This window comes from Dipteris shenzhenensis, chromosome 22, assembly GCF_047967505.1.
Source record: "Dipteris shenzhenensis isolate YYH24624 ecotype China chromosome 22, Dip_SZ_1.0, whole genome shotgun sequence".
Classification (NCBI taxonomy): Eukaryota; Viridiplantae; Streptophyta; class Polypodiopsida; order Gleicheniales; family Dipteridaceae; genus Dipteris; species Dipteris shenzhenensis.
The window spans coordinates 8072042-8144130 of NC_141617.1; the positions used below are offsets into that span (position 1 = coordinate 8072042).

General features: G+C 42.6%; 1 protein-coding gene across 3 annotated transcripts; it reads right to left on the reverse strand.

Annotated features, from left to right (window-relative positions):
* Positions 1–23793: 23793 nt before the first annotated feature.
* Positions 23794–57526, reverse strand: LOC147887688 (uncharacterized). Of its 3 annotated transcripts, none has more exons than XM_087393892.1 (3): positions 57229–57526; positions 24773–24958; positions 23794–24010 (listed from the first exon to the last, which is right to left on the reverse strand). In XM_087393892.1, the coding sequence occupies exons 1-2, from the start codon at positions 57491–57493 to the stop codon at positions 24807–24809; spliced, it is 417 nt and encodes a 138-aa protein (XP_087250018.1). In that variant the 5' UTR covers positions 57494–57526; the 3' UTR covers positions 23794–24010; positions 24773–24806. The 3 variants fall into 3 exon arrangements, with proteins under 3 accessions (XP_087250018.1, XP_087250017.1, XP_087250016.1); XM_087393891.1 differs by lacking the exon at positions 23794–24010 and adding an exon at positions 24344–24591 and having other exon boundaries at positions 24785–24958; XM_087393890.1 differs by lacking the exon at positions 23794–24010 and adding an exon at positions 24344–24591.
* Between the last annotated feature and the right edge of the window lie 14563 nt (positions 57527–72089).

Genomic DNA, 72089 nt, shown 5'->3' on the forward strand with positions numbered 1-72089 from the left:
GCATATTTTATTCTAGAATCTTGAACAAGTCCATGATGAAATTCTCTCTATGCTTCTCTTTGCTCTGAAGATGTTGCACTCCCAAGTGCTCGCTTTAAATCATCACAGTCACTGCACTTTGACGTTTTTTTCCTCTTTGGGATTTTAACATGTCTAAAGGTCTTCTTCCAAAGAGTATACAAATTGTGAAAAGATGTCGAAGCATGCCCTCTTTGCCTCTGTGTTTCTCTGATAGACTTAAATACTTCTTTTTTTGTCAAACCTATTGGAAGATGCATTTCAGATAGATGGGTTTGAGGTAGAGCATTTTTATGAATGTAGTCTCTAAAAATTGATATTGCTGAGACTGTTGATGCTCTTGTTTTGGGCCTTCTTGTGTTTCCATGAATGTTAAATTTTACTCCATACTTTGCTTTATTAGCCAAATCATAGTATGTTCCATGCGATAATGTTGTAGTAACATGATATGCATTATTGTAAATACTTTTTCCATTTATGGGAGGCTTTATGTTCTTTCTGAAACTTTGCTTTTTCTTGTCATTTACTAGAAAGCAAGAGAGCCTCGTGAGTAGGTATTCATTTCTTTTGCTCCCTCTCCTTTGCCACACCTATTGTCTGCACCCATTGATGTCATGTAAGTTAATGGAACACATACATCTATGCTTGCAACATGCAGATCGCATTGCTTTTCTTCATTCATTACTCTTATTCTCTTTGGTTGCTTTTCTACATTTGCCTAGACTTACTTTCTTTTCATGCCTATGTTTGTTCATTTTTATTTCTTTTGTACTTGATGATACATACGGGTAGGCATGCACTTAAAGTATACTTTGGAACATCAAGAAAGAACTTGATAAAGGTAACATTGTTGGTGCAGGAAGCTATGCAATTAAATCATAGCACTAGACCTAGGAAAGTGCAAATGGGTGTGATACAGAGACTAATAGAAGAAATGTTTTTGAACAAAAGACAACCCAAGGAGTCTCAATGGTGATGTTGAGCTGTGCAACTTCTTGCAACAATTGGAGCCACTTGCAAGAACACGTAGGTAAGTGGAAATCCCTTGGTGTTGAGTACGGTGATGCTTGTTGTTGAGGAATTGATAGGTAAGGAACATACTAGAATAAACACCACCTTGAAGGCCAACAAGAAATTTTGGCTCACCAAGATAGAAAAAGGGTGGTGGAGCAAAATGTGGCAAACAAAATTCGGCGATTCAAAGAACCAATCAAGGGCGTCAGGTTAAGAGCCTAGGGTGGAAAAAAGTGCAATGCAATTATCACAAAATTTGGACTTGCAATACTAGCATCATGTTCTTTGTTACGAGGTAACATCCATATGGTCACCCAATAACTCAAATGGTGTGGTTTTTCAATACCACATGCACACATGCTTGGAATGCTGACTCCAACATCACTCTAGTACTAGGTACCATCTTGAATATGTGGCATGTGCAAGAAGGGACTTCTCTTACAAAAGAAGATGTTGACTCTCTTACAACAATGGGACTCAAGATGAGACAAATGGGCCTAGAGGAAATATAAATATCCCTACATGTGCAGGTGCAAATAGTATCATGGGCTAGGAAGACGTTGGTATTTTGCCACTATGACATGAAGTTGGGGGTAATAAATAGAAGCCATTTTGCCCATTGAATTGGAGATACATAGTCTTCGCACTGCTATTGCAAGAAAAGAAGGACAGAAGGATGCCTATGCTCAACGCTTGGTATAGCTAGAAGCCTTGGATGAATGCAGATTACAGGCCTTACAAAACTTGGAAGCTTCTTAAAAAAGGTGCAAGGCCCGTTTTGACATCAAATTATGCAAGAAGAAAGATATTGCAAAAGGAGATTTGGTCATGAGATTTGATAGCCGTCCGGACAAGCGGCTAGACAAAAAGTTTATCAGCCGATGGGAGGGACCATATCGAGTCAAAAAGAAGTTCACAAATGGAACCTATCAGCTTGAGGATGTTGATGGCATGATGATACCCAGACACACCAATGAGTATCACCCTAAATTCCCCCATGCTCGACCACCTTGAGGGCTAGCAGATCCTCTCTACACTAGAGAGGATCTGCTGGGGGGGAAAGATGTGACACCAAAAATTGATACTTTTTTATTTGGCATTGGTATTGCTTTCTTCTATGTTTGATAAGAGTTTAAGTATCAAGTGATAGCCTAGTGGCTCTCACTTATTTCTATTTTCATGGGATATTATGGGGTTTAAAAAAAATAGGAAGAGTGAGTCATATAAAGAGGTGACCAATCTCATGTCCATGTGTTCCAATAATATAAGAGAGATCACATGGTTAATTCCTATGTGGAATAAGGAGGATGTGGACATATGGAAAAGAGAGGGTCCCTATGGGCTCCATGTGGGGAGACTCTTGACTTTCTCAATATTTTAAGATTCTTGAGCATCTTTTGATGGGACACATGGCAAGAGTAGCCAAAAAGGACATGGATGGTGACAAATGGGCTTATGTGATTGACGAGGAAAGGAATCTACAGGCAGTAATTGTAAATGGGTGAAGGAGGGTGATAAAATCTCTATAAAAGGAGCCCTCCTCTCCCTTGTTCAATATCTTTTGCACCATTAGGCCTTATGTTGCTGTAGCTCTAGTCTCCTCAAGCCTCTTCCATGAGCCTTCTCTCCCTCTTGTAGATATTCTCTTATGCGGACTCTTGATTCCATCTCTCTCTAGTTCACTCTCTCTCTATGAGTAGTCTTGGAGCTTCTGCTCCCTCTTATACGTATGAAATCTCTTCTTCTCCCTTGTGTTTGTAGTATTTTGAGTTACACTGGAGTGGAGTCTCACTCTATTGGTAATAGAGGTCACTTCAGGTTCTCTCTCTTGAGTGTCTCTTTCCTTTTTCCATTGTTTTCTCTTCCAAAGCACTCAAAAGTGTTGTCTATTTGGCTGCTCATTGCACATACATGGTTTATCTATTTTCCAAGCCACAAAGGGAGCTCTTCCTTCCCTCCTAGATGACCTCTATGGGACTTGGATCGTTGATGAAGTCTAAGCATGGAGGTAGTATTCTCCCAAGTTGGCACCAGTAGAAGGAGTAGGTGTTTTTCATGACAGTTTGACCCCCTACCAGTGTTTTGCTCATAACTTTTTGCTCCATCGTCCGATTTGGACGAAACTTATATCACCGCAAAGTTCTCTTCAAGGAGCATCATTTTCTGTATTCAATTATTGTATTAGATTTTAGACCAAAAATCTATGACTCTTTGCGTGTGACTATTTCTTTTTCAGAGAGTTTTTACCCTCGTCCAGTAAACTGCCCATATCTTTTTAACCGCTTCTCTGTTTCTTATGAAGCTTATATCAGAGCGAAGCCCATTTCAAGTGCATCTAAATATGTGTTTGAATATTTTATATTGTGTCTCTTTTGAAAGTTATGGGTCTTTGTATCTTATGATAGTTTGGAGTGTTTTGAGCTAAGTGTAAAGGTGTCTATGAAGGAGGTGCAATGTTTCCTCAGAACCTACCCATCCGACCCAATCAGCCCCTTAAAACTCCTTAATATATATCAGTTCATGTCATGTTGAGCCATAAGATCTTCTTTCAACAACGTATCGCTCTTCTCTTTGGCGTAGACCAGCTTGCTGAGATTATGGCCCCTGCTGATCCTTTCCTTCTCCCTATGCTTGAGTACAACATCACTTGGGATGTTACCATCTTCATTCTCATATAAGGGAGGATAGTATGGTGTGGACTCTTGGTATTGAAGCTTCTTTTTAATGTCCCTTTCCCAGTGATGAATAACTCTATCACTCAGTTCGAAAGCAGTAGGAAGTGAAGAGGTGCGTGAAGTTTATTACCCCTAACTTCATGTCACAGTATTGGAGCATAGAAAATGGTGATGGGTTTCTCCTTGTTGATCTTCCAAACTTTCAATGTACTATGCTCTCTCATGTGATGTTTCTCAATTGTAGTGATCTTATTGATGCATATTTGCATATTATTAATATGATGATTTTCAAATCCTATCTTTCACCAATAACTACTTTGTTTCTAGTGGTTAACTTTGACATGGATATTTTACTTGAGGTGTTGATAAACACTAGTTGGTGATGTTTATTAACACCACCAAATACATGCTTTTAAACTCTGTCAATGAATGCTTTGTTTCGAGTGTTATAACCAATGAAAGCTTTCTCAACCAATGAAGACTTTCATAATCATTGGAATTATTAAATATCAGTAAAATCTCAATATTGGCAAAATTCCCACAATCAATGAAACTTTTCCCAAATTTAATGAAATCCACCTAATTCCAAAATGCAACTTTTGTCCCACTATATCTAATGTAGGGTCATTGTTTGCTTTGGTGTAGCCATTTTTGGTGAGGTTCAGGGACTTCTTATATATGGGTACATTACATGACCCATAACTTATGCATTGCTCAATGGAATTCAGCAAGCTTTGTCTTCAAGTTGTAGTACACATTCTGAACTTGGACATGAGAGAAAATAATTATGGAATAAGGATTTGGAATGAGACCGTTGAAGCATTACGGTTTACTTGTTTCATTTCTTAAATGAGGCTTGGACTAAATGTGACTATCCTAAACTAGCTCGGTGGTTGGAACATCATGCAATCATAGGCTGGCTCAGCTCAATCACTAGTTATGTGATTGTCTTGAACCAGTGTGGTTGAACAAACATTAGTTTTTGACTAGCCCGGTGGCATGGTTGAAAAAAAATTAATAGCAATATATTTCGCAATATATTGTTATTTTACTAAACTAGCCCGGTGGTTGGAACATCATGCAACCGTGGTTACTTCAGCTCAATCACCAGTTATGTGATTGTCTTGAACCAACGTGGTTGAACAGACATTATTTATTGACCAGCCCGGTGGTTGAAATTATTGTGTTTCTTAGTACTTAAATTTGTTAAATTAAATTTTTTCCTATTCGGGTCATATACCATTGTTAAATTGTGGAATTCAGAAATGAAAAATAATATATTGTTATTTTCTAATTGTGAAATTCAGAAATGAAAAGCAATATACTTGTTATTGTCTAATATGTGAAGTTGAGACCATCAGGCTAAACCATCTCGGTGGTTGAAACTATGACAGTGTCCTGAACCATCCTGGTGGTTAAAATTGTGAATGTCCTAAACCAGCCCGATGATTGAAATTGTGACTATCCTAAACCAGCGCGGTGGTTGAAAATTATTTTACTTTATTATATACGTTAATTAGATTATGTTTTGTATTCTTTTAGGAGTAGCAAAAAGGGGGCTCATTGTTCTGTTGTTCCCACATGTTGGGTCAGCAGACGGAGTTGTATCTCAAGTTTGTGGATCAAAATCCAGGTGTTTCAATTGGGTAGAGGATCTTTGATCATTGCTAGAGGAGGGGTGTGGAGCAAAGTAGAAGAGAGTGTGGAGCAAAGTAGCAGGGCATGGGCAGATCAAAGCAACGTAGTAAAATGCCAAATGCCATGTATCTTATATATATTATAAAGTTCAAGCCACCGTGGTGGCTAGAGCTCAAGGTTCCATCCATATTAATTGCAGGCCACCGCAGTGAAATCTTAGGTGCCACCCTAGATGGGCTGGTAATCATGAAGAATATGCCATGTGGTGCCACTCTGGTGGCCAATAATTAACTGCCAACCTAATGGAATCTTAGCCATGACAGACATGGCTAATGAGAGCCACCACCACTAAGCATTAATTTCCACAAAGGTAAAACATGAAGCTCTAATCACTCATGTTTTCTTGCCATTAGGTGGGATAGCCAAGAAGCCTTCGAGTATATTAGCAAAAGATTGGGAGGTTCTTGATTATAAAAAGACACTAGGAATGATATGATTGTGTTTGGTAACATCAATGGCTTTCAATGTCTATAATTTGAAGACAACAAAGGACTTGATGAGCACATTTGATAAATTGTATGAAAAAACATAAGTTTCTAACAAGGTATTTCTTATGGACCATTTATTAAATATGAAGATGTCAAATGGTGGGTCTATAGCTGATCATTTGAATCAATTCAATATGAATACAAGTCAACTAAGTCCTATAGGAGTAAACTTTGATGATGAGGTTTGAGCTCTCCTGATTCTATGATCCTTGGAAAAAAGTTAGGATGGCTTTGGTCATGGCTATGAGTCACTCTATTTCTAGTTTTAAAGTTTGATGATGTTGTTGGAGTTCTTGTTAGTGAGAAATGTGATGGAAGAGCACAAGTGAACATTAGGTAATGCATTAACTCTTAAGAATAGGAAAATACAAAGAGAGAGAGGAAAGAGCCTGGAAATCATGACAAGTCAAGAAGAAGTAGATCCAAATCCAAAGGGAACCTGAGGGGAACCTAGAGTGTTGGCATCGTGGGAAGAAAGGAAACCTAAAAAAAGATTGTTGGTTGCGAAAGAAAAAGGAAGGAGATGGACAACAAGAGAATACGCAGGAAGCAAATGTAGCAGGTACTATATTGCAAGATGCCTTAATTCTTTCATTGGATAATATTATTGATTCATGGGTAGTAGACTCATGGCACTTTGTAGGAAATATTTTCAAGCCTATGTTCAAGTTGATTTTGGAGAAGTTCATTTAGGTGATGATGAAGTTGATATTGGAAAAGTTCATTTAGGTGATGATGAAGCATATAAGGTTGTTGGAAAGGTTTGTATGGATTAAATCAAGCTCCAAGTTAGTGTAGGAAAGGAAATTTTGGGCATGCAAAGAATAACTCCATATTCGGCATGCAAAGAACAACATGCAACATGCAACATTATCTTATTCCCCCTTTTTACACTGCTATGAGGAAAACAAACACAGGACACACAATTATATGCAAAACACATTCTAATCAAACTAATTGAACTAATAAAGCTACTAGAAAATAAAACAATTTCACTATTAGAAAACAAAACAATTGAGTGTGCCCAAGCTATTTCCCCTTTGTTTCATAGGATACCAACATAGCTAATGTTGCCCTCTTTGCAGCTAGTTGATCTACGTTGTGCACCCCTTTGACTTTGTGTAGGCCATTTCTTAGGTTAGATAGCATCGTCTCTTGGGCGTCTATCTCCCAAGGGATTGGTAGAGTTGTCACTCTACAAATATTAGGGTGTAGGCTAGAGCTTGTGAAGACTCAAGATTGATATTCATCTGAATGGTTTGATGTTACTGCATCACATGCTCTCACGAATTCTGAGACCATAGATCATGTTTGTTGCTTCGATGGCAATGATCAAATGCAAGCATCTGCAACCACTTTCTGTTATAAGGAGTCTTCTTTCTTCTCATTGTTTCTCCCTCCACAAAGGTTGCAAAAGTGCCTTACATTGCTGTTTCCATACCATGCCATTTCTTTCCTAGCCCCTTAATATGTTCCTTGTTCCTTGACCAAGCTTTTTAGCTTTGCTCTCTTGTAGCATCTGTCTACTTCCCTTGCAAGCCATGATGAGCTGCATCTTGCCATTGATGCCATAGTGACAATCTGTGAACCACCAAAATAGACCCACCAAAACAAAGACTGGCTAGCTTGTGAGGCGAGCAAAGAATAGAAGACAACTTACCCAAGTAAAGAATATAATTCCAAACCAAAAGGACGAGGTCATGTCAAGGTGACTCTACATGGTGCAAGTTACAAGGCACCAAGAGGAGGATGTACTTTAACATTCAAATATTTGCACTGTAAGAGGTGTATTGATCCAAAAGTGCATGGGGTAGCAAAAATTTTAGGTATCCAGCAATATCTATATGAACCAAATCTAGTGGACCATGTAATTCTTCCTTTTGTACAAAATAGTTTCCTATGTTTCTTGCCATACATACATTCTAGACCATTGAAAAACTCCCATTTGATCTTTGCTTAGACCATGCAACATATTATTTGTCTCCATGAACTACAATTATTATAACTTCAAGTGCTCAAGCCTTTAATACCACAAATTTTCTCCACTATGAGAGAGTAGTCATGCATATTATCCTACAAGATTGCATCACTACTAGTCTATACAATGTGCCATCTCTTACATCATGTGCTCTTTTTCCATAGTAATTGAAAATTATGCAATTCTTATTGTCAAATATGTCCTTGATCTTATTAAAGTATTGGCTACATTGCTACATATAATGCTAGGTTGTAAAATCTTATAAGGATTCCCCCTCTACCCCATAACTAGTCTCTACAATCAAAGATCTTGTTCACATTGAAGTACAAACTACTAAGAAGGAAGTGATTGTGGAATTGGACACCAAAGCAAGTAAGTCTGATATTCAAGTAGAGATTAAAGAACATGAAGGTAGATGTGATAATGCACTGAAGATTAGAATAGGGGGCCTCCCAAAAGATTGGTACCAAGAGGAGGACAAGTATAGTGAAATATTGACAAAGATCAAAGCAAGCTTGCCCAACATTGAATGGACAGATGATGATGAGTAGGATGATGATGAATCCATGCCATCTTCTATTATGCACTATAAAGGTCATGCAATCCTTACACTGAAGTCAAAAGATATGCGGATCAAGCTTCTTCAACAATCTTATAAGCTAAAGGGTACCAAAGTATGGAAAGTTGAGAAGCTTACACAAGCTCAACTCAAGAATAAGGCAAATTAATTAGCTAAAGTCAGAGGGCTGTCAAAAAGGATGGAAAATGGGCAGTTTACCATGAAGGCGCAGCCCTAATCAGAGAGTTTAAATCAAAACCAAAAGAGTCTCAGTCTTAAACTAATGTATGGCTAAATAATTTGGGATTACTTTTGCATTCCTTGGGAGCTACCATGTGCCCTCCCTAAAGCAGAGATGTACTAGAGGGTTTCTTGCTGTCCCATAAACCTTTTGGTCTCTAGTGGACGTTAATAGACTCTCTCTCTCTCTCTCTCTCTCTCTCTCTCCCCACTTTATCATGGTATTAGAGCTGATGGTGCTCAGAGTTGATGGTGCTCCCACTCCCTTCATGAGTGTCAAGCCTCGGTTAATAAAGAGCTCAAATGACAAGCTCTATATCTACAATGACTCGCCGGCCTCAACAAGCCTTGGTTAATAAAGAGCTCAAACGACTCCAAAAATGAGCTCCGCCGACCAAAGCCTCAACTACATCACCGAAAGCTCTAGCGATGAAGAAGATTCTCCTTAATGGCTCTTACAAGCTTCAATGAGCCAGCAACTAAACAATGCTACAATAGCAGCAACAACAAAATGATGGAGAGGCAATGCTGCATACGATGCTCAAACTGCCATGAGCATGCAATGATAGGCACTCCAAATGGTGCAAACTACCATCTCCATCAACCCTCCAATGCTTCTTGTAACAACCATCTTTGCCCAAATGGCTCCGATGGCCTAAACGCCACGAAACACTATGCCAAAGCTCTAGCATGCAAGTGGCTCAATGCAACTCCAATGGCCTGGTCCAGTGCCTTGCTAATGTTGACTACTACTACGTCTCCCACTACTGAGCCAACTCCTCTGCCTCAACACATAGACGCCCTTGAGTGACTTGCAACGAGCACCTTCAACCTAACAAACTCAAACAGTCTCTAGCTTCTAGGCGACTCAACACATAGTGCACTCAACCTCTCCAAATGGTGCAATGGCGGGTGCCTCCAATGCAAGGCAACCTCTATGGCAGTAAGCTAGACTCACATAGCACAATGACTAATGACACGAGTGCTGAGATATAGAATGACACCTACCCTCATGCGATCATCGACTCTGTGACCACAACGTCCAAGAAGATGGAAAATCTTTATGATTTCATCAGAATCTATAGGATTTTGATAGTATATGTAGCCTTATCCTCAGCCTTACCCACACTTGGAGAAGACAATACCACGTGGCATCCTACCCTATGATGTGGTAGTCCCAAATGTCTCTCATACAACATGTGGTATGTATCCACCATGTCATTAGTGACCCAAGAGTTGCCATGTGGCAACCTTATCTTGTGTGCCACATCACCTAGCCAATCCACGTAGTTGCCACACACCTACCACATCAACAAGCCAGACCTATGGCCATGTCACCTTATTTGAAATGTCACCTCATCCTGCCACCTTAGCCTACCACCCCAACCTACCACCTTAGCATGCCACTTCAGCCTTCCACCTCAACCTACCACCTCAACATGCTACCTCAGCATGTGCCTTCTAAGCACATAGTGCCACACAGGCACACTTTGTAATTGGCATATGACCTCGATATGCCACATCACCCTCCATGTGACATTATCATTTTGATCACCCACTTGGGATCAAAATTTGGCTATCCTTTAGAGGGCCATAACTTTTGTTCCAGGTGGAATTTGGAGGTGATCCAAAAAGTAAAAAATATTGCCAACTTGTGTTCTACATGGTGAGCACCCCAAATCTACAATCTAACTTTTCCATAGGTCCAAAACATTAAAACATCTCATCGAAACCATCTCCTAATCCGTTGTAGTGTACCCATCACATAAAATGAATCCATATACTTTCATTTTGTGCTTCAACATGTAGTCTAGTTATAGACTAGTATGTCCTTATAGAGATTCAAATCCACCAAGCTAAGTCATCCATTACCACATTAACCAATTAGTTCCCACCTGGTGTCAGTCCCATCGAATCTATCATCGATGATTCACATTCATACATATGACACGAGCTCAATCCCTTGGCATTTGGCAGTTCAGCACTTTAGAATGACACTTGGCAGCATGATCCCTCTCAGATTTAGGATTGTTACACATCTTGCACATAGATGCCACCCCTGTAAAGTCACACATTCTTGAAATTATTCATGGCATTGGTTCCTACATGCATACATTGGTCTTGTACAACCTCTTGGCTACTCTCGACACACGGTTGTCATCATTATGTTATAGGCTTGATCATTGGCACACAAGTTTTCTTCCACATGACTTGGTTCAAATTTATAGGATTAGCTTAAGCCCCTCATTGGTAGCTTTTACTGTGCTCTCATGGGTAGACACTCTCATCTATACAGGAGTAGCCTCTTGGACAGAGCACCAAACAACCTCTAGCATGGAGTTATCTGCATCACACAATTGATGATACACTAGTCATGACTCTGGATGAGATCTATGAGTGGAAAGAGAACCTACTTTGGCCACTCATTGACATGGGATATGTACTAGCTTATGATCCAAGCTCGAGCCTCATCGGTCTTGAGTGATTGGACACAGAGGCTTTAGATGCTCGCATGGATCAGCCGATGCTTTTTGATCATGCACATTTGACGATAAGCCCTCAGCATAAGTCACTCTCATTTACATTAGCACAATCTGATTCTTATGATGCATAGCCATCATCTTCATCCATGGATTTGACTCCATCCTCTGTCACATCAGATGCAGATACTCAGCAGGAGATCACTAGTGATCATACAGTTATTCAGTAGTTAAGTCCTTAATATGAGACACTCACATCTCTAACAGCATGCAGAGATATATGCCATAGCACATTCAACTCCTCATGTGATTCCATTCCAGCATCCATCACTGATGCTTTAACCTCTGAGATGGAGCTCATCACATCCTTGGACATAGTTTCCACGAGCAGTATAGATCAACAGATTAGTCTTCGGGACATTCTAGCATTGGCTCATCTAGTGATCACCACCTCTTTTGATTAGCAGATCATTCCTCAGCATGATGATATTTATGCATCAGTGTAGTACTGCCCTAGTGTAATAGACATTATCAAGTTCAGCTATAGCACAACCTGGGGAGACTTAGTGTTTCAGTATGCACTTATGGTTGTTGTATACAGTCCATACTTGATGTAGATTAGTGGTTGGATCCATGACTACAAATCGATCCCTGCATCAAGCATTCGACAAGGCATATGCCTCAGGGACATCTTATACATTCTCAGTTAAATTCTAGGCTTCTAGGCCTTTATACTATCAACTCCTTCTCGATGAGCCTATGACAGATGCTACATCCCATGCTGATAGATGTTTAGTTGTGCACTTATCACACAACCTTCATCTCATGACAGTTGCATGTATAGGTTGGATAGGTTCTTACACGTCATTTTTATGGGTCTCTTCTTTGGTAGAGTAGTGTATCACATTTGCACCTTTAGCCCCAGCTTTTATGTAGCCCCTAGATCACTTTGTCCATATGAACTATGTAGTCTTCTCCGACCCTGCATCATTTGACAAAGATTACTCTACTGTAGCATACCTCCACCATTGCTATCAGTTCTTTTAGGTTGGCAACACTCTCAACCAGATCACATCTTCATGGCTACACTAACTAGCTTCATATCCAGATGCCTCTTCTTCAAGGTAGCTGCACAATCCATGGTGACTCATGATATGTTCAAATTTAACATGTTTAGCACGTAGCCATACATGCAATCCTTTACACAATCATCTTTCGATTGACCAGTGCTTGATCCATGTGGAATTTAGTTCCTGAATATTTCCTTCCTCTTCCCTTTGGCCTATCTTCTGGGTTTTATTCCCAAAGGTGAAGGATGATCCACAACTTCAGAGGGGGAAATTCATGTTATGTATAGAATTGTAAGTTGTACTCATTGTATAGGCTTCCACTATGGCATTAACTAAAACCTTGATATTTTCATATAATGGGAGTAGACTTTTGTGAATCTCCTCTACAAAGGATCAAGAGGCATGATGGAAAGGTAGGATGGAGATGGAGGATGATGGTGATAGCGACAGAGGTGAAGCCTTTGAGGGTGACATTAGGACTGACCACCCTTACTCTGCATCTCCTATCAACCCCCTGGAGATCCCCTTTGATGTGCCTCATCACCTACATGTGCCAAACTTCTTGTCAGAGTTTCCTCATGCTTTTCTTTCTCGTACTTCTCCTCAGTTGCCAGAGGGCTTGAACATCACTAACGAGCTGCGCTTCCCAGCATTAACATCTAGCTTCTTGAAAGAACGTGGTCTACCCTCTCCACAACATGGAGCTCGTTCCAACCCCCATGGTGGGAGAGGAGGAAGAGGAGGATCTACTGTGTGCCAATCTTATCCGCATGCAACTCAGAAGCCATGGGGGGGCTTTTTCAGTTTTCCCCTAGGAACGCGTTTTACTCCTAGCATTTTCGGTACAGATGGGCCCTTGGCCTCGAGAGAGCTACACAAAGCCTACACAGCCCCTTCTCCCCAACGCAGAGATGGGATTGGAAGCAACAACAAAAATTGAGCTCCCGTAAGAACCTCTGCTAGCCCTACCAATACGCATGCAACCACTTTAAGTGGTGAAGGAGTAGTTAATCGCGATGATAAAAACAAAGCCAGTAGAAGTGGAGCAGACGTGTTCAAAACCGAGCTGCCCTCAACTAGTGGAGGCACAACAAGTAAAGACGAACGAGTAGATTGTCTCAATTCCAAGCAAGCTTCGGGAGAGTCGAGGCTCCCTACATCCCAATGAGGAGGAAGTTGAAGGTGTCCCGCCACCGACAATCCCAGAACCCAAGCATGCTACACAACAACATGCTGGTAGAACACAACAGTTTGATGGATAGAATCAAGCAGCTAGAATAGGTAAAATAGTAATGGCCTTCCGAGATGAAACATTGTTGCATGACTCTATGGTTTGGTTGAGAACTCATGCATTAGTGGGTTTTTTGCCTGGAGTCAAACCTCTGCTTACTTTTATTGAGTCCTGGATCAGAACAAACTGGATTAGAAAAGGGATCAATGCTTTGAATGTTAGATCCTTGAACTAAGGCTTCTTTGTCTTCCTATTTGAGGAACCTGAGATGGCTTCTAGAGCTATGCAACATGGTCTATGGTCCGTTAGGAAAACGACTCAACTTTGAGAAGTAAACCTATTTTTTAATAATCATTTTCATGTCTTGCATAGATTTCAAAAGGTTTGCCAACTGTTGTTGAATGTAACCTACACATAATATTGTTCCAAATTAGATGTCCATTCTTAGCTGTTCATGCATGTCATGTTACATGGAGATCAATTGCTGCTTTACATCAAAAAGGGCATTTAACTATTTTGTTAGCAAAATGGCTTCTATCTGCAATGATACATTCTTTTCTGCAAGAGTATACAATGTTGTAAATAATTGATCTTGAATTTCTTTTAGCCAAGCCTATAGTAAAGCGAAAGATTTGATTCTTAAAACAATTTTGAGGTAATTCATAATCACATCGTGCATGTTACTCTGCTTCTATAGTTGTTCGAGTTGTTGTAGCCTTTGTTGTAGTTGATTCACTATTTATTCCTACTCCTGCATGCATTCTTTTTACATTTTGACTCTACTTTTGGCTGTGGCATCTACTCAATAAAATATCATAGTGTAGCAATGGCATATGATGCATCCTTCATCATCATTGATTCTTATTACCGAGATGAATGGTAGAGATGTTATATCTACAAAACCACTGGAGGTAGCTGGAGTCATATGCAAGCAACATGAAATCATTACTTGGACTGAATTTGTTCTATTGAAGTTAGGGGAGTCTATGTAGAACTTTCAATAATGAGATTAGACCATATATCTATCAAGGGTGACTCTAGCTTATATTGCTTACCTACCTCTTGTGCATATTATGGAGAATAGCCACATTGCAACAAATCTACAAGCAGTGAACTCTTTGTGGCATGCATTGGAGGCTCATCATCATTTGAGATATCAATTGGAAGTGGCTTGTTATAGCAAGGGATTGCTATGTTGAACTTTTCCCTTGTCAAAATAATAAAGTACACATAGGATGGTCCTAACCTCAAATTTTTGAGAGGACCTACAATTATCCTTTCCATGTATCTCACTCATGATCTTGGAATGCAAAACATATGCGCAAATATGATCCTTTTGCCTTGCTCGGGGCTGCATGTCGAAGTTTATATTGTCTTTTGACATGTAACATTAGGGGAGAAATGGGGTCTTAAAAGGGACTCCAATTAGTGTTTCCTAATTGCAAGGGATTAGAGAGAAATTCGAGGTGTACCAATGAGATTGCTTTGAGGTGTGGGACAATGCCATGTTGAAGTTGACAAAAGCATTTAAGGTTGTGGAGACCTACCCATGATCTTCACTCCCATGCTTGATCTAATCTCCAACCCAAGGGATACCATCAAAGGATCGAGGGATTAAATATCCACCCTTGATCAAAACAGAGATCTAATGGAGGACATAAGAGGAAAATGCGCTTCAATCTGGGCCATGGATTTGATTGTAGATCCAAGGGGGAGAAGATGAGTGTAGAAGGCGCTTCATCTGGGCCATCCATTATGCACCTTTATCCTAGCCCTCCATCTAAGGAGGTTGATCTCCACCCTCCATTATGCTCCTCAATCCTAGCCCTTCATTATGCGCCTCCATCTTAGCTATTGATCTTGATCTAGATCAAGCGTCCACATGGAAAGGAGCCTTTCCCTCTTAATGAGGCCTCCCCAAAGTCAAAACTTGCCATTTGGAGCCCACCAATGTGCATCCACCATCCACCAAAGGCATCCTAGGCCCTTGATCCATCCACCATCCACCTCCATCCAAAGGCCAAGGTTGCCTAATTTCAAATTAAAGGTACCCATGTCAGTTTAGTCAATGCTATGAGGACCTTAGCCCATGGGTTACCATAGTTGGTTCACTTCCCATTAACTTAATCCATTTCTTGATCCATTCCTTACGAGGCCCTTTTGAGACCCCATTTCTCCCCTAATGACCTATCGTGACAAGTACAATCACTCTTCTAGAAATCAATTTAACTGGTTTTTGTATTTCACATCCTTGACATTTCTCAATTTATTTTGTCCCAAGAGAGAAACCCTCTGACCATGATTAAATCTGAGCATTTTTTCATTCTTTTGAACTAGAACAAGAAACAAATTCAATGTAAAAAACTAAACTTGGCTTTATTACACCATCAAACTTGCTAAGTTGCTAAATTTGTGCTTGCACATAAATTTTGTTGTGCCACTGCATCCATTGCAGTTTTGCAAATTCAAGGAGACCAATTTTCTCAAGACATGCACGATTGGCTATAGCTATAGGTCGATTTCAAAATGAAAATCTTGGAATAGGAACATTATTTCTTTTGCTAAGCACTTGATTCCATGAGGCCTGGTGTTGATCTCAGACTCTAAAACTTGGAGGTCTCTATTTAAGGCATGGCAGTACCAGGACTTTGTTTGATAAGTGTAGAAGTTAGACTATTTGTTGCATCTAGTTGAAGTGAAGCCATTAGCTCGACACAAGGAGTCAATCTATCTGTCATCATTGTCAAATATTGATGAGGAAATTGATTACAATAGTGTGGGAGGTGAACTAAGAGTCAAATTGAGTGCTTGGAAGTGATAGTTCATGCATGCAACAAAAGTGATGGTGCAATGGGCCAATTCTATAGACCAGACATTATAGCGAGTTGGTATTTTGAGGGGAGGGGAACCAATTGTTATAACGGCTCTGATCGTAACTATTTTGAGTGGGATGGAAGGTGAAGGGCCCACATACGGTTTTAGGTGAAACCCTTAATTGATTTTTCAAACACATTCCATTGCAGATCTGAAATTTAGATGTACCATCACCCAACGCTTCTCTAATTCTATATTGTTCATCATATCTGAGTCTCATTTTCCCTAGCATGAGTCCCAATTTGGAATTATACCTCATGGCTAAATCTTCTTATTGAATTGCTTGAATTTGATGTTTCTATTCACCCATGCTTGTCTCCATTTTTGAATGATATTGAAATGAGAGAACTACAAATTTGGTCTTGTTCCAATAGCAGCACTTTGTGAATTTGATCTATGATTGATTATTTTGGTGGTAATTTATGTTGAATTGCCACTTTGAGACTTTGTCCTAGAAATTCTATAGGTATTATAGCTTCCTATCCGTACACTAACCTCGAATGCACTTATGAATGCCAGAGCGCAAAATGCAGCTTCTAATCCCTATCTATTCGATTTTCTGATACTGTCCATTTCAAAGTTTGGAGTACAATTCTATTTGAGCTCTTTGCCTAGCCATTAGGTTTTGGATGGTATGTTGTAGAATTTTTACGCACAATCATATGCAATGTTGTCAGCTTGTAAATGTGCTTGTTTAGGAAAAGGGCTTATTGATCAAAGACATAACTCAATCAAGCATCCAAATCTTGTCATGATATTTTGATACAAGAAGTTTGACTCAAAAAATCAAGAGCCCATTTTGGAAAGGATGCATGGAAAAATAGATTAATGTGGCATTTGATCAGACTCCAAAGGTTTGCTATCTTTGTGACATTGTAAACATTGTTGGGCATAATTATATGTATCTTTCAGTATGACTGGACACCATAAACCAACTTGTATGATTTTCTTTCCTGTGATATCTCTTGAAAAATGGCCTACTACAATTCCTTGATGTGCTTTTGATAATATTTCTTATTTTTCAAAATCAGGGACATATCATCTAATCACTTGATCAATGCCGCTTTTGTAGAGTACTTCGACAATGACAAGAAATGATTTGCTTCTATGTGCCAGTCAAGAAAAGAGCATCTAATCGTCCCAGTTGTCAGAATTTAGTCATTGAATTTGGAATAGTGCTGCATCAGGTAGCAAATTTGCTACTCCTTTAGGTGCCTCTCCTATTTCAAATCTACTCAAATAATCTGCTGCAATTGCATGCTGCCTGATCAGAGTGCCTGATCAGAGTGTGGATCAATGAAGTATCAAATTCTTGTAAGGGGAGGATCATCTAGCCATCCTTCCTAATAGGCATCGCTTATCCACTAAATAGATTAATGCCTAATGATGAACATGAAAAATTTCTTAGCTTCCAAGCAGATAACGCTGGAATTTGATCAGGGAATATATCATCCCTAAGGCTTCAAGTCTTCTAAATAAAGAATTTTTCTCTGCCTTGTTCCTCATTCTACTTGCATAATACATTGGTTTGTACCAGTCTTTTGTATGGCTCTTCATCAAAAATTCTCCAGCTATAATGTTGGAGGCATCTACAAAAACATGAAATGGCAACTCCCAATCTAAGGAATTGGTGCAACAATGAGCGCATTTTCCAATAGAGAGAAGCCTTTTACTGATGTTCAGACCAAATGGTTGACATACATGGGACGAGTATCTCAAAAATCTATTACACCCCTTAACTTGACCAATGAATTTGCCAATTTGTTTTAGATTTTTGGGTGATGGGGCATTTTGGATTGCTTCCACTTTTTGAGGATCTATATACGCATCCCTTCTTTTGATATTATATATCCCAATAAGACTCCTCTTTTAGTGCCAAGTGCACATTTACCTGGATTTAAACTGAGCCTTGTTGAACAATGTTTCTCAAATAGAGCCTGAGATGTTGAAGATGTTTTGATTTTTCACCAAAGGCACTGAAATAATCTTGAAGATGTTTTGATTTTTTGCCAAAGACAGTGAACTCATCTAAGAATACTCTCATAAAATCATTAAAAAATGGAGCAAACAGCTACTGCTAAATCCATCTTTGGAATGTGGGTGGTGCATTCTTGAGACCAAATTTCATTATATAGCTACTCCTATCTTTAGGAGCTATTAAAAAATGATTATACCCACCATTGAAAGAGATGGATTGCTTTTTAGGACCCATCTTCTTCTACTTCAGTGATAGATTGATCCCCTTTGCATTCAAACGTCTTACACAATTTGGCAAAATATCATTTTAATTTCGACCTTGTCTTTGTCTTTTTTTAATTTCACAGCCTCAATCTTGTTGTAATTTGTTATTCTTAACCATGGTCTACCAATAAGCATAGTGTATGCATTGTCTTGTTCCTCAAGTCAGAGAATGACAAAATTAATTGGGTAAATGAGACCTTCAACTATGATCTATAATCCCCCAACGATTCCCAAGGATTGTACGCTTCTCTAATCTGCCATTTCAACCATAAATAGTGCAGGTTCCAAACTAGAGTACTTTAGTTTTACAAAGAGGGATACAAGGAGAATGTTGAAGAAATCATTTGATATACTTACTTTTTAATCAAATATTAATAGTCAGGACCTTACAATCAACAACTTCCACTTGAGAATAATGGATGAGTACTCGTTGGAAAGATTGAGTGACTTGTCCTTCTGATTATCTGCTTCTTGCATAGTATCTCTAAGTCGTGGAACTTGTTTTAGATCTTTGCCATATTTGACTTCAGGATGATTAATTACATGCCTCTTTATTTCTATGAATCTTTTGAATTTCTTCTTGAAATCCCATTCAAATCTTATTCTAATCTTGCCAATCGATTGGGCACTTCTTTTATTATTTCTATTGTGTTGTGTATGTGCTTTTAGACTAGTAATTACCATGATCTCATCAGTTTTGCTTGATTTTGGAATATCCTATCACTTGTATGCATGTTGAACAATCACATTTGAAATGCATATTAAAAGATTTTGATTGAATATTTTTTATCATTAGGAATACTTACAGCTTTGTGTATGCATATCTTGTACTTGATCTGATTGTGTCTCATAAATTTATTAAATTATAATAGCATAGTGGTTATTGTTGTTGTTGCTGACTTCAAGGTGGTTTGTTGTATCATACTATCATAATAGCTCTTTCAATTTTATGTTTGCACCACACTTCACAACCGAGACCTTGTCTCTGTCCGTCAGCTCCACAATAGTCGCAACGTTTCTACTGTTAATTGTTGTTCTAATCCCTTTGAGGAGCATTGTCTTGGCAATTTTGATCTTGAATTGCCACTTGATTAATTGCCACTCATTGTTGTTGTTGTTGATTTGTATTTGCAGTGTGCACAGGTGGGAGACTCTCCCACGGTAATTTGGATTGCACCAACATTGTTATGTTGTATGTTTTCCATTCTTGTTGTAGATTTGATAGAAATATATTACCTAAATTCGGAGTTACCTGCAATCTCGAGATTCGTCAGATGGCCTTGGCTAAATCTATCTTTTGCGCTGCTTTTTTTTCGTGCTTTTCTTCTTCTTTTCCCTTTTGGAATTCTTTTTGGATTTGTGATTTTCCTCCTTTTTCTTTCTTTATTTGGCCTCTATCTTTAACCTATTAACCATGGACGAAGGAAAAAAAAAAGCAAGGACACGTGATAGCTTGGAGATCAAGAGGATGCCAAGTGTCACAAAGAAGGAGCTCTTGGATGGAGGTTGGGAGAGGGGAGGAGGTGGAAAGACAAGAGGCAAGCTTTGAGTGGGGAGGAGGTGGAAAGACAAGAGGCAAAATTTGGGAGGAAGGAGGAGATAGAAGGTCAATGGAATGGAGGAGATGGAAGTTCACATTTGGGAGGAAGGAGGAGATGGAAGGTCAATGGAATTAAAGGAGGAGATAAAGCCATGGGTTAAGACTTAGCCAAAATTTCAAAAGACAATCCAAGTATGCAAGGTTAATTGATTACCAATTTAAGAACCGATCAATGCATGTGCCAAAAGGATCTCTCTCTCTCTCTCTCTCTCTCTCTCTCTCTCTCTCTCTCTCTCTCTCTCTCTCTCTCTCTCTCTCTCTCTTCGGATGAGTCTATTTGGCTCCTTGGCATTGTTGCTACAAAGTAAAAAAAACTCATATCTCATCTCTGTATAAGCCATCCTTCCCCACCAAGTTTTGTAAAACCCACGTGGGTCTTGGTGTGTGTGTGTTCGATTCCTGTGCTTCGGATGAGTCTATTCGGCTCCTTGGCATTGTTGCTACGAAGTTAAAAAAACTCATATCTCATATCTCATCTCTCTCTCTCTCTCTCTCTCTCTCTCTCTCTCTCTCTCTCTCTCTCTCTCTCTCTCTCTCTCTCTCTCCCTCTCTCTCCCCCCTGCAACAATGCGTGGGTTGCATACTAGTTGGCTCCTAATGGCTCCAAAAAATGAAATCCCCCTCCCTCCTTCCTCCTCCCCTCCTCCTTCTCTCCCTCCTCATCCTTCCTCCCCTCCTCCTTCCCACTCCTCCACTCTCTCTCCCCCTTCCTCTTCTCCCTACTACTGCTCTCTTCCCCCCTCTGCCCCTTCCCTCTTTCTATTTGTGTTGGGATGGCTTCACAACCCCCCTCCCTGTATGTCGCCCCCCCTTCCCTTCTTATATGCTGTGGCAAAAGGCTGCAGCTTCTAGATATGGTGGCTTCTCGAAGAAGCCACCATCACATCAATCGCTCCTAGCCTCCTGCCTGCCTTAGGTTAATTTTTGCATCCCTAAGCGCAATAATACCATCCTCCCGTACTAAGACTAATTAATTGATTTTCTAATTAATTCTCAATGGGGGTCCTATTTAGCGTCGTTTGAATCGTCATCTTCATCGTCAAATTTTGTGTCTTCATTAGAGTCCTCTTGGTCAGATTCGTCTACTTTCTTTTCATTCTTATTGAATTTCTTTGAGGATGTGCCAGAACATCCTCAAACACCGTCATTGTAAAGAACATCATATCCACTAGCTTGCCATCGGGTTTCGAATTGACCCACGTGACTCTCCGTGTCCTCTTTGAGCTTTCCGCTAAAGTTTGTTGCTTTGACTCGAGGATTTTGCATCAGAGGTGCTGTGGTTAGCCATAATTGGAATTTTTCATTGCACAACCTCGGCCTTCTTTTTTCGACCAATGGATGAAAGAGGATCGAATTGTAGTCGCCTTCGTGTCTATATACCTAGATGAATCCAGGAACATTCCCAAACTCATCCTCTAAAAACACAACATACTGCAGTTTCAATCTCACTAGAGTCACACATAAGATTGAAAACCATAAACTCCATCACGCATAGCAGGGACTAGCTACTATGACATCCCCACTGACGTCATTAGCGCCCAACAGTGGGTGTAGACCATAGTATAAAAGTATGTTCTCACACATACAAATCCACACACCCACACATACTTGAGCATCCATTTATACAAAGTCTTCGTACTGAGTTTCTGTCGGCACTCCGGAGGTGAAGGGCAAACTCAGCCATGACGAAGGCTAGCACTAAAGGAGAAGGCTTGTCAAAAAGTAGTCCAAATCTCTTCATTCAAGCTACAACTGCTTGTGAAGTCTAAACGATTTCATTTTAGTCTCTCCCAAACGAGCATCTAAATATAAATCTAGGTGATAGGGCAACGCACCATTTAAGATAAAAAGAATTATCACAATACCAGCAGGCCACAACTTGGACGAAAACTTCACAAGGTGAAATTTGCATGTCCGCTAATACGGCAGAAGCATATACCTAATTGGGCAACGCCTTCGTGTCTAATTGGGCAATGCAAAAGTTCCAATATTCTGGAACACTATTTGTTTTGGTGTAAGAATGTTGGATCTAATTGCATAGTTTCATTCCGTGGAACACTTACACGTGTGTGTTGTTTGAGTCTGAATCTCGCCATTCTTGATGTTGTCATGCCTTTGATCTCATCCAGTAGCCTTGTGCGCGATAAGTTGGATTGCCTTCAATTCACAATCATTCTTAAGAGTACTCCCATGTTATATAAGAAAATGAAGCTTTGCAAAAGTTGTGAATGGAGTGTTGCAAAGAATGAACCAATGTGCATGATCGCTAGTGTTAAGGTCCCTTAAATGCAAACAACTTAAACAATGCTAAAATAGTATTCAGAGTCTCATAAATGCAGAGGTATGGACCATGGTTCATACTAGACAATTCAGAATCAAGCCACGTATCTCGAAAGAGAAAAGATAAGATAGAGGACAAAGGAAACACCATTCTATATTCAAAACATGGACAAAAAGAAGAGGTCATATATGTGCTTCAAACGTATTAAGGAATGAACTCATGTACATAAGGACATCCAAAAATAGCATGATTGTGTAACATCCATCTTTGATCAATTACCTTTCAGGCATCAATGGATAAGCCATTGCAACCACACCCATTCCGATACTTGCTGGTTTGCTTTGATGATATCCCGATTATAGCAAGCAAGGGGATTGAGATGGCTCTAACCAAGAGGGGCTTGCTCTACATGTGAGTTTGTAACATCCTACAACCCTGTTGTCATGCTCTACCATAGATCCCTTAAGGCATTGACATATACATACTACAGAGGTGAATTTGGAGTGATAGGGTTTTCAAGACATGAAGGGAGGATGTTGAGAGGGGCACATTATCTGTGTTACAATCCACACACTTAGTAGAGTGGCATAGGGAAGATGTTGAGAGGGGCACACTATCTGTGTTACAAACCACACACTTAGTAGAGTGGCATGTTATATAATGACAAGGGTAGGTACTCACAGGGATGTGTGGCGATGTGGTGAAATGGGTGAGGATAGTGTGATACAAGGTAGAGTAGCTCTTGTGCCAAGACCCTAGAATAGGATCAATTTATGAAAAGGTAGCCCAAGAATATTTTCCTAAATAATAATACATAAATCATGACCAACAGAAGATATAGAAGATGTTACTATTTCTGTAATTACTTCAAAAGTAATCAAGATTTTGAGTAAGCCCTTGGCACATGCTTAGTACTAATCATGAAATCTATGAAAAAATATAATTCAGGGCTAGCTAAATGAACTTGCACTTATGCTTCTTTGGAAGTTACTCATTTCTTCACTAACCGCCTACACAAGTTGCTTAATCTTAAAGAATTAAAGTGGTTAGTATATGCAAGGCATGGTACATCAACTCTTATCTGACAAGTGATCTTCAAATTTGTTTAATTCTTAAACAATGAAAAAATAAACTAAAATCATAGTTTTTTAAAGCTTCTAGAAATAGCAAACCAACCTCTATAGAAGTGGAAGAAACGTCCTCCATTCTATCTCAATTCCTATGCTATGATATGAGCATTTTCTTGACTTAAAATACTTAAGTCATCTAGTCAATTCTTTAGGTTTAAAACGATTGATACTAGATCAACACACATTATTGCCAACAAATTCAATTAGGCACATAAAAGGACAATTACAAAGGTACTCAATTCTCTCCTCTTCAACTGTACAACTTCTTTTGTTGCTTTCCAATAAGAGTGCTCTTTCGAAATACAAAAATTGCAACTTTAGGAGACTTGTAGGTTTTACTTGAATGACAGTCTTTCTTGTTTACAATGTACAAAGCATGTATACTATCCCCGTCAATTTCTGTCTTTTTCATCCGTTGAAATAGTCTATCCACCTACATTAAACAAGGAAATGCTCATTAGTTTCTTACTCTCTTCACCTTAAAGAATTAAAGTGGTTAGTGTATGCAAGGCATGGTACATCAAATCTTGTTCGACAAGTGATCTATTAATTTGTTTACTTCTTTAAAAATGAAAAAAAAACTAAAATCGTAGTCTTTTGAAGCTTCTAGGAATAGCAAACCAACCTCTGTAGGAGTGTAAGAAAGGTCCTTCATTCTATCTGAATAACTATGCTATGATACGAGCATTTTCTTGACTTAAAATACTTTGGACTCATCTAGTCAATTATTTAGGTTTAAAATGACTAATACTAGATCAACACACACTATTGCCAACAAATTCAATTAGGCACATAAAAGGACAATTACAAAGGTACTCAATTCTCTCCTCTTCAACTGTACACCTTCTTTTCTTGCTTTCCAGGAAGAGTGCTCTTTCGAAATACAAAAATTGCAACTTTAGGAGACTCGTAATTTTTACTTAAAGGGCAGTATTTCTTGTTTACAGTGTACAAAGCATGTATCCTATCCCCGTCAGTTTCTGTCATTTTCATATGCTGAAATAGTCTATCCACCTACATTAAACAAGGAAATGCTCAAAAGTTTCTTACTCTCTTCACCTTATGCTTATAGGACTCTACTTCTATTCAGTTTCATCATTCTATCGGAGTAATATTCCAATTTGTTTACTCTAAGCATCGACTAGCTTCAAAAAACTCTTTGCATACAATCCAAAAGGGGTCTAGGATGTAGTACCATTGCACCAACCTCAGTCATTATACCCTTGACACTAGGGATCAAAAGCTTCAGGAGGTGGTGGCACAAGATTGACTCCACGAGAATCCAAAAGCTGCACTAAAATGAGGTATGCAACCCCAAGGAGAACTGCAATAGCACCCGTAATGATAGCTGTTGTTTGGCCTTTCTTGACAGCTTCCTTCTCTGCAATATTTAAGAAAATCATAACAAATAACTCTCTCTCTCTCTCTCTCTCTCTCTCTCTCTCTCTGTGCAATATTTAAGGCAATCATAACAAATAACTCTCTCTCTCTCTCTCTCTCTCTCTCTCTCAGGCGTTTCCTCTCCCTCTTCGTCTACTCAAGCGCTCTTTCGCTTAGGCAACGCTCTCTCCCCCGCCACTATTCTTCTCACTTCCATTGACTCGGGCTCTCTCTTCGCTCAAGTGGCGCTCAGTCGACTCAAGCTCTCCTGCCGAGCTCCTCTCCCCCTCTCTTTGCTTAAACCTTCTGCTCAGGTTTTCGCTCAGCCCCTCCTGTTCAGGCCTCGCACACTTTTGTGTTTTGCTCCGGCTCTAATGTTGTTGCTGCTTGCACTTTTGTTTACCTTTATTTTGTTAGAATTATTATTATATTCTAGCAGTGACCAATGTAATGTAATAAGTAGACAAGGTTTTGTCACTTAGACAAAACCTTTCCCTCTTCTTGCATTAGTCACTTCATCTATTGCAACGTTACGTTCAGCTCTCTTGCTCTCTCACTCTTCTCTCTCACATTTGGTATCAGAGCATCTGCTTCTCTCCCCGGACTTCTACCATTGTCCGTGTGTGAGAGTGCTCTTAGATCCTGAGCTCCTGCTTTCTGGACTAGCTCCCACATCTTCTACTTCAGCTCCCAAGCTCACGTAGCTCAACTTGCACACCAACCTCTAGGTGTCGTACACTCTGCCGTACAACTTGCGCTCCTGGACCGTACAGCCGTCTGCTCATCGTCTGTACAAATCAGCAGTACGAATCAGTGCCGTACGCTCCGTTTCGAATCAACCACCGTACCTTGGTACCTGCTCATCCATACAGCTGTACCTACATCAGCACCGTATGGTGATAGCACCTGCACACAAGCAGCCGTACAACTTCCGTACGGTGTACGGCTTTCAAATCTGCACTTTGCCATACAACAGCGCAAGGCTTCCGTACGGTACCTATAACCTATACTACTTGCTTCAACCGTACGTGCGCCACGCCATCAACTCCAATACCTACAAGCATCGTTTGAACGCTATTGTTTGTACAGGCTCAATCCATCAATTGGATTTCGTTGATGCACAGGTTCATTTGACGTAAAGTGGTATCTGCAAATTCGTTTTTCATTTGCAGTCAAGCTTTTTAGCAGAAATTTGGGACTTGTCTGCATTCTGGACAGAATTGCTTTTTGGGTGAAATTTGGCTCAATTTCAGCTCAACATTTGAGGCTTTGGCAGTGTACAAGCAATTTGGGATTTTTTTAAAACTCAGTTTGAGTCACATCTGAGCACTTGGAAATTTTCATTTGGACACATTCGCAGTAGAATTTACTTCTTTTGCAGATAAAATGCAAATTGGGGCTTTCAGACAATTTGCCCCTTTTTCAGTTGCAATTTCTTGCAAAAATTTGGGGCTTTTTGCTTTACACAGCAATTTCTTGCATTTTTTAGGGCTTTCAGGCAATTTGCCCTCTTTTGGATGCAATTTCCCTGATGAAATTGGGGCTTTTGGCATTCTAATGCAATTTGGCAGTGTACAAGCATTTTGGGACTGTTGCAGGTATTTTTGAGTGACATTGGAGAGCATTTGCAGGACAATTGAAGTGCATTCTGAGCCTTTGACAGGCTGTGACAGTATTTGCCACTGTGGGCAGCTTTTTCTTTGCAGATTTTACTTGTGCATTTTATATCCCAGGAAGGGATTTCACTTGGTTAGTTTGCTGTATTTTCTAATATTTTCTAGTATAAATGGCTCAGAACAACTCCAATGAGGTGTTCGGGGTTCTAACACAGGAGGATAAGTTGGATGGCACCAACTACTCCTAGAGGAGTTTCATGGTTCGCAATATCTTGGTTAGCAGACATCTTTGGGATTATGTCAATGGGGATGAAGCAAGACCACATACAACTACTACACCTGTCACTCCTACAGCTGGAGGCAGGGGTAGAGGTATAAATGCAACACAGGTGGTTGGAGCAGCCACTCCAGGAGCTCCCACAGCAGAACAGAAAAGATGGGACTCTAGAGATGCACAAGCTCTTGCAGTAATTTCTCTTTCTGTCAAGAGGTTCATTATACCTCATATTCGGTCATGCAAGACATCTATGGCAGCTTGGGAGATAATAGAGAGTATGTTTGCAGCAAGAAATGATGCCAGGGTTTCCTTTCTGAAGCGAGAACTTTCCCATACACATATGGAGGAGGGAGATTCCATGAATTCTCACCTCACAAAGCTTCAGGACCTCAGGGAACAATTGCTGAGTATTGATGAAGTCATTCCGGATTCAGAGATGATCACCACCACTCTGAACTCTCTTCCTGAGTCCTATCTCGGTTTCCACACCTCGCTGAATTTATCATTGAGGGGGGGCAGCAATCCTCTCTCCTTTCACGAGTTGGTAGGACTTCTGTTGAAGGAGGAACAAACTCGTAGAAATATGGCAACCCGGGCTGGCGAGCATGCTATGCTCTCCAAGTTCAAGCCCAAGGGTAAAGGATAGCAAAAGCCACATGCCAATCAGCCCACACATCAGCATAAAGCTGATTCTGGACAGCCTTCTTATAAGGCAATACAAATAAGCAAAAAAAGAAGGGCATCTGTCATTATTGCAAAAATTCAGGTCATTATATTGGAGAGTGCAAGAAGCCCATAGCCAAAGAGAAGAAAAGGAATTCCGGTATGGCTGTGTCAAATGCATCAGTTCCACATTCTCATGATGGAGGAGATGTTGCAGCCAACTTGGTTGAAGAGCACTACGCCTTTTGTCTTGCACTTCAGATTTTTCAGTGGGTAGTTCTAATATTACAGCTGTTGGGGTAAAGGCACATTGCCTACCCTTAATTAAAAGAATTAAAGATAGGACACCTATGACTGTCTTAAGACAGTCATAGAATAAACCTAATCCTAATATAACATAAGTGAGTTTGTGGTGTGGCTCACTCATTACTTCACACCCGCACTATTGTGTCTCTCTCACTCTCACTCTCTTGCTCACTTCCTCTCCTCTCTTACCCCTATCAACTGGTATCAGAGCCTCCCCTCCCAAGCCTCCTCTCCCTATCCTACTCTCCCTACTCCACTCCCTAGCCTAACCCCTGTCTACCTAGCCCGCCGTACGGACGTACGTCGTCCGTACATCCGTACGGACGGGCGTCGCAAGGCTGTAGGCAGAAAAGGGCTTTGAGCAGCGGCGCGGGCGCATCGAGCAGGCAGAGCCAGGCGGCGCAGTGAGCAGGCAGGGCCAGGCGGCGCATCGCGCAAGGCAGGGCAGTGAAGCAGCTTGCCATTTCGCAGGGGGTAGCGTAGGCGCAGGCGCAGGCGCAGGCTCGCGCACCGTACATCTGCTTCATCTGTACGGCGCCGTACAGCCGTACGGTGGCCGTACGTCTGTACAACTGTACGGACGGCCCTGTACCGTACTGTCCGTTGACAGGTCTTTCAGCAGGGAGCTGCTTCTGATTTTGTGCAGCAGGGAGGTACATTTTCTTGTTTTCGGGATCTGTGTCAGAGGCAACTTCTCTCCTTGGATCTGGCTTTTGCACAAGTACAGCAAGTACGAAAGTACAAAAGGTACATTTTTGTTTGGGGAAGAAAGAAAGGAGAAAGAGCATTCTGCTCTTCATTCCTCTTGATTCAGGGTCATTTTTCAGTTCACAAAACTGTGTTATCTTGAAAGTACAGCAAGTACTTTCATTCATCTCGTGCTTGAGGTGATGAGAACCACAGTGTGTGGTTGATTGCACAGTTATTTTGTTCTGGCAAGGTAATGCCCTGATTTTGCAAGAGGACATATGCTTTTACTGGGTTTGAATCTCAGTTTACAGGTGAGCAGATCATAGGGCTTTTGCCCGGAAGGTGATGCATTGTATGCCTTGAGGCAGTGTGGTGCCAGAGAGCACACTTTTGTCTTGATTTCCGCAGTGTTGAGGAGACATTTTCTTGCAGATCACATTTCTTGTGCAACACTCAGAGAACCTCAGTTGAGCCACGCTTGGCCAGGGCGCATCGAGTTTACTCGGTCCCTAACTGTCCATCGTTGACAGTGCTCAAAAGGTTCCTCATTGAGTGTTTGTACGTTGGGATCTGTGTATGTCATTTCTACACAGGGCAGTATATGCATTACACTGGTGGATGATTTTGTCAGAGAGATTTTCATATTGCATGCTACCTCAGTGTTGAGGTGTTCTCCACTTGGTTCAGGTGTCAGATCAAGGGGCTTTTGCCCAGACTTTGTTTGACAGCACTTGGGTTACCGACAGAGATCTTCAGATGCATTTTCTCCCCTTGGTATAAGGGTGATTGCTTGGGATTTATCCCATTTACTGTTGCAGGTTTTTGTGACAGGCTGAAGGGTCACTTACTGTTTTTTGGGGTGTCTGTCAAGTGGTTTCTGCAATTTGAGTCAGTGACATACCTCATCTGAGGTGGGAGAAGTGATCAGTACAGTCAGTACAGCAGTGTTTACAGCAGTGTTGGTGGTTTTGTCAGATAATTATGCACTGTTAAGCTCTTGTTGAGCAGCAGCAGCAGTCTGAAATTACTGTTTTTATGCTTTTTTGAGCTCAGAACAGTTTGTCAGAAGGTACAGTATTTGCAGGGACATTTACTGTTTTGCTGCAGATTTTACTGACAGTAAAAACAGCACCTTTGAGAGTGCTTCTGGCTCTTGAATAGAGCAGGCTTTTCTGAGAAATCAGAACTTTTTATTTAGTCTTTTTACTTCCAGGGAGTCAGGTACTTTCCTCATCTGATATGGCATCAGGAGGAGGTGATTCTTCAATTCTGAACATAAAGAAACTGGAAGGAGCGCATAACTATGCATTATGGGCAGAACAGTGCTTGAATGTTCTTCTGTTAAAGAAGATTGCTAAGCCCATAAGGGTAAAGGGTGTCAAGCCATCTGATATGGCAGCTGATGACTGGGAAGAGCTTGATCTGTCTGCGAGGGCAGCTATCATGCTCACTATTTCAGACACTCTTGTGTTCAATGTACAGGCTGAAAAGACCTCTTATGGTCTATGGCAAAGACTAGAAGAACTGTATGCCCAAAAGAGCTCAGCCAGTAAGGTTTATTGGCTGAAGAAGCTGGTCGATCTTCGCATGAAGGAAGGTACAGCTATGACCTCACACTTGAGTGAGTTCAATGCTATCTTTACACAGCTGATTGCACAGGGGTTGAACCTTGATGAGGAGTTCAAGGCTACTTTCTTGTTGTGTACTCTTCCTGAGAGTTGGGACACTTTCAAGACCACCCTGTCAAACTCAAATGCCACTCTTATTTATGCTGATGTAGAGAGCTCTCTCCTTATGGAGGAGATGAGCAGGAAGAATAATGCGGGCAGCAAGTCTTCAAGTGCTTTGCAGGTACAGGACAGAGGCAGGACTCAGCAGAAGGGGAGATCTGCTAGTAAGTCCAAATCCCGTAGTCAGTCCCGTGGCAAAAAGGACATTGAATGCTTTTATTGTGGCAAGAAGTGACATGTGAAGTCGAAGTGCTTCAAGTTCATACGGGATCAGAAAGCCAAGAAGGCTGAAACGAAGGATGCAGGAAATGCAAGCAAAGGCAAAGGCAAGGCCAAGGCAGATGACTTGGATGCAGTGAATGTTGCAGCAGAGGACAGTGACAGTGACATACATGATGTTTTATGCTCTTCTGCTGTAATAGCACATGCTTTGGTTATTGATGGCCATGACATGCATACCTGGCTCTTGGATTCAGGTGCCTCTTTTCATGTTACACCTCATAGGGAGTGGTTTACTTCCTACACAGGTACTCATGGAGTTGTTCATCTTGGGAACAACTATGCATGTCAGATTGCAGGGATTGGCAGTATACAGATAGTACTTCCTGATGGACAGTCATTTATGCTTGATGGTGTTCGCCATGTGCCGCAAATCAAGAAAAATCTGATTAGCACTGGCTTATTGGATGACAGTGGTTACCACACCACATTTGGAGATTCCAAATGGGTGATTACTGATGGCCATACTGTAGTGGCTGAGGGTTTTAAGAGTGATACCTTGTACCCTCTTTATGTTTCCAGTGTGGGTAATCATGTTGTTGCCATAACCGAGCTGCCAAAGGTTTCATTGTGGCATAGCCGGTTGGGACACATGTCTGTTAAGGGAATGCAAGAACTGTCACGTTTGGGTTATCTGCCGCCTCTCTCTTTTTCAGATTTGCCTACTTGTGATCATTGTATTTTTGGCAAGCATTCTGTGACTTCTCATAGGAGGAGAACTCCTCAGAATAGAGCACCACTTGATCTAGTGCACACTGATTTGTGTGAGATGCCACAGTTATCACTAGGGGGTGCCAAATATTTTATTACTTTCATTGATGATGCCACACGTAAGGTGTGGGTCTATTTCTTGAAGCATAAGGGAGATGCCCTAGATGCTTTCAAGAGATTTGTCGCTCAAGTGGAGAATCGGACAGGTCGTAGGCTGAAATGCCTCAGATCCGATAATGGGGGTGAGTATGTGTCACATGCTTTTGTGCAGTTTTGCCAAGCTAAGGGCATCAAACAGGAACTCACAGCCCCTCATAATGCATCTCAAAATGGTGCAAGTGAGCGGATGAATCGAACTGTTCAGGAGAAGGTTCGATGTATGTTGTCTTATGCTGCATTACCCCATGGCTTTTGGGCAGAAGCCGTGCAAACAGCAGTTCACATTATTAACAGGTCACCAAATAAGGCTTTGGAGTTGAAAGTGCCAGAGGAGGTGTGGTCTGGCAAGCCACCCTCATACAAGCACTTACGGGTATTTGGCTGCGAGTGCTTTGCTCATGTACGCAAAGATCTCCGCACCAAACTAGATCCAAAGTCTATCAGATGCATCTTTATGGGATATGGTGATGAAGGTGAAATGGGGTACAGGTTATGGGATCCCGTTAAACGGAAGATTATATGCAGCAATGATGTCATCTTTAAAGAAGATAGTGTACACAAGGAACCCGTGCAACCTGTAGAATACAGGAGGGTTATTTATGATGATGTTGGACAGCCAAGAATGCCCATTTATATGCAGCAGCAGCCTGCTGCAGATCACCCTGTTCAAGAGGGTATACAGGCTGGAAATCAGCCAGATGATTTTGCCAATGATGTACCACTGGATATGCCAGCAGATGAAGCTGTAGCACAGCCAGATATGGTGGTACAGCCACCTGTCATTCATGAAGAACAGGCTGGACAGCAGCCTAATCCGGAACATTTTGTTAGGAGGAGCTCCCGTGCACAACGGCCTCCTGTCAGGTTTGTTCCAGGAGCCAATAATGTGGCTGATTTTATCATGTTGACAGATTGTGGTGAGCCTTCCAGCTTCAAGGAAGCTATGGGAAGAGCAGAGAAAAAGAAGTGGGAGAAAGCCATGCAATCAGAAATGGACTCCCTACTTCAGAATGATACATGGGACTTGGTGCAGTTACCTGCAGGCAGAAAGGTTTTGCCATGCAAGTGGGTTTACAAAGTCAAAGTGGATTCAAATGCTTTACCTCGGTATAAGGCCAGATTGGTTGCCAAGGGATTTAAGCAGGAGAAGGGCATTGATTTTGATGAGATTTTTTCCCCTGTAGTCAAGATGACTACTTTGAGAGCAGTGTTAGCTCTTGTTGCTCATGATGACATGGATTTATGTCAGATGGATGTGAAGACAGCTTTTCTTCACGGAGATCTCCATGATGAGATCTATATGAGTCAGCCAGAGGGATATGCTGTTAAAGGGAAAGAGCAGCTTGTGTGTAAGCTCAAAAGGAGCTTGTATGGACTCAAGCAGGCACCAAGAGAATGGTACAAGAAGTTTGATGCCTTCATGCAGTCCCAAGGGTATCTTCGGTGTGAGACCGATCATTGCTTATACACCAAACGGGCAAAGGATGGCAGTTTGATGCTACTCATTCTATATGTGGATGACATGCTTATTGCCAGTAAATCTCAGCATGAGATTACTGCTTTGAAAAAACAACTGCATAAGTCTTTTGACATGAAAGACTTGGGTGATGCAAATCATATTCTTGGCATGCGTATTACTCGTGACAGGTCCAAGGGACTTTTGTTTCTGTCACAGAAAGAGTATATTGACAAAGTACTGCAGAGGTTTAAAATGGAGGGGGGGAAGTCCATTAGTACCCCGTTGCCTCCACATTTAAAACTCAGCAGTAAGGACAGCCCCAGATCAGATGTTGATAAGGCTGAAATGGCCAAGGTTCCGTATGCATCTGCAGTTGGATCTTTGATGTATGCCATGGTTGCCACTCGTCCGGATATTGCTTTTGCGGTGGGAGTCATCAGCAGGTATATGGCAAATCCAGGCAAGAGGCACTGGGAAGCAGTGAAAGGTGTCTTGAGGTATCTCAAGGGTACCAAAGACTTGTGCATATGCTATGGTAGGCAGGATGCATTGGTGCATGGTTTTACAGATTCAGACTATGCAGGGAATGCAGATAACCGGAAATCTACTACCGGTTATATTTTCACATTTGCAGGAGGTGCTATATCATGGGTGTCTCGGTTGCAGAAATGCGTTGCACTGTCAACCACAGAAGCTGAATATGTTGCAGCCACTGAGGCTTGCAAGGAAGCAATATGGCTTACTCGGCTGGTGGGAGATTTGGGCATTACAGGAGATATGCCAGTTTTGCATTGTGATAGTCAGAGTGCTATCATGTTGGCAAAGAATCCGGTCTTTCATCAGAAGACCAAGCACATAGAAGTGAAATATCATTTCATCAGGGAGGTACTGGAAGACAAGCGTCTTGAGCTTGTGAAAGTACATACTGATGATAATCCTGCAGATTTGCTCACTAAGAGCTTGCCTACAGAGCGGTTTGCACATTGCCGCCACATCATGGGATTAGGATCAGACCATTCTTACTTTATGGTCTAGTATACAGTAACTGTATATTGCTGTAATTTTTATTCTTTTCTCCCCTTTTGGCACATTGGCCTTTAGGTGGGAGGTTGTTGGGGTAAAGGCACATTGCCTACCCTTAATTAAAAGAATTAAAGATAGGACACCTATGACTGTCTTAAGACAGTCATAGAATAAACCTAATCCTAATATAACATAAGTGAGTTTGTGGTGTGGCTCACTCATTACTTCACACCCGCACTATTGTGTCTCTCTCACTCTCACTCTCTTGCTCACTTCCTCTCCTCTCTTACCCCTATCAACAGCCACTAAAGATGATGACCCATATGCTTTCTTGACTTGCAGTTACGATCCTTCAAAGGATGAATGCTCCTTTAGTGTTGATGAGACACTTCATACTTGGTATTTTGACAATGGTGCTTCAAAGCACATCACTTCCAAGAAGAGTCTGTTTGTAACTCTACATTCTTCACCCACCAAGAAGAAGGTAACTTGTGCGAATAATTCTTCTTATTCAGTGTGTGGAGTGGGAGACATTATTCTCACATCCACTGATGGCACAAATTTCAAAATTTCAGATGTACTCTATGTGCCAGGGATAAATAAGAATTTGCTTTCAGTGTCCTCACTCAATAGAGGAGGATTTCAAGTTGTTTTTTATGATGACAAGTGTGAGGTCAGAGACAAAGAAAATGACTATGCTTTGATGTTGTCTGGCACTTTATATCGGGGTCTTTTTCAGCTTGATGTATATGAAAAAAGATCCCATCTTGCATTATCAGTTAGCACTCCCACTGCTGCGATGCAGAATGCGGAGTTATGGCATGCCAGGTATGGACACATGAACTATGGTAGGTTAATGACACTTCAGAGGCATGATATGGTTGATGCATTGCCTCCTTCGGAGTCTCCTCCTCATGCATGTGAAGGCTGCATTCTTGGCAAAATGCATAGACTTCCCTTCAAAAAGGATGGTGCAGTGAAAGCTACATGGAAATTACAGCTTAATCATAGTGATGTCTGCGATCCCATGAGGACACCTGCTTTTGGGGGTTATCTCTATTTTGTTACATTCATAGATGACTTTACCAACTACACTTGGGTCTATGGTCTCAAGGCAAAATCAGAAGTGTTTATGGAGACTTGTTGGAAGAGGTTTATGTCAAACAACCTCCGGGCTTTGAAATTTCAGGAAATGCACACCAGGTATGCAAGCTGAATAAAGCTTTGTATGGGCTGAAGCAAGCCCCAGGTGCATGGTATGCAAAAATTGATGCCTTTCTAACCAGCAAGGGGCGGCACAATAGTCCAACTGAGAGCACCCTCTACATCAAGAAGGATGGGGGGGATATTTTGGTCATCATTCTTTATGTAGATGACATGCTGCTCACCGGATCAAATGAGGAAGTAATTGCAGAGTTCAAAGTCCAATTAAAAGCTACATTTGATATGTCAGACTTGGGCTTGTTACATTTCTTTTGGGGATCCAGTTTATTCAAGAGAAACGTGGCATTGTTATGACTCAGTCCAAGTATGTTCAAAAGCTCTTGGACAGATTCAACATGCATGATTGCAAGCCTATATCCACTCCCATGGAACCGGGGCTGTCATGTGCACGGATTAGTATCTGACGTGTACTGGGTACACAAGACTAGCTCAGGTAACCTGGGGAGGCTTAGAGCTAGGCAGGCTTGATTCTTGGGTTGAGTGGCAAGGGTACGAACTATTTATAGGTCTTCGCTATTTTTGGCGCTTGGGGCCCGAGTCTATATAAGGGGCCCAGGGGGTTCGGTTCTCAGAGAGCCGATGGGAGCAAGTTTCGTTCCCATGTGCTAGGTCTGATCCTGGATTGAGTCGCGGACACGCGCCTGCATCTTAGCGTAGCCCAAGGCCCAGTGGCAGATCCCAGGCTTCACAGCGCCACCTGGTGGTATGGGACACCAGGCTGGTTTGGATCTGATTGGGAGTTCGTGCCAGTAGCTCAGCTCGTGGCTCGGAGGGGACATCTCCTGATTCGGGATCACATCCCGTAGATGTCATGGTTGGGTGGTGAGCAGCCTGCTCAGTTTCTCACGTTGAGTGTGTTTGTTTGCAGATCAGAGGTTTCAGGAGTGCTGGGACGTGTCAGTTGGTATCAGAGCCAGCTCCTGAGGTAGGAATTTCTGATGCGGAAACTTTGGACGATTTCTTCCTCCAGGTATGCCCTAAAATTCAAAATTTGCTGCTGCAAATTCTGCTTGGTTCATGGGTTATCAGGGGTGGTCAGAATGTAGGGAAAAGGTAGGAGAAAGAGAGAGAGTGATTCGAATTTACTGAAGGGTTTAGGACAGAGAAGGATGAGCATAGCTGGGAGAGAGCGGAGGTGCAGGAAGAAGAGGCGATAGAGGAGCTGAGTGACAGGGGTGCAGATCGTGGCTGATCGGGGCTGCGTGGGGGTCGAGAATGCAGAGGCGTGAGGCTGTGTTGGTGCGCCATGGCTGGAAGGAGTTTCGGCCAGGGCAGGGAGAGGCTCAAGGGGCTGGAACAGGGTGCGGCCACCCTGTGGGAGGTGCTGCTTTTTTCGAAAAAAGCACCACCCTCCAAAGTTGGGAGGGTGAGCCTTTCTGAGAAGCAGGGCTTCCTAATTTGGCTGCCCTATTCCCTATATAGCTTGGCAAGGTCCCAAGCTCAGCCATAGCCTTGTGCAAGCAGCCCTCCCCGCCATCGTCGTTGATTGCGCCATCAGGATTCGGGACAGCCAGCGTCATCTGCCGTACTCCCGCGCCAGCTTCCGTACATCTGCGTCACCAACTGTACGGACTGCGTCAACATCTGTACAGCTTGCATCAGCAACCGTACGGACTGCATCAGCGTCCGTACAGATCACATCAGCAACCGTACGGATCGCGTCAGCAACCGTACGGATCGCGTCAGCAACCGTACAACCACGTCAGCCATCCGAACTGATTGCGTCACCTGTACGGTCAGCAGGAGGATTTCGTACTGTACGGATTGCTGCAGAATTCCGTACACTGCAGCCTGCAGCAAATTCAGCAAGAGGAAGACTCCGGGTTTATTGCGCCCATGGTTCGCCAATTTTCAGCATCTTCTTCCGTCAGCATCTCTTGGGATGGTTTTTTTCTGCTCCACTCTCCTTTCAGCTTCGATTCACTCGCCAACGATATCATAATCGTCCTCCTTCTTCAGGAACTCCTTCCTGAAGACCCCTTCGAAATCTATCCATGTATCCGGCTTAGGTTGGAGTTCCTTCCACCATAGCAGAGCCTTACCTGACATGAAACCGGCTGCAAGCTGGATTTTCTTCTCATCTGGGTACGGGTGGAACTGGAAGTGTACCTGCCACTTGTGTAACCAAGTGTCAACCACCTCCTTACTTCGAGACTTTTGATCTCCCGGGAAAGGGTCTGGAGTTATGTTTGGACCTAGCACTGAAGCCATGGCATCCACATGCGTGAGTGCCTGCACAGTGCTAGCCAGAAGAGTGAGAGTCGCTTGAATCCCTTGGAGTTGTTGTGCCAACCCCGATTCGCATTAACCTGCTCGAATTTTCCATCCAGAGCAGTGGTGAATTCACTGAAGGCCTTCTTCGTAATCAGATCGTCATAAAGACCCTGATCTTCCTCTCCCACAGGAGTGTAATCCAAATCCTGTTCTCCCATGGTGAACTCGGGATTTGCAGAATCAGACATATCTGAAATTTGATTTGAAATGAATATATACAGAAATAACTAAACTTAAAGCCCTCAATATGTCAAAGCTGAACTTGTCATTTGAAGTTTATCTTCAAAGGTTTCGAGATCTGCAGACCAGGGCCACAAAGATGGATCCAGTGACCTTGTTAGGTTTCTTTGTGGATGGTTTGCCAGACTCGTACAAGTTGCAAATCAAGAACAACAAATGTACAACGTTGCAAGAGGCCATGAATTACGCGCGTATTTATGATGATACCATGGCCGGTGCAAAGGCAACTACAGTTTCCGACACGAGTGGAAAGAACAAACGCAAGTTCTTTCAGCCTACGACTGGTACCGGGGAGACGAAGTCTACGAACAACACCTCCAAGAAACACTTGACTCAGGCAAAGAATGGTCGAGCCCGTTTCCTTCGCACATTAAAGCTTAAGAAAGAAGGACGTTGCTTTTACTGCGAGGAGCGGGGCCACACCAAGAATGAGTGTCCAAAGCGCAAGAATAAAAAATTAGCACTCGGACCGAAGCTCCAGGCGGGTCCAGGTACCAAACCCAAGGGAGCGAACCAAGTTTCGATGACAGGTATTTCTGTAAATATCATTACCTGCCCACTTTCTTGTAATTGCACTTTCAATACTTCGTTGTTTGGTTCCCATGATCTTTTCCGAGTTTATGGTTTATGGAGAAGTTAGGGACCAACAGGTTTACATTCTCTTTGATCCAGGCAGCTCTCACAACTTTATTAATTACAAATTTGTGCAGAAGATGGGGCTGTCCACAGTACCTAGCGATCACACCTATGAGGTGCAGCTTCCAGCTAGGAAGCAGTTTTGGGATCGCAAGGTTGAAGCTCTTCCTATCCGAATTCAAGCCTACACAAGGGTTCTTACGTGTTATGTATAATGTTATGCACCTGGAGCATGTAGACTTGTTAATCGGAATAGAGTGGTTTAAAACCCACAATATTCAGATTGGATGGACGGAGCATACACTTTCTTTTGTAGATAAGGACACTCAATTTTGTATTCAGTGTGATAAAATTCCCTCTTCTCAGGGACCTATTGTATCTGCGATGCAGCTTCGGAATATATTAAACACTTCTCATTATGATGTCTATCAGTGTGTTTGATTCCACTTTCTTTATTTGTTGTCTCTGTAATTAACAAGAATGATTAGTGTGTTTGAACACCGTGAATTGAGAATGTTGTTAGATAGTTTTAAGGATATATTCCCTGCTCAACTGCCGGAAGGTTTACCTCCAGAACGGGCAGTAGATCATCGCATAGATTTAGTCCCAGGGGCTCAACCTATTAGTGTACCACCTTATAGGATGAGCCAGCTAGAGGAGGATGAGTTAGCTACCCAGCTACAGGATTACTTAAATATGGGCTATATACGCCCAAGTAAATCACCTTGGGGTGCACCTGTCTTCTTAAGAAAGAAGAAAGATTCTACCTGGAGAATGTGTATAGATTATCAACGATTAAATAAAGTGACAATTAAGAATCGATACCCTCTACCTCGTTCCGATGATTTGATAGACCGTTTGGCTGGAGCGAAGTATTTCACTAAGATTGATTTGCGTACGGGTTATCACCAAATCCGTATCTATGCAAAACACATAGATAGAACCGCATTCCGAACTAGGTATGGTCACTACGAGTTTCTTGTATTACCTTTTGGTTTGACCAATGCTCCTGCCACATTTCAGCAGATGATGAACGATTTGTTCAGGGATTTTCTGGGCAAATTTGTTGTAGTGTTCTTAGATGACATCTTGGTATATAGTCGAACGCTTGAGGATCACATTGGACACCTCCGGATTGTCTTAGCTATTCTAAGACAGCATAAGCTCTATGCCAAGATGAGTAAATGTGACTTCTTTATGAAGGAGATCATTTACTTAGGACACAAGATTTCTTCTGAAGGAATTAGCATTGATCTGGATCGTATCCAGAAGGTTTTAGAATGGCCTATTCCTCAGACTGTGAAACAACTTCGTTCTTTCCTAGGATTTACGGTATTTCTTCGGAAGTCTGTGCGTGATTATTCACATATCACGGCACCCCTGACAAACATATTGAAAGGTCGTGGACGCAGGTCTACCCAGCCGATCTCTTGGAATGATGCAATGAACAAGGCTTTTGAAACCTTGAAGTTTTCTATCAAGGAAGCACCCGTTCTTGCATTACCCGATCCTACCCGGCCTTATGTTTTAGAGGCCGATGCGAGTGATTATGCGATTGGGGCAGCTTTATTCCAAGAGGGCAGACCTGTAGCTTTCGAGAGTAAGAAGCTAGACGACACCCAATATCGTTGGCCCACACTAGAAAAGGAACTTTATGCCATGGATCTGAATTGAGGGGACGGAAAGCTAGATGGGCAGAATTAATGCAAGATTTTGATTTTGAAATACGTTATCGTAAGGGTTCATTGAATAGTGTGGCGGATGCCTTAAGTCGAGTTAAGTTTATAAATGCTCTGTCATTTACGAAAATATCCTCAGACATATTTCGATCCTTGAGAGGGCTATACGCAACTGATAGTCATTTCAGTTCTTATTGGCAGAGAGTCTAGGATGGGAGCTCCATGGTTGACCAGGACTCGGGGATTGTGCCACCTACGATACAGGCGGCGGGAGGTCAGTGGATGATTAGGAACGGCTTGTTGTTCAGGAATGAAAAGATTTGTGTGCCTGATGTTCTGGACCTTAAATCCAAGATTCTCTGGGAGTGTCATGATGCTCCTAGTGCTGGACATCCGGGTATACATAGGACTCTGTCTCTTGTGAAGCATATGTTGAGAACTATGTCGTAGGTTGCCGGATTTGTCAGGTTACTAAGGCAGAACGCCTTAGAAGCGCGGGGTTATTACAGCCATTACAGATTCCAGGTAATAAATGGGAAAGTATTTCCATGGATTTTATTACTGGTTTGCCTCGAACGCGCAAGGGTCATGACTCCATTTGGGTCATAGTTGACCGTTTGACAAAAATGGCTAGATTCTTACCTACTAGAACAACTATTTCAGCTGTTCAGCTGGCTCACGAGTTTGTGGACCACTTATTTAAGCTGTATGGTTTGCCATCTGACATAGTCAGTGACAGGGACTCAAAGTTTACAAGTAACTTTTGGACACTTGTTTTTGAGAAGTTAGAAACTACTCTAAGTATGAGTTCCTCGGATCATGCACAATCCGATGGCAGTACAAAGAAGGTTAACCAGTTGGTTGAAGACATGCTTCGGGCATATGTATCTAAGAGACAGTATTCATGGGAAGATTATCTACCTATGATAGAATTTGCTTACAACAGTGCAAAGCATTCAAGTACTGGTTACAGTCCTTTTATGCTTATGTACGGGTTTCAACCTAAGTCACCAGTTATGGTTGGATTAAAAGGAATTCAAAATGATGCTGCTAAGAACTTCTTGCAAGACATGCAGGAAATGTTGCAGTTTGCCAAGGAGTCTATTAGAAGTGCCCAAGATCGGGACAGATTTTATGCTAATAGACATCGTTCACCTAAAGAGTACTCTGAAGGAACGATGGTATATTTACGAATTCCCAAGGAATCCAAGAGCCTAAGTACTGGTTTGGTTCCGAAATTATCCCCCAGATACTGTGGCCCATTCAAGGTCATTAAAAGAATTGGACCAGTTGCATATCGACTAGAATTGCCTCCTGATGTTAAAGTACATCCAGTCTTTCATGTCAGTAGACTGAAAGAAGTCTTGGGTGCGGATGATCAACTTGTTTCTCCTCACGAGATAATAGAAGTTACAGATTTGACTTTTATTCCACACGAACCTGAGTGTATTCTTGAATTTCGTGACAGAAAGATTCGTAATCGATCTATCACGGAATACAAGATCAAGTGAAAGGATCGTGTTGAGGAGGATGCAACATGGGAGACATTACAAAACCTCCAGAGAACATTTCCGGGTTTTTAGCAAACTCAAGAGTGAGTTCTTAGAGGAGGGGGAGTATGTCATGTGCACGGATTAGTATCTGACGTGTACTGGGTACACAAGACTAGCTCAGGTAACCTGGGGAGGCTTAGAGCTAGGCAGGCTTGATTCTTGGGTTGAGTGGCAAGGGTACGAACTATTTATAGGTCTTCGCTATTTTTGGCGCTTGGGGCCCGAGTCTATATAAGGGGTCCAGGGGGTTCAGTTCTCAGAGAGCCGATGGGAGCAAGTTTCGTTCCCATGTGCTAGGTCTGATCCTAGAATGAGTCGCGGACGCGCGCCTGCATCTTAGCGTAGCCCAAGGCCCAGTGGCAGATCCCAGGCTTCACAGCACCACCTGGTGGTATGGGACACCAGGCTGGTTTGGATCTGATTGGGAGTTCGTGCCAGTAGCTCAGCTCGTGGCTCGGAGGGGACATCTCCTAATTCGGGATCACATCCCGTAGATGTCATGGTTGGGTGGTGAGCAGCCTGCTCAGTTTCACGTTGAGTGTGTTTGTTTGCAGATCAGAGGTTTCAGGAGTGCTGGGACGTGTCAGGGGCTGAAGCTTACAATGCATGATGCGGGTGAATCAATTGATGTCACACTCTATAGCCAGGCTGTTGGATGCCTCATTTATCTCTACAATACAAGACCTGATATTCAGTTTTCAATTTCTCAGGTGAGCAGGTATATGCACAGCCCAAAGATTATGCATTGGCAGGCTGTAAAATGCATCTTCCGTTACTTGCAAGGTAAGGGGGGTGACTTGCAGATGCATGCTTGTAGTGACTCAGATTGGGCTGGAGACTATGATACTAGGCAGTCCACCAGTGGGAATTGTTTCTTTCTAGGACATGCTTGCATTTCTTGGTTGAGCAAAAAACAATCTACAGTGGCTACCTCCTCATGTGAAGCTGAGTACAGGGCAGCTTTCACAGCGACAGTTGAATGTGTTTAGCTGCGTCGTTTGTTTGCTGATCTTCATCTTTCATTGGAGGGTCCTTCTGCTATAGCAGTGGCAAAGAATCCTGTGTTTCATGCTCGCACGAAGCACATTGAGGTTCACTATCAGTATGATCTATGTGTCAACACATGACAATGTTGCAAACATCTTCACCAAAGAACTTCCACGTGAAAAGTTTGAGGCATTTCGCAGTGCCCTGAACTTATCTCCTTTTGGTGATTGATCATTTCCTTGTACATGACATTGGCACTGCAAAGGGGTGTTAGAATTATTATTATATTCTAACAGTGACCAATGTAATGTAATAAGTAGGTTAGGAGCACTTTTCCCTCTTTAGAGGTTTTTCCTCCTAACCACAGTTAGTTCACTAACTACGATTAGTGAAGGATAAGGTTTTGTCACTTAGACAAGACCTTTCCCTCTTCTTGCATTAGTCACTTCATCTATTGCAACGTTACATTCAGCTCTCTTGCTCTCTCACTCTTCTCTCTCTCACATATTTTTGTTGTTGCTATCCCATCTATCATCCCGATATTTTATCCCTCTCTCAACACCAATGGGAGGTGGAGCACTTCGACGTGGGGGGAGCTGGTGCCTATGGTGTTTGATTAGGAGGAGTGATTTGACAACCCCCCATAGGGTGGAGGATCGGAAGCCTTGACAGCCCCAATAGGGTGGAGCTGCTTGCACTTTTGTTTACCTTTATTTTTGTTGTTGCTCCACCCTATTGGGGCTGTCAAGGCTTCCCCTATGGAGGGTTGTTGAACCACTCCTCCTGATCAAACACCATAGGCACCAGCTCCCCCCATGTCAAAGTGCTCCACCTCCCACTGGTGTTGAGAGAGGAGTAAAATATTGGGATGATAGATGGGACAGCAACATGATGGCCATGTGCTTCGAAGAAATCTCCTTGCCTACTTGGAGTACCTCCTGCTAAAATGCCTGCAACTTGTTGGTATTCTCCCGCATGGTTGCTGACTTTGTGATGTCCAACTAGAATCTCAACTTCCAGGTTGACTCAATTCATGGGGGAAACTTTGCTAGATTCACAATGAAAGGGTGATACCCTTTCATTAATGTCCCTTGAGATCACTCAAGTTCCATCTTCCCATTTACACCTACCCTTAGCCTATGACCCATGCATCTACCATTCAATGCACCTTAATGCACCCTTCCCTTCCTATTGCCAGTAGGACCTAGACACGTGTGTGCACATTCTTATTAATAGAATAAGTATCACATGTCCAAATTCAATGCCGTCTGAAGAAGTGGCTCCTGCTCGACTAGTCCTATCTACTGAGATGATCCACCGCCATAACAAATCGGTCGGTGTCCATCATAAATACATATACATGTGACACCATTGGCGTATAATATATAATAATGTTTTAATGTCTACTAATCACGGATTAGTGATTTCTCTTGTCATGACACTCTATCCTGCTTGAATGGGCAGAGGTCCTCTTTTGGATCCTCTCTTGTCTCTTTCTCTTGCGTACGGTTTTCTCTTTTACTTTTGCATTGCATCTCCTCTTCATAATTTGCAAATAATCTTCTCTTGGTAGTACACTATCTCTATGAATCAAAACTTAAATCCCATCTTCAAGTTCTGATTCCTCTTGATGCTGAATATTCAAAATGCAGAAGTACCACTGCAGTGCTTCTTCAATATCTCTTCATACTCAAAATTCTCTTCTGAATACCAAACTGCTGAAATCTCTTTATAGTAACCTGCTCAATAAGCTGAAACATATTCTCAACAAACCGGTCAGTATTAAAATGATTCTCTCACCCAAATGTGTTATTCAACTAGATAGATTTTTGCTATAGATGATTTTGCGATGGAGAACTACTTAGTCTAAAGAAACTATAGACCTTCAATCTCTTTTTCCAACTCTTCTATTTCAGCCCTATTCATCCTATTAGACGCTCTACACGGATTTTTCTCTGTCTATACTCCACAATGAATATGTCTACTCTCTATTCAGTTCACACATCCATACACGAGTATTGGCTGAATGGATAGCATTTACTCTTGGTTGTATGTTCACCGTAGAGTCTTGGGATGAGGAGGTAGAAGCCTCACCCTCCTGCTTGGATGCTTTGCCTTTTCCTTTTACAGAATTTGTTTTGGCAATTTTGGCTAATAGAGTAGGACATTTATGCCATGGATGCCTTGGCTTATGTGCATTCTTCATTCACCTTGCATTCATCCGCCATCTCTCACACACTTTGCATGTAGGTCGAAAATAGAAACAAGTACTCTCACGAGGGCGCTCTTCCTGATTGGAGGGCCAATCAGCATTCAAATTCTGCATGCATTGCACACATTTGCATTCTCGAGTAGGTTGTTTCTTCACAGAAGAGAGAGAAAGAGAGATAGAGAGAGAGAGTAGCAAAAGGGAAGATATAGTAAATAAGCAAGTAGGCAGAGGGGCTTGGGGGAGAGGAGAGAGAGAGAGAGAGAGAGAGAGATTAATGTCTTCAGGAGGCCTCACGGGCCTATGAGACAAGGTACAATAAAAAAAGTAAGTCATACAAGCCACTATGGTCTGAGGGAAGGGCTCACTAGGGCATCCGCAGCTGCACTTTGGAGAGTGTACTCGTGGGCGGCGTGTGGCAACGGCCTACTTTTGAGAAGCTATAATGATAGTACCCCGAATGGGATGGGTGCTCGTAGTGTAGAGGGAGACAGACTATCCTCACTCTCTCCTGCTCACTAACTGCAAACTACAAGATACGCACTCAATACACAAAGTGATGCTGTGGATGTGAGTGAGAGAATCAGAGGGAGAGAATATAACTGAAATGTATGAATACCCAAAGGGCTTAATACAACTATATGGACGGGCTAAACCCTCAACTGCAAAACTGGAAAGAAACTAGACTACTTAGAGGAGGTGAATCCTCAGTTAGATCCCTGAAGAGGCTGAGGCTACCCTACTGGTCTGCTGCGGGGAGGCCTGGCTCTGCTGCTCTGAAGGCTTGAAGGCTTCACGAGTGGATGGAGAATGAGGGCCAAGGGGGCTGCTTTTATAGGCCCCCCTTGGGCTCCCAAAATACCAACCACCAGGGCCGACCCTGCTGCTGCACTACCAACTGGGGCTGGTGTGGCCGACTGGTTGCTGATGCGGCACCGACCAGTCCATGTGGTAGCCGACTGGCTGCTGACGTGAAGCTGTTGAGCTGACGCCTCTGCTGGGACGGTTCTTGAGCCCTGTCCTTGCTGGCTGACTGCGTGGCAATCCCACGTGGCAGCTGCTGAAGTGGCTTCCTGTGTGGCAAGCCATGTGGCTGCTTGCGTGGGCTGCTGCTGAGCTGGCTGCCTATGCGGCAGTCCAGCATGGCCATGGCTTGAGGAAGCCCGTGACATCCCCTTCAGCTGAAACTCGAACTAGGGTATGCAAGTGGCCTCCCATCATGTTCATGGAGGACTGGCTATGGTATACTCTGGCTGATAAATCCTGATCTAGATACTTGGTTCATGAATCCAAAAATGGTTGCTATGCGCATGAGTCCTGATCTGCAGGTATTGAATTCTTGGATCTGATGCTAGCTTCTGGTACGGATAGGTGCTGGGGGTTAATATTCCAAGATGATGCTCCATGTGGTTTTCCTCGGTGCACATAGGTTATAGGGACGAAGGAAGACTGGGCTTGAGAGAGGCATCCTAGTCTTGGTGTAACCCCGTTGCCTATTGTAATATTGTAACCTGTTGGAATACTCTGGTTTGTTGGCGCTAATATCAAACCCCTTGAATGACTGATATCAAAGGTTGAGGTGGAACTCCCTTAATAAAATAGATGAACTTGGACCCATGGCCTGGGATTTTGACATCCAAGCCTTGGTGCTGATATTCTGGTCGGACTTTGAACTAATGCTACCATCGTGCTCCCAAGATGACGTCCGCTACCTGAGTAGGTGCGACCCTGAGTGGCTGACTGTGTACAGGTAGAGGCACCGTTCACTGATGAGGAGCTTTGGGAGGCCCTTCCACCTCAGCAGCTCCCTAGAGAGGATGGCTTAACCCTCGCCTTCTTTCATAGCTTTTGGGAGCATATCTCCACCCCACTTTGGCTGGCTTTTCAGGAGACTTCGACTCAAGCTAGCTTCCTCAAACCTTGAGTAAAGGCTAGATCCACTTGATTTTAAAGGGGGAGACAAGCCAGATATTCCTCAATGACCAATCACCTTACTGGATACCGCCTACAAGATCTTAGCCAAGGTCTTGAGTTTGCCGTTGAGGCCCCACCTCACTGATATTATCCACAACACATAGACAGGTTTCATTCAAGAGCACATCATCCTGAACCACATCTTCTCCTTTTGGGGATAGTGGATCGGCCTCGTGAGGAGTCTCAGCCTATTCTGGATTCTCTAAGTGTGATCGCAAAAATGATCAGATACTTCGGCACCTATTATTGACCTTCTCGGAGTAACAATCGGTTTTAGGATGCTATGCCATACCGGTGGTGCCCAATGTTGTAAATGATACTTGCCGAAAATCATTCATAAACAATCTTGACAACCTTCTTTGGTAGGGATAAAGTGGGCTTCTTTGGTAAGCCTTCCGACTACCACATAAATCCTGTCCCATTCCTTGTTTGTCGAAAGCAACTCAGGGATATAAAACCATGGCGATACATGCCCCCTTGCTTTCTAGATAGGGTGATGGCTGCAACAAACAAGCTGGTAGCTTGTTGTCCACTTTATTCTACTGACAGGGCAAACACCCTTAGACATACTTCACCACATCTCTCCAAAGATCTTTGTTCTACTGACATAGCAAGCATCCTGAGACATACTCCACCACATCTCTCCAAAGACCTTTCCCAAAAAACTCGACTTAGCTCGGTCATAGATGCCCATACATCCTGTGATCAGAGATGCATGCATCTCTCTCAACACCACCATTCCTTATTTGCAAGTGCCTGGAACTAAATAAAATTTGTCCTAGAACCATAAAATGCCGTAATAGAACTTGAATTTGGGACGATCTCGAAATGCCAAATCCTGCAAGTCTGAAAATATGGCTGCTGCCTCAAATTTTACATGTACTCCTCTTGAATTCCATGTACCCAGTCCAAAAAAAATAGTAGAGACACTCAACAGTATGCAAAACCACATTTCGGACAAGGTATCTCAACCTATATCGCCTTTGGCCTTCCCATATTCAATGTCAAAGTCATAACACTGCACTAACGCCAACAATCTTCATAAGTTGGCTGATTAAGAACGTAATTGAGTGTTAATTGGTCTATCTTAAGCTCCCATACACATAATGATGCTGTTAGATATCAATGCTCCACTCTCGTGTAACTACGCGGGAACCAGCTAGCTCTACTTGTAAGCCCCCCATATGAGAAGAAGGCATTTGAGTAGCTCGGTTATCCGGTAGGTCCTGGTTTGGACACCAGATGGGGGCCATGTGTGGCCTCATGGCTGGACGGAGTTGACACACTGCCAACTAGGCTACATGCAAGTGCGGGAAGGCATCCCATGACTAACCGCACTGAGGGTAGATGGAGCATTTCTCATGGCAGCCCACTCTCGGGTTGCGGGGCCTGTTTGGAGCCCCAGATGATCCCAGATGGCTCTAGGCCGAATGGCAACCGTAGGTTAGTTGCTCTATTTTACGCCACGGTTCTATCGTGTGGTCGGTGGCCTATTTCGGGACCGACCCCCAATTGACCGTTTTGGGCGGACTGGGTCGGTCACCCAATTGGGTCTAACCGACTACGACTAGTGGCTATATAAGAGCAAGCCCGTGAAGCCCATTTCAACTGGCTACAGCAACCCTGATTCCTTAGCATCCAATCTCCGTCCTCTACTGTTTCCAGCACGTGTCACGATCTGTGACGTATTCCTTTCTCTATATCTAGACTTATGGATGGTTTGATGAATGGACACTTGTGGAAGGGTATGCCCTTTCGACGGGACACTTCCTATGACGCACAGCCCTTCACAAGAGTACACGCCTCTTCATGCACATACACTTTGGAGTACACACCTTTTCATGTGTGACTCTTCACTCTCTATATAAGAGAGGCCCAACTGTATGGATGACACACACTACAGATACTACAGACACTCAAGCAATACAAATATTCCTTGTTCTCTGCTATTTCAGTCTCCTTTCTGTTCCTTAGCACATTTCTAAATATAGTAAATCTAGGATTTCTTACGGTGGTATCAGAGCAATTTTCGCTCCTGCCTGTAGGAAATGCCCCCCACCTTCTAGCGCCTATCTGATACATCTCTTTCCGCTAGAAGGATATCCGTGCACATTGTGCATGGAAGAGATGGAGAGAATGAGCGTAAAAATTTTTAGCGCCAACCCTGCCTAAAGTCAGCAATGGCCTCTCCATCTCCCACACATCACGAGTTGATGTGAATGGACACGACAAAAATCGTGTCTTTTCATGTGCTTGGGCTGTCCCAAAACCAAGGGACGCACCTTTTCCACCATCGGACACACCTTTTGATGAAGAGTTTTGACTCCTCACCCAAGGGACACACCCCATCGTGGAAAAAAGGACACACCTCTTCATGTGGGGACACCCCTTTTGAAAGCAAGGTCACACCCCTTCATGAAAAGGTACACCTATTCCAAGGGTCACACCCCTTAGAATAGGCACACCTTTTGGCACCAAGCACCTTATATAAAAGGGTACCTAGAGAGGCTAAAAAGAAAAACCCAGCCCCATACCTTAGGTCTTACCCTAGACAACCCAAGGGTTAATTAAACCCACACATTAATTTTGGGCAACCACCCAACTTAGGCAGCCACAAACAAAAAAAAAAAAGGACGATCCATTTGACGCCCGTACGGATTTCTGTCAGCAGGCTCACCTCCCTTGACCGTATGGATTCTGGTCACGCAGGATCCGCCATGTCTCCACGCCATATGCAGCCCCCCCCTCGCCAGTTTGCTGCCCTGGGTCCCTGCCAGCCTGCCAGCGCTAGATCAGCACCAGTTTCCATGCCCATGCTGCCACGAATCAGCCCTTGGAAGCCTGCAGCCTGTTTCGCCAGCCCTCTATCGTGATACAGCCTGCAGCCTGGGAAGCCTCTATCGCGATCCAGCATTGGTAGCCGCAGCATACGCAGCCTGCCCCCCCCTTTTTCGCCACCATACCTGCCTGCTCAGCAGTGGTTCAGCCCCTCTATCGCGATGCAGACAGCCTGTGAAAAGCATCCTGTTGCTGCCTCCCAATCCTGACCAGCCAGGCCGAGATCTGTTCCTTGCACCCCACGGGCACTTTTTCTCTGAAATCAACGCAGGAAATCTGCCTTTTCTGCACCCAGCCTCTGCCAACGCCCCTGTCTTTCAAAAGTCTACCCGGCACCTATTTCTGGTTCACACATCCATGTGGATTTGCAAGGACAGCAACGTGGACCTCCGAACAGAGATCTGCAGGCCTTTTTCTATGCAACTAATTGGCAGATTAAATCTATGCCAGGTGGATTCTTTCCATTTTATTTCTAAGCATTCTCTTTCATATTGTCATTTGACGCTTATTATCAAATTACAGCAAATGAAAGCCGCTTCCTTAAAGCATGGAAACCCCTGGTAATTCACCCGTCCCTTCAAGGACACCTCAGGCATCATCTATCACACAATATCGTGTTCAGATTGCACAACCAGCCCATTTCGGAGCTTTGGCATCGTGGGTCTTCTGTGTCACGTGCCCTCCTAGTGATTTGGACCACATCCTATACTTCTGCGTGAGGCACCTCAGTTACATTACTTCCTCAGCACAATCCAGGTTGTGTTCCACGAGACACGAAGATACCCAAAACCCGATATTCCTCACGAGTTTGCTGTCCATCTTTGGAGAGACTTTTACCCCTCAGCTTCAGCTTCTCCAGGGTACTCTCCACCTCCTTCAGCTCCTAGATATCCTCCTATACAGGTTGTACCTTCCCCAAGACAATATTTACACTCTGAAGGCACTCCTCCTCCTGGATATCCTCCACTTCTGATAGCAGATCCTTATCCCTTCTCAGATCCGTGGACTCTGAACCTACTCCTGTACTTTCACGAGCAGTAACACCCATTTCGGCATCACCAGTGTTACCTCAGACAGGACCTCCTTTACCAAATTTCCACGGCTGGTTCCCTCCTGCTTCTCCTGCCCCCTCCAACATGAGCAAACTCAGGGAGCAGCCCGAATCTTCTTCCAGGAATGGTACAAACTAGAGCGCAGGTTCGTGCTTTTCTCACGGGGATCTCAGATATGTCGCAACGCTCGCGTGCAACCTCTCCGGAAGCGACTCAAGTCCAAAAAAGACCCCTGAAGTCAACTTAAAGGCGAAGCACTACTTCAACTTCAAATTTCCCAGCTTCAGGACAGCATCTCCAACTTGGTCCAGAAAGTCCAACAACTCCAAGATTCTCGCAGTACCACACATACAGATGATGACGTGACGCAACCAGACGACTATGTGGACTCATTCCCACCAGAGGTAGAAAACACTGAACTCCGTGCCCCCTACTGTTTACTCCAGGCTTCCAAAACTGAAAGACTTGACATTCAACTTCCGGAAGCCTCCGCTGGCCAACGCAATCGCCGAACAGTTGACCAATGGCTCACAAAATTGCGAATGTACTTTGATACGGTTGACCTCACTTAAGGCAAAAAGATCGCCTTGGCAGCCTCCCTCCTCAAGGATACAGCTTTCCTATGGTGGCAACGACGCTTAAAGGACGGCAAAAGTGTGTTAACATGGGAACGTTTTGAACACGTGCTCCGTAAGCAGTTCATACCTGCTAATGCGAACTTCCAAGCACGTTCAAAACTCCGACAGTTGGAGCAAACAGGCTCCCTGTCTTCCTACATCCCTCAGTTCACCACATTGGTGCTGGAGATTGATGGGTTAACTGATGATGATCGCCTTTATGCTTTCATCTCAGGCCTAAATCCCTCGTTACGCATTGATGTCCTTAAAGCAAACATCACCACTACAGCTGGCGCTATTGCTTACGCAGAGCGCATAACAGATTTCCAAAACACAGGGAAGCAGAGTGCTAATCGAACACAGAACTCTACTATGGCCAAAGGTGCTCACCCTCAAGATAACCCCAGGTTTAGAAAAAACTTGGGTAATCAAGGTCAGCGACAGTCTCAAGATCCCCAGAAGTCTCAGAAATCGTATGCTGGATTCCAACAGAAGCACTCCTCCAAGGATCACGCCTCCTCTTCTTCACAAAGTCATCACCGTCATCCCCAACATAAAGGTGCGACCACTAACAAGAAGAACAACTCCAGCACAAAAGGACTTTGTACCATCTGTACAGGCGACCATAGATGGTTCGATTGTCCCAAGCGACCAAAGCAAAATTGCAATATGAAACCTAGCACTTCCCAAACAGAAGATGCTACCCCAGCACAAGACAAGAAAGGCAAAGCTATTCGAATGGCAAATACCATCCACTTGAGCCTTGCTAACAACCCCGAACCTTCCCTGGCTACTCAAGTACTTTCTGTTCAAGGATCGATTCGTGGAACAATTGTCACTATCCTCATCGACAGTGGCTGCTCTCATAACTTCCTAGCTAGTTCTATGGTCGACAAACTTCGGTTGACCACCAGTCCTAGTCTCATGGACTATCAGATTAAACTCGCAAATGGAACTACCTTCTTGTGCAACACCAGGATCAAAAACTTGTCTTTTCGCATACAACATTATACAGACAAGTTGAATTCCGATATCATGCCTATTTCTCGGTACGATGTCATACTTGGACAACAGTGGCTCTACGACTATGATCCATCAATCAGTTTTCGCAGCCATACTATCCAATTTATCCACCAGGGAAAACTTATTGAGCTAACTGGTTCTAGGGACTCTCCTTCAACCCTAGTTGCCTATGCCCTACAAGTAAAGAAGTGGGTTCGTAAACGTCAAGTAAAGACTTCACTTCTGTTGGTTACGACAGTAGAGGAGACACCAACAAGGGATCCTCCTAAATACCTCAACCAACCTTTTTTCCAGCCCTACCTAGATATTTTTCCACAAGAATTGCCAAAGCAGTTACCACCTCGACGACCAGTGGATCACCCAATCAAACTTATTCCCGGCAGTAATCCACCGTCGAAACCTCCTTATCGAGTTTCTTACACTCAAAATGAAGAAATCCAAAGACAGGTGACCGAATTACTCGACAAAGGTCACATTCGGCCCAGTCGCAGCCCTTTCGGATCTCCTGCACTACTCGTGGAAAAAAAGAATAAGTCAATGCGCCTCTGCATCGACTACCGAGCCCTCAACAAGCTCACTATCAAATACAAGTATCCATTGCCTCGCATCGATGACCTCTTCGATCAACTTCTACACGCAACACAATTCTCAAAGATTGATCTTCGTTCAGGTTATCATCAAATTCGCATACGAGAAGGCGATGAGTACAAGACAGCTTTTCAAACAAAGTATGGACACTATGAATGTTTGGTCATGTCTTTTGGGTTAAACAATGCCCCGGCCACATTCATGACACTAATGAACGACATCTTCATGCCTTACCTCGATAAGTTCGTCATCGTTTACCTCGATGACATCCTCGTTTTCAGCAGATCCCTACATGAGCACAAACAACATCTTCACCAAGTTTTTGAAGTTCTCCGTGCAAATTCTCTCTACATCAACATTGAGAAGAGTGAGGTCTTCAAGACCCAACTCGAATATTTGGGACATGTTATTTCAGCTCAAGGCATTTCTGTGGATCTCAAGAAGGTCGAGGTAATCCGAAACTGGCCTACTCCTAAGAATGTTCATGATGTCCGCTCTTTTATCGGATTGGCAAACTTCTACCATACAAAGGTCAATCAGTTTTCCGAAATCGCAGCTCCTATGTCTGAATTATTGAAAAGCACAGCAGTTTTTCAATGGCTTCTCGAAACAGAGTATAGTTTCCAACAACTCAAGCAAGCACTCACTACCACACCAGTTATGGCTATTGCTGACCCAAACCTTCCATTTGAGGTCATGACCGACGCTTCCGACATCGCTACAGGAGCAGTCTTGATGCAAGAAGGCAGAGTTATTGCTTTTGACAGCTATGGTAATCTTTACATTATCTGTGGATGTTCCAAATTCATTCAAAGGGAAGTATTTCAATGATAAAGAATTCCGCACAGCAGTACAAGTTCTTTCAAAAGATCAACATTCGACTTCTGAACAGAAGATTTTCTCATCCTATTCTTATACGGACGACCTTCTGTATTATCAAGATCGTGTCTGTGTACCACATGACAAGGATGTTCGACGTCTTTTGTTAAAAGAGCATCATGTAGTTCCTTATGCTGCCCATCCAGGCATCAACAAGACTTATAGGTTACTCAGTGCAACATACTACTAGCCTCAGATGAAAAGCGACGTCATCAAAATGGTTACATCTTGCTTATCTTGTCAACAAATGAAAGCAAGCCGACGACTTCCAGCAGGACTTCTTCAGCCTCTTCCAGTTCCAACTGAACGGTGGGAAAGTATTTCTATGGATTTCATTACAACACTACCACAATCCTCCCGAGGTTATACTCAGATTATGGTAATTGTTGATCGATTGTCCAAAATGGCACACTTTGTTGCTTGCAAAAGCAGTGCACAGGCTCCGGACATCGCCAAACTCTTCATACAACACATCTTCCGACACCATGGATTACCCAAGAATATCATATCCGACAGAGATCTTGAGTTTACTAGTCACTTTTGGATACTGTTCAGTTCAGCCTACCACCCAAAATTAGATGGCCAGACTGAAAGAGTCAACCAAGTTCTAGAAGAAATGCTTCAACATTATATTCAGTCACGCCTAGCAGCTTGGGAAGAGTATCTACCACTCCTTAAGTTTGCTTATAATAACTCTTTCCATAGTGCCATCAGCATGACTCCATTCCAAGCAGCTTATGGACACACTCCAATTGTACCTACGAATTTTGTACTTCAACATCGAGTGGCCCTAGCTGATCAACTGGTTCAAGAAATGCAAGACATTCTACTCCAAGTCAGGGATCATATGCGAAAAGCGCAAGAGCGGTATCAACCGTCTGCCAATAAACATAGACGTCACCTGGAATTTGACACTGGTGACACGGTGCTATTATTTGTAGCCCCACATCGCTATAAGATGGTTAAGTCTGTGTTTCCTAAGTTGCGACCAAGATACTATGGACCTTTCCGGATCATCAAGAAAAATTCACCTTTAAGTTACAAATTGGAATTACCACCATCGTGGGGTAAAATCCATCCGACATTTCATATTTCTTGGCTAAAGACGTACATTCCAGGCGATGAAGCAGTTCCTCCTGCAGGTGATTATGTCCCTGAAATCGAAGACGATTACGTTCTCCTTATTCCTTAGCGTATTTTGGACCCTCGACATCGACTTATCACGGAATTCCTTGTTCTTTGGCGAGATCTGGACGACTCCGACGCTACTTGGCAATCTGATGAAGACTTACAGCAATACTCTGACATTTTACAGCAGTATTTTCAGAATTTACCGTGATATTTTCTACATCAATTCATTATCTCCACCAGGGTCTTATTTTGAGTGGGAGGAGATGTCACGATCTGTGACGTATTCCTTTCTCTATATCTAGACTTATGGATGGTTTGATGAATGGACACTTGTGGAAGGGTATGTCCTTTCGACGGGACACTTCCTATGATGCACAACCCTTCACAAGAGACATTCTATTGAAGAGACACTCCTATTGTAATGTACCCTCTCATCAAAGGTCACACCCTTCACAAGGGGTACACGCCTCTTCATGCACATACACTTTGGAGTACACACCTTTTCATGTGTGACTCTTCACTCTCTATATAAGAGAGGCCCAACTGTATGGATGACACACACTACAAATACTACAGACACTCAAGCAATACAAATATTCCTTGTTCTCTGCTATTTCAGTCTCCTTTCTGTTCCTTAGCACATTTCTAAATATAGTAAATCTAGGATTTCTTACAGCACGCCATCGAAGCTCCTTACACAAGAGCGCACGGTTGGGAGGCAGCGCCATCTATTGTATCAGTTCTACAGTAATCAAATTTTTTATACTCCATACTATCTGCTTTTCTCTCTTGCATACGAGATCCTGTTATCTGTTGAGCACAGACGTTGTATTGTTTTCTTACAGATGCCACTATTATAAGGCATGTAGGATTGCCAACATTTCTTGGTCATACACATGGTAAGTGAGCTCTTTTGTCATCAAGCTGCCCGTTTTCAAAAGTGCACACCATGCTCCTGCCGTGAAACAGCCTCCACCCCGTTGCCACCACCCTTCCCTCACGAATTTTACCTTTGAGGGGTCCACTCAGCTCCCATTCCTGCCTACAATGTGCTCGAGGTATTCAACATCGATGCATTTGCTAGCGGCATCTACCTCCAACAATGAATGATCATGAAAAAATCAGACATATCAATACTGGGGCATGAATTAAAGCAAATTTCAGATCTTCAAAGCTGCAAACACATTCTCTCCACATGCATGCTCTCACACGCACTCACACACACACAAATTTATGTCAAAACTCAACCAATGTCGGTGAATGGCAAATTTAGACATGACAACATGATGAAGGCTAACACTAAAGGACAAGTCATCAAAAACTTATCTACATCCAAGCTACAGCTGCATGTGAAGGTAAGACTCCTTCATGAGGACATAAGAATATTTCCTTTTAGTCACTCCCAGTTCTAAGCGAAAAGGAGATATGTTATGTATCAAAAAGGAATTTTGGCACTGTCATATGCTTGTAGGTACAGAACTTTGTAGTCTGTATTTACAGAGACAAAATTCAATTTAAGTTGGAGATTGGAAGTACACCCCATCTTGGGAAAAGATACATCCCACCTGTCAAGTTCCTACATGAAATTCTAGGTGAAAATCTTATTCCAGATCCAATACATACGTTCCACCGTTTAAGATAATTGCATCATCTTTATTCCTACAAAGATATAGGGTGTATATAGGGTGTACCGTGTTCGCTAGAAAAAGACCTCCAGCTGACTCTTTACTGAATTTCTGGCTCGCTGGAGGGATTTGGAGAAAAACAGAGTTTTTCCAGCAATTAATTCAGATTGTGGTCACCATGAGGTTGGCTTTAAACGGTGAGGCTGCAATACATCATTTCTTTATGCAAGACTGTGACCCTTCTTCTATCTAATGGGATGTGATGGCTAGAGTTACGTCTCTTGATGTGGGGCACTAAATTTTCTTACATATTCTGACACATCTTTCCATGCATAAACATGTACGTGTTCACATGTCTCTTTATATGTGACACCTCAGTCGCTATGCAAGTCCCAGTAATAAAACAAGGTTCGATTGGCTTCCACGTTACTAGAATATGCTTGATACTCCCTTTACCAGTAAGAAGTAATATATGGTTGATACTCGGATGAAACAACAATAATCTGTCCAACAGTCAAATGCAAACGGGTATAATGCAAACGGGTATACGACCCATGTATGCAAAGACGCAGCCAGAGGTGGAGAACAGTCAGCATGATTTCGTTGAAAGCAGCATGTAGTAATAGGGAAAAGTTGGAACTTCTTCAGTATTAAAATTTCACCGAAATGTGCCCTCATAGATACCATGTTCCTAGTACGATCCGAGTGCCTCCTAAACCATGATCCTAATTACGTCTGGGCTGTCATACACAACAAAGGCTATCACACTCTATTCCTTCATTCCTCGTGTCATCTGCTTGGCAACTGCCGGGAGGAAACAGGATCATACCTTGAACCTTTTTATCCGGCGTTGCTGAGACTGAATTTTCGCTTTCTACGTGAGCTTCAGCGCTACTTTTCTCTTCAGAAGTCGCGAGCAGTCTTAATGAACGCTTCCCCGCGAGCCTTGCAAGATGGGCAGCTGGAGCTCGGCAAGGAGCTAATACTAGTAGTCTATCAGGGTACAAGTCGCGCACTCTTGGTGCCGGCGACCACGACGAGAAGGGAAGAGCAAAACAGGTCATGGGCAACAGCAAGAGGCATTGTTTAGCCATAGCCTCGGACGATCTTCCTAAGAGGTAAGTTATCTAGAATGAGTGAGTGAGAGAGAGAGAGAGAAAGAGAAGAGAGAGAGAGAGAGAGAGAGAGGGGGACAGAAGGTGGCACTCGGTGAGAGAGAGAGAGTGGAAGTACGAAGTTATGTATTGAACTAGGAATGTTTGGCCACCTTGTTCACTTGCTAAACTAGGTGTGGGTCAGGCAACATTTTTGTCGTGGAGCACTTAACTACTAACTCAAAATTGCACCTGAATCTTAGCATTTCTCCAATTTTTTTAAGAAAACAAGTGAATGAGTAAAAATGTTGACATGATACACGACACAGGGTCCGTTAGGCAGGACCTGATCCTCCCTGCAAATGTCAGGGGTGGCTATCTATTATTGACTTGGAGATGTCCATATTGTTTGTGTGTTTTGGGAGTTGAAGTCCAACAAATACATGAATAAGGCATCACTCACAAGAGCTCATAATCGATCCTCATTGCGGTCTATACAATATTGTCACATGGACTACAATCATATGAATAAAGATGATATCTTTTGATCGCGCTTCCAACTTGGATTTCGTTGCTCCCTCGCATCGAGAACATGCATCAAAAGAGAGGAATGTTGTAAGATTTCAGTTGAAGACAAGCAATTTTGAATGGACAAGCAATTGAAAATATTTGTATGATAATATATAATATAAACCATACATAGTGTGGGCGGCGAGGCGGCGTGCTTCCTTCTCCAAAGAGTTATAATCCAAGGGTTCGGGCCCTTCCCTAGGTGCCGAGAATATAAGTGTCGAGAATATAAGTGCCGAGAATATAAGCGCCGAGAATAAGTCTTGCAAATAGCCAAGATACTGGCATATTACCTGAATATCAATAGTCGTACTCATAGTCAAATGCCGATAAATCAAGCGGCGTGCTAGGCAAAATTCAAATTCTTATCAATTTTTGGCGATTTCTTTGAGCTTGGAGACGGGAAAAAGTCCACATTGTTGCAGGCATCAAGCTTACTAGGGAGCATATGCTTCAGATGATAATAAATGCTATCAGCCATGGCAAAAAGCTGCTTACACTACGATTGAAACAATGTCAAGGATGCCGGTATGGAAGGCTCATAAGTTTCCAATAAATGAGATCCCATAATTATACTTTTCCTTGCTCATGAATGGACCATGACAATTTGCCAGAGTGAAGCAAAGAACGATAGATGCTCAATGAAAGTGCAACTAACATGATGGCAAACATAAACAATCGCAGCTGCTCTGCGCTATAGCCCAATTTCCTAGGTCCCTCGAGCTCCAGTTTTGGTTGGCGTTTCGCTCTATCTAATCACATTGCTTGGTTGCTATCTTCTAAAGAGAAATCAATTAATAAGTATGTCCCCTTCCTTCCCTAGGTTAAGGAGGAGGAAGAGGGAGGAAGGAGGATGATGTTTTTGATGAGATGAGCAATTGGTATAAACCAGTAAATGTGATTGATGATGTAGATGAGGAGAAGGGAGGAGAAAGGAGGAGGGAGGAGGAGGAAGAGGGAGGAGCAGGAGGAGGAGGGAGGAGGAGAAGGGAGGAGGAGGAGGAGGGGGGGGGAGGAGGAGATGGAGAAGAAGGATGAGGAAGGAGGATGAGGAGGAGGATGAGGAGGAGGGAGAAAGGAGGAGGAGGAGGGAGTACAAGTGTAGAGAGTGCAAGGGTAAAGGCATGCTAGAACATGATAGTGTAAGAGAGCATGGACTCTACACAAAGTGAGGGGACTTTTTGGGTCTCTACACAAAGTGGGGGGATCTTTTGGGTCTCTACACAAAGTGGAGGGACCTCCGAAAGTGTAGCTTTTCATCTTTCTCTCTCTAGATCCTCATTTTGCAAGTATGATTGGATCTTTTCTAGAGAGGATTTTGGCTATCCTCATCCTTTAAGATTTATCATACCATCTTTCAGGCTCAAGATATTACAAGCGGAGCTTTGCCGCTACTCGAAACACACAATGCTCTCATAGTTGTTGTCCCAGACTGCACTTCTGGCCCTTGTTGCCACAGGGTTAACAACTCCTCTGGACCGACTTGATTACCCATCCTCAGGTTATGGTTGGGTCTACAGACAATATTGTGATGCGGTTGTCTTTACCCAATGAGTATGGTAAAGATGGCGGCGGTGATAGATGGAGTGAGCTTCTTGTTGATCTTTTCCTTGTAATCCACAAACACCGTAGATTGCTTGCTTAGTTTTTAAGAAGCCAGTGTCAACCATTTCTTCAAGCAAACACACATAATGCCCTTGAAGAGATATGGCTCTTTGAAAGAGGCGATTTGTAGTTTGAGCATCTATCTGTTGATTTGGATTGAAGCTGAGGTTGGGCAAATGGTCGTCAATGGTGAGGGACACCTCCAGGATGACTACTACGGCTTCATTGTATCTTGCACTTTCCTTGAGTGTTTTGTCATAACTGCTTTGCATAATTGATGCATGTTTGTCCAAGGCTCTGATGAGTGTTTCCTGGCTTGTCCATTTGATTTTAGAGTTTCTATTGACAGCCAATTGTGAGGGGCATCTGCATTATCTGGATCATGATGATTGGCATCCCACTGGTAGTGACAGGCCACCGCATCAAATGTGGGATGCATGCGAAAGGAAGATGGAACCTGCATGTATTCAAGGAGGTACTTTTCATTGAGCAGCTTTGGTCTATGCCAAGCAGGCTGTGGCTCCAATTTCATGCTGATTTCTGGAGTGATTTGTGCTTGGCGGATACTCATTGAAATTCCAAAGAGGTCCCATCCTACTCTTGACTGCATGTTTGGGTATTGCCTCCAAAAGTCACCAATGGGATTACTGAGCATGGGAATCCTATCTGTATCTTGTTGCAACTCCCTTGTGGGTGTGCGAATTGGATTTTCCAATTCTTGAAGCTCATTGATGGAATCATTGATGGTGTCTTCCATTGAAAACTCAAGGGAGATTGGAGGTACATGTAGTCTTGGGGGAGAGGAAGAGGTTATAGGGGAAAAGCTTGAGGTCGAAGCAAGTAGTGAATTTGAGAAGGTAGAAGTAGGGATGTCGATGGAAAGTGGAGGGAGAGTAGGGCAAATTGATTTAACAACTTGATCTAGACCAACCATCGAGTGATGAAAAAGCAACAAATACTTCATTTTCTTTGTTCGTTTTAGGTGATGGATCAGATGCATCGATGTAGAGGCTGATGTGCATGCAAGAAGTGGAATTTTTGATGAGGCTCAAAAGTGTATGATACTTGCACCAAAATGCATGCATGATGTGACAAGCCTATAGAGCAAAAAAGTACATTAAGAAACTCAAAGACGAGAATGTTTATTGTTGCAAAACACACATAGACTTTGACCTTGAGGGAAACTTCGGAGGGAACCAGCTACTAGATGGTTCGATTAGTCTTTCGCCCCTATACTGCCATGGTAGCAAATAATTGAGACCATTGTTGTAACTATTGGCTGTGATGTTGTATGATATGGAATGTTACACACCAAAATAATCCTACAATTCTCACATAGAAGGGACTTTATCTATGAAGGAAAAAAACCCTCCATTGACAATCTTTTCAATCTCTGGCCTAACATCATCGAACTTGAGACAAACGGATGCATGCTTCTTCCCATTCTCTCAAACTCATTCCTAGTAGGCTCATTGTCATTGCTAGCAACATCAACACACACTATTTTCCACTTTCTTCCTCAAACAACAATGAAAACGCCCCTGGCAACCTCTTTTCCTCTCCCTACCAACTTGGACATCATTGTATCAGTAGATGAACTCCTTTCCTCCTGTTTAGGTTCCTGTTTAGGTTCTGCTCCTCCCCCCAACTTCCATGCACCTCCTCGATCACTCTTCACACCTTTTGATGGATCCTCTGCATTCATTGAATGATCCACAAAATCTTCCTTTGACAAGAGAATCATAGGCCAGCTAGGACCACCTTTGAGCCCTAGGTTGAAATCGATTGAAACTACCTATATGTGCGAAGGCGTACATATGCTAGTGAGTGCTTGTGATACAATCTAGTCCTAACTATGGAAGACTTGGGGCCCCCAAATCTTCAATATTGTCAGGGATGGCTTGCATGTTGATGTAGTAGCGCTTCTGTCGGCTCCCATTTATTGTTGTTGTGAATTGGACTCCATCCAGTGTTTCTAGCAGTTTAGCTCTCATGGGATTCATTTTTTTGACTCGATAAGGTCCTTGACCTAGAAATTTGAGCTTGCCCTTATGGACTTTGAAATTTGAGCTTGCCCTTATGGACTTTGGTATTGTACAACAGAACTAGGTCACCTTTTTTGATGTCTTTGTCTTTAAGGTTTCTATCAAACCATGCCTTCCTTCTTTGTTTTTCTAGTGTCATGGCATGGTAAGCAACTAATCTGGTCTTTGTATGCTTCTCTAATTTGTAGAGTCTTTCTTTCAGTGATGCATGATCTCCCATACGTTCTTGTACTGCTATGTGTAGACTAGGTATTACAATTTCCAGTGGGACCACAGCTTCAAGGCCGTACACCAATTGAAAAGGTGTATTTCCTATACTGACCTTGAGTGTGGTTCTGTATACCCATAAATTTGCATTTAGTTTCTCTGCCCAATTAGAACGCTTTGGTTCTACTACCTTGGTGAGGACAATACATAGAATTTTGTTGTTGGATTCGGCTTGTCCATTCCCTTGAGGGTTGCAAGGTGTGCTCTTTCTATGGATAACCATAAAGCCAGACAAGTTCTTGGATGACCTCATTGACAAAATGTGTGCCTCTATCTGACACAATTTCAATGGGACATCCAAATCAGGTGATTACATTCTCGTACAAGAACCTTGCTGTGCTTCTGGCATCTGCCTTTCTAACGGCTTTAGCTTCAGCCCATTTGGTAAAGTAATCAGTGGCCACAAGGATGTAGTGTGCCTATGTTCCTAGAACAGGGGCTATGATCAATCTCCACTTGAGGGTTTCGAATGCTTGTTCGCATTTGTCTGTCTAGATGAATTTGAGTAGGAGCTTATATAGGGGTCTTGCAATCCTGGCATATCTCAGTATGAATCTTCTATAGTATCCGACATGCCCCATGAAGACTTGAATTCCCTTGTCATTTAGCGGGGGGGGGGAAGTTTCATGATGATATTTATTTTATCCATGTCAGTTTTGCAATCCCATGTCGAGAGACTATGTGTCCCAAGACTACTCCATGTGTGACCAAGAATTGGCATTTTAGAGGATTCAAAGAGATTCCATACTCCCTGCATTTTTAAAGCACTTCTTCAAGGCATTTCAAGTGATCCTTTTTTCCTGAGTGTATGCACAAGTCGTCGAGGAAGACTTGTAGGAACTTGTTGAGAAATTCCTTAAAGGTAGTGTACATTACCCTTTGAAAAGTAGATGGGGCATTGCATAAGACAAATGGCATGACACTGTATGCAAAAATGCCCCATTCCATGGCAAAGGCTATCTTTGCCTGATCTTGAGGTGCAATTTATACTTGGTTGTACCCGTTGAACCCATCCAAGAAGCTATACAAGTCAAATCCCACTACCCTTTCTAAAACTATTTTAGTCAATGGTAGGGGATAATGATCTCTGATTGTTGCTGCATTGACGTTCTTGAGATTCACACATATTCTGAGCTTCTTGTTTTTCTTAGGAACAATTACAATTGGTGACACCTAATCGATATGCTCGATCTCATAAAATGAAACCAACCTCCAATAGTTTTTATAGTTCTTCATAGACATGGATGCCATACTTGGGATTGTCGTGTAAGGTCCACATACCTTTGGTTTGGATCCTTCCCTTATTGGTATGGTATGTACTGCAACTTCTGGGGAAATCCCTTTCATTTCTTTGTAGGACCAAGCCATGCAATCTGAATATTCCATTAGCAATGCTTTCAATTCTTTTTCTTCTTCTAGAGTGAGTTGTTCACTGATGTACATAGGCTTTTCTTCTTCACCGTCCAAGGCAAGATTCAATTTCCTTGTCTTGGCTAGTCCATAAACTAGGGTATCCTCAATATTCTCTGTTTCTTTGAGCTTTGATTCCCTGATTGGCCTAGGCATTGCTATTGTTGCTTCTCCTCTAGTGTAGTTTTTGAAGTAATCGGGAACTTCCCTTAGGCCTTCATGGCACTTTGAGGTGCTTGCTTGGCTGCTAGCTCCATTGGAAGATATGTGGTCCAATTCACCTATGTTCCTTTGCTGTTCTTTTTTGTTACTACTCACCATTTCACTCTTCATTCTCACATTGGGTTTGAACTTTCTAAGCTTTTTGCTTTGTGAGACTAGTGATGGATTTTCAATAGGAGTCTCACTCCCAAGGAGTGGTTCTTCAGCCATACAAACAGCTTCAAGCCCTTTAGGATCCCATTTAAAATTTGGGGACTCGGGTGCTTTTGTTGGTTTTATTAAGTACAATTCTACCATTCTGGTCTGCATTCTTTCGAATTCGTTGAAGTGCTCTATCTTTGCCTTTTGGCACTGTACACCCTCCTTTTTCCTGGACCGGTTGCTATTGGATAGTGTTGGAGGGTCAATCTTGGGGTATTCAATGGCCATGAGTGCCTGTAGGATTGCCAAGTCATTGTCAAAAACTTGGCCTTCCAAGGTTGCATTATCATCTTTTGTTTCCAGATCCCAATCTATGTTGGCACCGTAGCCTTCTATTATGGACTCTTCAAGGCCACTGTCCCATTCAATGCCTGTCATGAAGACTAGCATTTCCACTACTTTTGATTTATCATCCCAGATTGGTGCTTCTAGTTGTATCATTTGGGCATCCACATTTGGCAACATTAGATGTGTTGTTTTACAATTATCTATTGTAGCCAACATTTGTATCCAATTATTGATGTCACTTTGTGTATCCCCCTCTATGGGCTTTGGTGCATTGGTAGGTATAGGGGATGCATGATTGGTGAATATAGTGGAAGAAGTGTCTTCAACATTTCTAGGAATAGTGGGTTTAGTTTCCCCTGTTCCCAGATTTATCTTTACAACCATTTCTCTATTTTGGATAGTGATCCTATCGGTGCTCCAATCATGGAGTACCGATGCTTCTCGAAGCCATGGTCTTCCCAACAATATCTAGTATGATGTGGCACTCTTGGGAAGATCCAAGATAGTAAACTAGAGTGTGAATCTTACTCCAGCAATTTTTGTTTTGACACATTGTCAATGATACCCAATGGCTTCATTTTCATGTGGTCGGTTAGCCGGATGTTGAATGTGGCCTTCTGCATTGGAGATAGACCCCATTCTTCATATAGCTCTCTTGCCAGAATGTTGACTCCGGCTCCGCTGTCTACTATTGCTAGGTATTGACCAAAGGCTTTATGCTCCAGTGGGATGGTTACATTTTTTATGTCATCTCGAGCACCGAATTTTACCGAAATTACCTTTTCCTCTTCTTTAGGTGGGGGGAAGTATTGTGAAGATTCGATCCATCCCTTGAAACTTTCCCACATTGTAGGGCAATTTCTTAGTAAGGTCCCAATCGGCATTGTGATGAGCAGCTTATCAAGCTTGCTAGTGCGGTGCCATCCAATTGGGGATGTTTTGCATGTTGCTCTATTATGTGTTGGAAGTTATTGGGATCAATCATTGTGTCAATGCTAGGTGCTGATGGTGCTCTGACCTCTGCTACTGCCATCTTGTTTGCCTTAAATTTTTCTTGTTCTTGTTAAACCCATTGCTTCAAGGCTTGGTAGCACATCTTTTCAGTTTTAGCATTGGGGTATGCTTCCTTGGCTCCTTGGGTGACACTTTCCATGGATGTGCTAGGCATGGTCTCACTGTGCTGTGGGATTGGCATGGCTTGTTTTACTAGAGGGCTCTTTGCTTTTCGAGCGAAAATGAGTTTTTGCCGTGCCGCTTCTTTCTATTGTCTTGTTATGATCAAGACTGGCTGTGACGCCACACTTTGTGTTGCCACACTATGATTTTCCACACTTTATCATCCCCAGGGGTACATCAGGTTTGACTTTCGTGGTTGGTTGTCTTTGTTCTTAGTGGGCAATCCATGCAAGCATGCCCAACTCCGCATTCCTTGCACACAGGTTGGAATGAAGGGGGGTGTCCCTCGGTCCAAAGTGTGGTGTGAATGGTCTTTAGACTTTAAGTCTATGTGTGAAGGTGCCTTAGGTGGACTAACCCCAACTGAGTTAGGGTAACTACTAATTAGTGCAACTGTATCAGTTTGATGGGTCAAAAACTACAGTTAATTCTCTAACTACAATTAGTTACCCTAACTAGATTGAGTCTAGACTAACCAAATAGGGGTTCAACTAACTTAAGGTTAGCTGACTCAATTTTAGACTAACCTAACCTAACTAGTTAGTTTAACTGTTGGTTAAAGAAACCTAACTGCAACTACTAATTCTAGGTTAACCTAGCCTAAGTTAGATCTAACCTAGACTAAGTTGAAACCAACCTAACTACAGTTAGTTCTAGGATGAGGTTAGATTAGGGATTTAGAAAAATAATAATAATTAAATTATTAAATTAATTAACTTTGGGAGGGGTTGCATCGGGCAACGACCTTCGAGAGAAGGGGGGTTTTTGGAGAGGCTGAGCAGGGGGTCATAAGCGGAGAGGGGTGGAGGCTATGGAGGAGGGAAGGCCTAAGAAGGAGGGAGAGGAGGCCAGCAGAGGAGTCGCAGGCAAAGTATTTATAGGTGGGGCAGGGCCGATGGCCCTCGCGGGGTGGGTGTGTCGCCGCTTTTGGCACTGCATGTGCCGCTACAGGCGCTACGAGCCTGCAACAGTGTGTGCAATGCCAAAAGTGACTGCGCATCTTGCCACTAGCAATTGGCCCTGCCCCGCCTCTAAATACTATGCCTGTGACTCCTCTACTAGGCCTCCTCTCCCTCCTTCTTAAGCCTCCCCTCCTCCACAGCCTCCACCCCCTCTCTACTCACAACCCCCCACTCAGCCTCTCCAAAAAACCCCCCCTCACCTGATAGCCGCCACTCGACGCAACCCCCCGAAAGTAAATTAAATTTAAAATGCATAATTGATTTCAACCTTCGTAGCCTGATAATGGCAAAAAATATGCAATCGACGAGTTGAAATCAGTGCCTACGTAATGGTGACTACTGAGTTTGAAAACGATGGTAAAAAGACTTGAAAATTGTTAGGGGGTTAGAGATGCATTAGTGTCATAGGGATTGTCGTGTTAAAGACGTGCCTAGGATTGTTCCACATGAGTGGGAAAAGGTGTCGGTGCAGACGGTTTGTCAATTGGAGGTCAAGGCTAGATCAAGGCCATCGACAACTAGACCTACTCGATAGCCATCCCCTCTAGCCCCTTCGATCGAGGGGTCATCACCTGGGTGTACCCATTATAAGGGAAGGAAGAGTAGGAAGAGTCGAGGCTGCTGTGGTGGCTTGGGGGATGTAGACGAGTCAGCACACTCACATCCCTACAGGTCTCCACTTAGTCATGAGACCCAGTACCAGTTAGGTCCCTTGCCTTGTCCCACTCCCACTCCCTCTACTACTCCTCAATCCGTAAGTGCTCGTAGCACCACCCCTTGCTCTAGCTCTGCTGCTGCCACTCCCACTCCTTTCCCGCTCGAGGACCTGTACTATGAAGTCTCTAGGGGTGGAGAGAATAGAAAATAAAAAGGGCTCAAAAGTGCTAGCCACCATGAGGTGGGTGATGAGCTACCACTTCAAGAGCGGCATGATGAAAAGGTGATACTAGGATGACAAAAATAAGAAGAAGGTAGTCATTTAGGAATTGAAAATACAATACCATAACCCCTCCAATTGGGAGTTCAATGACAATTACATGGGAGAGTGCATGTGTGCTCTCTTGAAGCATCGTAGGTCAACCTTGCAAACTTCCATCGCAAAGGGGAAGACTAAACCCAGATGGGTAGACAAAGCTGACTGGAAGTAGTACAGGGACCAACCCCAAAAGTTCGACAATCAGAGGAGGGCTAAAAGGAGATGGCTGGACACCGTAGGTGCTTCACACTTGGGCAGTGGCGGACAGGCTGCGTTTGAGGCATGGGTGATAAGTCTATTTCTTCTCATTTAATTTATTGTTCTATTTGTTTTATTACATATTGCATGCACTTTATCTAACTCTCATAATTTGGACCCACAGCAAGCTGCGATGGGTCGCCTTCCCACAAACAAAGAGATGAGATGCACATTTCACATAGGATCAAAGCTGTGGTTTATTGAGATGGAGGTGTAGGGAGTGACAATAGATTGGGCTGAGGTGGTTGCTCACTTGGTATTACTCTACTCCTACTTGTAATCTCACTTTTTAAAAATTTTTATTCTTTATGTTCGAATCTAATTTCCAATTAATATGGTTTTACTTTTAGGGTCCAAGCTCGAACGTCCCATCAGTCGGGGTGAGCCGTGATGACGAGGAGGCAGGTCTCGAGGGATTTTGCTTAGATGGCTTTGACGAGGGACACGGATCAGGCATAGCTTATGAGGGCCAGGGATCATAGGTGAGCACAACCACGATGATGACTTCGATGATTCGGATGAGCAATAGTAATAGTAGTATTAGTAGTAGTTTGTATATACTTTGGCATGTATATGCTTTTGTATGTCGGCTCGTTTGAGTGATTTTGTATCACCTTTTTGAAAGGAAAATTTTGTAACAAACAAGGTTGTATATACTTGGGCATGTATATGCTTCTGTCTCTCGGCTTGTTTGAGCGATTTTGTATCATCCCTTTCACAAGGGAAATTTTATAACAAGAAAGGTTTGAGAGTTTTATATCTCACCTGTGTGCTTGTAAGCATTGCATCTTCATTGTTTTAATGATGCTCTTTTACAGTACAAAAAGTACAGTGCATTATGGTCATATGGACGACATTTTCACGTGGAACGCATCGATTCAAAGAGAATCACCTGCATACAACCTTTCAATGGCTATGCTTCAATGATCTATCTTGCATGCACAAATAAGAAACTTAGACACTTCAAGGCACAGGTCATTTTTCAACGGAAATACCGACCTTTTTTACACAAAAGTTTTTTCTAACAGGCGTAAAAGTTGTTATTTACATCACTATTGACATCAAAAAAGATGTGTTGCTATACAATATCCCTATATAGCAACTCTCATAAAGGTCTCTATATAGTGACATTGGTAAAGTGTCGCTATACAGCGACCCTTAATAGAACTTTAAAAAAACATTAGTGGGGCTAAACAGGGCCATAGCAAGCCTTGTTTTGCCACACTAATGTTTTTTTTTTTGCATTACAAAGGATGATTCGACTTCAAATACAATGCGTTCTAACATCAATGTCATCCCATTAGCCCAGGCGTCTAACATAGTTCTGCCAACCTTTTTCAATTTGCAAAAGTCTTACGCAGGAGAGAGAGAGAGAGAGAGAGAGAGAGAGAGAGAGAGAGAGAGGGAGGGAGAGAGAGAGAGTCAAATAGTCACTTTTTGGTTTAGAATCCCTCCAGCTGACGTGCACTCTCTAGCCTAGATGCTCTTCTTCTTTGTTTGGAATAAAAGAAACCTTCAATAGTTCAACCGATTAACTGACATGATGAGGTGTTTGACAAAATAGTAAACCATTGAGGAGGTCATAATGAGAATGAGGTGGCTAGAGGTCACAGTGAGAATGAGGTGGTTGACAGAATCCTACCTACATGCACTCGAAAACAAAAGACAAAGCCAGAACCCATAACAAGTCAAAAATATTTGTGGAATGTATCTTAATTTTGTCTCGAGCATGTGCATGAGAATGTGTGCATGCATTAATTCGAGTTCTTTTGTCATAGTACTAATATATAGGCTCGGGGGGTGCACTATTAAGAAAATCTATGTATCACGTGTGTTCAAGGGGTATTAAAAAAACCCCTCAACTAAAATTTTCTACCTAATAAAACCACCAATATTTACTTACAAACTAACGGATTTTTTTCTAAAGTTGAATTAAAAAACCCCTCCTACTATTGTAAACCTATTAAAATTTTTCCAAAAGTTGAATTTGAAATACCCCTCCTTTTGAATGCACATGGTACACTAAATTTTTTGAGGTGAACCCCCGAGTATATAGGACTACATTTTTGCCAATAGTACATACACCATAGTGTGGTTTCACCCTCCAACAATTTAAAGAAAAAGATCTCCAAAGTCCTCCACCTTCTCTCTAAGGTGGGTATCAAAAGTCCAAGATCACAAGGAATTTGCCTCATCTTTGGCATAAAAAGGCATTAAAATTTGTAGAGGCATAAGTTTGTGCTCATAGCTCCAAATTTAGAGCTTGTGGAGAGCACATATTTCTCTTCATTATGCATTTCTCAATTTTTATTTTTGAGCAACTTGGTGGATAGTGGGATGAGAAAACCAACTTGGTGGAAAGTGGGATGAGAAGACCAACTGCCAATGTGTGAAGCGCTTGAGTCATCACCAAGATGACCTTAGTGCCAGATTTGTGTACACCAAACTCTCTAGCGTTTGATGGGAATAACTTCCATATCTAAAAATGCCAAGTAAAGAATCTTTCTATGGGAAGGAGTTATGGGCATATGTTGATGAAAAAGTGCAAGCTCTAGCATAGAATGCCATAAAACTAGAGAAGGATCCCTATGATGAGATGAATGCCAAAGCAACACACATATTTACAACATGTCTAAATAATATGGGTTTTCCCAAGTGATGCATTTGACAAAAGATATGAGTTGTGGACTATTCTTATGTCCATTAGGCATTCATTTGGACATATCATCCTCCACACTAATTGTTGGTTCCTATTTCAGAGAGTCCCTAGGTAGTGAGTTGGGTTCCCTAAAAATAGGCCAATTGGTATCTTTTCTCCCTTGATTTTCTTCCATGATCAATGCAACACATATGGTCCATTTCTATTCAACCATTAATTTTTCAAGCATTAATAGAAAGCTTTTGTCTCTAGAAAAATAATCCTCCCAAAGCTCCTCTCTCTCTCTCTCTCTCTCTCTCTCTCTCTCTCTCCCTTGCTTCACACTGAACTGTGTGCATCAATTCTTTCCATTCTCCCTCTTCCTAATCTAGGTTCTTCCTCGTCCCCCCCCCCTCTCTCTCTCTCTCTCTCTCTCTCTCTCTCTCTCTCTCTCTCTCTCTCTATCTATCTATCTATCTGTCTATCTCTATCTCTATCTCTATCTCTATCTCTATCTCTATCTCTATCTCCATCTCCATCTCCATCTCTATCTCTATCTCTATCTCTATCTCTATCTCTATCTCTATCTCTATCTCTATCTCTATCTCTATCTCTATCTCTATCGCTATCTCTATCGCTATCCCTATCTCTATCTCTATCTCTATCTCTATCTCTATCGCTATCTCTATCGCTATCCCTATCCCTATCTCTATCTCTATCTCTATCTCTATCTCTATCTCTATCTCTATCTCTATCTCTATCTCTCCCTGTCTCTCTCTTCACACCCAACTGTGTGCATCGATTCTTTCCATTCTTCCTCTTCTTAATCCAACCTCTTCCTCCTCCCATTCTCTCTCTCTCTCTCTCTCTCTCTCTCTCTCTCACACACACACACACACACACACACACATACACAGACACACACACACACACACACATCACCCCACTACTTCTTTCCACATCCCTCCATGTCTCATACCCATGATGTTTCTTTTCCCTTCCTCCAACATATGTCTCTCTCAATTGGGGTGTTTTTAGAGCTTGGAGTGTGAACAAGGTTTTAGATTATGTCTTAGCGTGAATATTAAAGGGTGAAGTGGCCTTTAGGGATTATACTTGATTTTTTAATTACATCATCTATGAGAGTATTCAGGTCTGATTACATCATCTTGAATTTTTTAATCACATCATCTATGAGAGTAGTTAGGTCCAATTCACTCACCACATCATTAATATGTGTGGGTGGGAAGATAAAGCACCATCTACCTATAAAAGGAGGCACCATTGTACTTGAAAAATTATCAATTAAATTTATTAAATGCGTCCATCACTTTGACTCCTTCATTCTCTCCCTCTGTCTCACCATGTGATCTCAACATCTTCTCCCATACTTTCTCCCTAACTTCTCATTTATCCTAATCTCCTACCTCTCATAAATCTTGTGTCTGTCCCATGTTTCCTTGGTGATGTTGTTATTAATGTTTTAGTTGTTGCCTTTGTTGTTGTTGAGTGAGTGAGTGAGTGAGTGAGTGAGTGAGTGAGTGAGTGAGTGAGTGTGTGTGTGTGTGTGTGTGTGTGTGTGTGTGTGTGTGTAGTTTTATTCATATTGAGTTTACAAATATTGAGCACAAATATTATTTAAAAAATGTCAAATTCATCAAGTAGTGTAAGCTTCAAGGTCAAAATCCAGTTACCTGCTACTACCATCCAAATAGACCATATGTTAGATTAATATAGCCTAATTTGGGTAGATAGGTAATGCATCTACCCCCTAGCTTATTATTGCTTGATCTACAAACTAGAACAACCATCTAGATTCATAGTGTATGAATGTGCCCATATCATAAGTATTAGACTCAAATGAGAGGGAAAATGGAAAAAGAAAAGATTAGAGGATTAATTTTTGGCTTTTTTGGCTGCCGCATTATTTTTCCTTCACTTCTTCTTGTTGTGATCATCCGAATCAATGTAGGAATCC

Coding starts and splice junctions, on each gene's coding strand:
- LOC147887688 (XM_087393892.1), bottom strand. CDS start 57,493: ATGGCTAAACAATGCCTCTTGCTGTTGCCCATGACCTGTTTTGCTCTT. Junction 24,959..57,228: donor GCCGGATAAAAAGGTTCAAG/GTATGATCCTGT, acceptor TAAATATTGCAG/AGAAGGAAGCTGTCAAGAAA.